We start from the raw sequence: 61719 nt of genomic DNA, 5'->3' as shown, positions 1-61719 counted from the left end.
AATAAAAGTTATTACATGCGAACCACCTGAACCAAATACATAATTTTTATTCTGATACCAAGCCCATGCTGGTAAGTTGGAGCACATGACATAGAACATCCAGGAACCTGTCTCACCTGTGATCTCCACAGGTGCTGTAAGCCAACTGCGAGCAGCTCAGAGTCCTTCACTCATGCATTCCTTCTTGTTCTTGCCTAACCCTGCAAGACTTCAGCTTCCTCTTTGCAATCACTCACCTGGCTCAGGCCTGATCATTCTGATGGGAGAACAGAGGTATGAAATCATGGGAGAAGAGCTGACGTTTATCCCTCTTCAATCCATGATTCTATCCATCTGTAAAAGATGATAAGTAATAACTGCTTTACAATGCTGTGAAAATTACATAGAAAACACCTCTCTCAGTGCTCTATATGCATTCTTTGAGTTTAGTCATTGCATCATTTTTAGACAGCAAATTTCATTTCATCTTAAAAATTGGCTGCCATTATCTCATAGGGTGAATTGGTTAATTTCTGTCTAACCCTTCAGACAATGAAAGACCATTAAATAACAGACACAGTATACAAATTTAAGTGCGTTAACAGTGTCTTGCACATAGCCAACATTACCCATACATATAATAAACTACTTAAGTATGTACCTATAATCTATCCATTACCCTATTTTCTATGTATTTATGTATCCACTTATCTGTGAAGAGGGACAAAAAAGTAAATCCATTTTATGCAAGTTGGTGTAAGTGATCTTTCAAGGACAGGATACAGAGATATATATAAAAACAAATAATATAGTCCTTCACGGATTTATATGTAAGAATTATACATAAAAAAGGCTTAGAAATACTCAGAAAAATATGAAGTGCAGGCCAAATCTGAGATGCAGTTGGAACACATTCTGTGTGCTCAGAAGAGGGAGAATTGCAGGCTAAGGAAATCAGGGAAGTCTTTGGAATATGGAACTTAAAAGATGAATAAGGGAGATTACTACTGTTTGCCAGGCACTAAGGATGGATATAGATATTTTGTATGACTTATCTCACCAATTTTCACAGCATCACAAGGTGGATCATTGTAGCGATGAAAAAACTAAGACCAGGCTCACATAGCTGCTGTGAAGCAGAGCAGGCACCCTGGACTCACAGTCCTTTATTCTTCACAAGATGCTGCCTCTTCAAGGAAGAACAGAGACCTGGTTGGGGAAACGGCAAACTCAAAGATGTGTCTGGGAAAGGGGGAGGAAAAGACATTTTATTGAAGTCAAAGGCAGGTATGGTATAGTTTTGGCTTTTATATTTATTTTAAAATAAAGGGAAAATAGAAAACGTAATCACTATAGACTATAGCACAATTCAGCATTTTTGAAGTGTTTTGTACATAAACCAATATCTAAAATAGAAGTCTGAAATGTTCTCGCCACAAGGAAATAATAAATAATTAAGATAATGGATATACTGATTATCTGATTTGATCATTTCGCAATGTATACATGTATCAAAATATCAACTTGTACCTCACAAATATATGCAATTTTTGTCAATTAAAAATAAAATGTTCAAAATGAAGAGAAAAGAATAAGACAAAAGTGATGGAATGTCGCTTTTGAGATTGTTTTATAAAAGACTGATTTCTGTCTGGAACACTTTCTCTGGTCATCTAACTTGACAGCTCTAATGATGCTAACTGCTATACAGAGAGGCCCACTGGCAAGGATCTGAAGCCAGCCTTTAGTTAGCAGTGAAAGAAATCAGGTTCGCAGCCCAGTGGCTCACAAGAAATATCATCAGGCCACATGAGTAAGCCTGAATAAAGTCCTTCCCAAAACAAGCCTTGAGATGAAACTGCAGCCCCTGCTGACACCTTGCTCACAGTTTGTTGGACCCCGAAGCAGAGGCTGACAGCTGAGCTACATCCAGATTCTAGGCATACAGAAAATGTGAGATAATGAATGCTGTTTCAAACCCCTACATTTTAGCAATCATAGCAATAGAACCCTAGCACATCGTGCTATGGGAGTTTAAACATTATTGTCTTTTTTTGTGGGTACACATACACACACACACACACACAGATATACATACACCTTCGTAATCTCACTACTTTTTTATGATTTGGACAGTCCAATGTACTGTTCAATCTAGGTACATATTTCCAAAATAAGACACGTTCTCAGGTGCTAAAACGAGTTGAATACCCTTAGAAATTAAAATGGACCCTGGATACAAAATAACTCTCAAATCTCAAAAGCATTAGGCATAAGAGAAGTTTATCAAGCTGTAGTTCTACTAGAAAACGAAATCCTGAAAATCAGGAGGATAACACTTTTTCTACAATACAGAAAACAATTTTCTACAACATGTGATGCATACTCATAACATATTTTCCTTATTTTTTATTTTATTTTTTTGAGATAGGATCTTACTCTCTTCTCTAGGCTGGAGTGCTGTGTTGCAGTCATGGCTCACTGCAGCTTCAACTACCTGGACTAAAGAGATCCTTCTGCCTTAACCCCTGAGTAGCTGAAACCACAGCTGCTACTATGCCCAGCTTTTTTCTTTTTTTAATTTGTAGAGGTGAGGTCTTACTATGTTGCCAAGGCTGGTCATGAACCCCTGAGGTCAAGCGATCCTCCCACCTCAGCCTCCCAAAGTCCTGGACTTATAGGCACAAGTCACTGCATCCAGCCATATCTTTTAATGACAACATCGCAGTGCAAATTCAATTTTTCCTGGAATTATTTAATGACATTAATGGTTATTGTCCTCACCTACAGGCAATGGGAGTATCTAGTTTTCCCTCTCAAAATGTTCAGGGGATAATATTCAGGATCTTTAATTAATGAGATTCAAGGGCCATCAACTCGGCATCTCTGAAAAGACATAAAAATAACAAGAGAAACGAGAAAATAGTCAGGCAACACAAAGGAAAGCTGAAGGTGTCAGTGAAACTTCTCTAACACAATATACTTTAAAGAAATATGTACTTTAACAATCCCATCTGATTTTTTATTGTTAACTGAACATTCTAAGTTGAAGTAGAGCTGAGAAATGGAACTTTAACCCAAATAAAGCATGGCTATCTAGCCGGTTGATTCAAAGGGCCCAATCTACTGATTTCTTCTCAGAACATGAGGCAGAGACCATGCAGTGTTTGAGGTCAGAAGTTTCCAACTGTGCAGTAATTGCTAGTAGCAGCACAATAAACAAATATTCTTACCAAAAGGCAGATACACTGAAATTGCTAGAGCCAGGACAGTAAATGCATAGAGAAGTGAGTTAAAGAAATTCATTCTAATTGAATGCATTGTACAACTTATTACCACAGACCAAAGTTAATACTTAATATAATTCTCAGAAAGCAGGAGAACATGCAACAATCTGACATGTGCAACTGCATAAACAGCGTAAAATTCAATGCAGTGGAACTATAAAGTAATGAGACTGTTGAGGTGTACATGTGTGTATCTTCAACTGTATGTTTGTATGAAAATGGAGCAGGAATTAGAAATTTAAATGAGTGTTGTTTCTTTTCCTTCAGAAAAAAAAACATATATAATGCAGTGATATCATACATGTCTTAGTTTAGTCATTATGAGAATTTTTACTTAAAGACCCCCTCAGAGGCAGTTGCTGAGGCATGCCCTAAAATAAAATGTCCACGGGGTCAGGGGTGGGGGCAGGTAACCTAACTAATCTTAGCAGATTGTCTAAAATAAGGAAAACATGCTGGGGTCAGATAATCTGGAAAGTGAGTACTCCACATATAGAAGACACCTCCACTCTCCACTCAGCCCAGGCTAATTGATGCCATGAGGGTCCTCTATTACCAGACTCTCATTTTTCAAGGGAAGTTAGAAATATTTATTTAATGTAAATATTCCTGATTTTTAGGTTAGCGATTAATCCAAGTATAAAATTATTTTGCAGACTAAAATGCTTAAGGAAAACAAAACACATCTATGGTTTAGATTCAGCCCAAGATGACTGCTGTATGATCAGTCTATGAATTCCAGTGACAGCTCAACACTCAACTCAATACAACTCAACACTGCTTGATTGACAGCAGTGGCTGGTTGACAAGACAGGAGAAAGAGGTAGTGTTTGTAGTGCTACAGAGAATAGCACATGGAAAATAAATGCAGTGGCAGGGAAGAAGGAAATAAGACTGAGGCACATTTTCAAGGCCAGTAATCTAAATCTAAGATTAGAGTAATAGCAAAAATTTTGTTGTTGTTGTTGTTGTTGTTGTTTTGCAGAGGAAGATATACACAATGGAAAATAAATCAAGGATAAGACTAAAGTGATAGAATTAGGTGTAACTATTGTTATTCCTTAGAGTCTTCCAGAGAAAGAGAACCAATAGTGTGTAAGAAATGAAAGAGATTTACTTTAGGGAATTGGTTCATGCAATTATGAGTCTTCAAATTCTGCAGGATAGGGAAGCAGGCTGCAAACCCCGGGAAGAATCAATGTTGCAGTTCAGGTCCAAAGGTCTTCTTTTGGCAGAATGTCTTCTTCCCCTGATGAGATCTGTCTTCATTCTGTTAAGGCCTTCTACTGATGGGATGAGGCCCATCCACATCATAGAGGGTGATCTGCTTTACTCAGTCTATCAATTTAAATGTTAATCTCATCCAAAACATGTTCATGGAAACATTCAGAATAATGTTCTGGCCACTGTGGTCCAGCTGATTTGACACATAAAACCAACCATCACAACCCCAAATACAACAAGATCACTGTGTCAAGCTTCCCAAGAGACTACTGGAATAAACAACCTATTCTTCATTCTGTTGTTTGGATAGAAATCTAGTGAAATTAAAGTTTACTTGTTTGCAAGTGACTGCTTCCAAAAGAGGATAAATGCTTCTGTGAAATCAAAAGCAAATTATGATTCTATTGTTTTTGTTTTAGAGAATCTTCAAAATATATAAAGATCTTCAAAATGATCCTATTGTTTCTGTTCTAGAGAAATATTGCTTATTTGCAGAATTGTTAATCAAGTAGACAAGAGAGGAAAATTTTAATACCACTCAAAGCATCATAGAATTAAATCATTAAGTAATTTTGTATTGGGGATTTTAGAATTATGTATGGCTATTCATCTTTTTATTTATCTTTTATACAAGATTCGAGCCTGATATTTAAAAGACACAATCAATAAAGTATATAAATGCTAAAAATATATTCTAGAACAGATACATACATTTTAAACACCAATTTGAACAGAACATGATGAAAGTAAAATGTTGTCATGCAAGTCATGAAGAATCACAGAGCTTTTAAGATATTTTGTTCTAAACTTCCTGGAAGCCAGTGCTAGAAAGGTAATGTGAAAAAAGGTATTTAGTTTCATTGTGGCTAAGGAGGAAGATTGCATGACTCACTAGCTAAACAATTTGTTTGTTTCTAGATAAGAACATGGGTACATAACACACAAACTCCAGGATAATGATAGGTACTAATGCAGGACCTATGCATTCCTGACTTCCATTTAGTAACTATTTAAGGATCACCATGAACATTTACTTATTTGAAATATTACTTCATTTCTTTGAACATAGAATTTCTTCAAGAATATCAATCAAGCCAGCATACAATACCTGATGTTCATGCCTCATAGAAATTCAGACAAATAAGTCTACGAACAAACCTATCCAAGTTTATCCATGTTGTAGCATGTACTAGAATTTCATTCCTTTTTAAGGCTAAATAATCTTCTATTGTGTCTAAGATGCCACTTTGCTCGTCTATTTAACAGCTGATAGATATTTAGGTTGTTTCCACTTGTGGGCTATTGTGAATAATGATGATGTGAACATTGGTGTACAAGTATCTGTTTGAGTCTTTGTTTTCAATTTTTGGATACACACTGAGAAATGAAATTGCTGAATCATATGATAATCTTATGTTAAAATCTTTGAGGAATCACCAAGCTGTTTTTCACAGCAGTTGCACCAGTTTAAATTCCCACGAAAAAGAAAACAAGAGGGTCAATTTTTCCAAAATTTTCACTTTCTTTCTTTCTTTTTCTTTTTTTAATAGTAGCTATCCTAATGTTTTCTAAATGATACCTCAGTTTGGTTTTAATTTGCATTTTTTAATGATTCAAGGTATTGAACATCTTTTCATGTGCTTATTAGCCCTATATGTTTTACTTGGAGAAATATCTATTCAAACCCATTGCTCACTTTTGAGTTGCTTGTTCTGTTTGTTCTTGTTGTTGGGTTGTAGAGACCCTGTATATATTTTGTATATTATCCCTTATTAAATCTATAATGTGAAAATATTTTCTCATTTTATGGATTTTTAAAAACTCTTCTGATAGTTTCTTTTGGCAACAAAAAAATGATAATTTTAATGAAGTCCACTTTATCTGTTTTTCTTTTTGTTGCCTGTGTGTTTGGTGTTTATCCAATAAATCATCAGTTATTCCAATGACATGAAGCTTTTACCACGTTTTCTTCTAAGAGTTTTGTCGTCTTAGTTGTTACTTTTATGTCTTTGATTTTTTGTGTCGATTTTTTATATGGTATACAATGAGTTAACCTTCATTCTCTTGTACATGGATATCTAGTTTTACTAGCTCTATCTGTTAGAATGACTACCCTTTCTTCATTCAATGGTCTTGGAACCATGGTTCAAAATCATTTGACCATTTACACAAACGTTTATTTTGTGGCTCTCTTTTCTATTTAATTGGCCAAAATGTCTATTTTTATGACAGTACCACATTGTTTTGATTACTACAGCTTTTAAATAGGTTGTGAAGTTGAGAAGCATGAGTCTTCCATCTTGATCCTTCCTTTTCAAAATTGTTTTTGCTATAAGGGTTTGCTTGAGATTCCAAATACATTTTAGAATTTTTTTTCTATTTCTGCTAAAGCACTGTTGTGGTTTTGATAGAGATTGCATTGAACTGTAGAAAGCTTTGGACGGTATTGTTATGTTATCAATATAAAGTCTTCCAATCCATAAACACGAAATTTGTCTCCATTTATTTATGTCTTCTGAAAATTATTTCAGCAAAGTTTTGTAGTTTTCAGTGTGCAATTCTTTTGCCACTTTTGTTATGCTTATCATTCTCTTTGATTTTATTGTAAGTACACTTTTTTCTTTATTTTCTTTTTGATAGCTTATTGTTAGTATATGGAAACACAACTGATTTTTATGTATTGATTCTGTCTCTCATAAGGTTGGGGAATTTATTTATTCTAATAAATGTGTGTATACATAATTTTTAGAGTTTTTTACATATAAGATTATGTCATCTGTGAACAGGAACATTTTGACATCTTCTTTTCCAATATGGATATGTTTTATCTCTTTTTCTTGCCTCACTGCTATTTCTAAGACCTTTCAGTGTTATGCTGAGCAGACGTGGGAAATGTGGGCACCCTTGTCTTGTTCCTGATCATAATGGGGGAGATCTTTCATCTCTCAGCAGTTACTATGATGTTAGTTGTGGGGTTTTCGTGTACCGACTTTATTGTATTGAGTAGTTTACTTGCTTTTAGCGTATTTAGTATTTTTATCATGAAAGGGTGTTAAATTTTTCAGAATACTTTTTTGCCTCTGGAGACGTAATCATTTTCCCTTTGTTCTAATAATGTGGTTTATTATATCAATTAATTTTCATATCTTAAAACTTCCTTACAATCCAAGAATAAATTCCACTTGCTCATGGTATACAATCCTTTCAGTATGTTGTCAAATTTGCTAGTATTATGTTGAAGATTTTTGTATCAGTACTCATAAAGGATAGTGATCTATGCTTTTTTCTACTTGTAGAAATTCTTTCTGATTTGGTATAGGGGTAATGTTGGTCTCAGCAAATAAGTTAGGAAGAATTTCCTCTTCTTCAATTTTTTGAGTGCTTAAGAAGCATTGTTGTTTGTTCTTTTATGTGTTTGGTAACATTTACCATTGAAGCATCTGGTGGAAGGCTTTCTTTTTTGGGAGATTTTCAATGACTGTTTCAATCTACTTACTAATTAAAGGTCTATTCAGGTTTTCTACTAATCATAATTCAGTCTTGGGAGACAGTGTGTTTCTAGAAAGCTGTTCGTTTCATCTAGGTTATCCAAATTGTTGGCATACAGTTGTTCATAGTATTAATTTATTTATGTAAAGTCTGAAGTAATATCCCAAATTTTATGTTTGATTTATTAATTTGAATCTCCCTCTTATACTCTAAACAATCTAATGATTTGTTAATTTTCTTTGTATTTTCAAAAAAAAAATTTTGGCTTTATCAGATTGAATCCATTGTCTTTCTAGTCTATTTATCTCTGTACGAATCTTTATTACTTCCTTTACTAGTTTAGTTTTAATTGATTCTTCACCTAGTTGTCTAAGTTGCAGTTAGATTCTTGATTTGACATTTTTTCTAAATGTACAGTTTTACAGCTATATCTTTCCCTCTTAGCACTGCTTTCACTGCATTCCTTAAGTTTTGGCATGTCGTGTTTTTATTTTCATTTTCCTAGCAGTACTTCCCAATTGTACTTGTGATTTCTTTTTTGACTCATTGGTTGTTTGTGTTGTTTAGTTTCCATTTATTTGTGTATTTTTCAGTTTTCTTTCCGTTATTTATTTTTAGTTTCATCCTATTGTGATTGAAAAAAATACTTTACATGTTTTTAATATTCATAAATTTATTAAGACTGGTCCTGTGGCTTAAAACCTAGTCTATTCTGAGGAATGTTTTATATTCACTTGAGAAAAATATGTATTCTGCTGGTACTGGGTCAAGTTTTCTATATATCTGTGTTAGGCCCAATTACTTTAAAGTGTTGTCTAAGTCTTCTACTATAAATCTTCTTTCTAGATGTTCTATTCAATATTGAAATTGAAGACTTGAAGGTTCCAGCTATTATTATGTCTATTTCTCCTTTCAATTATAGTCTCATTTGTTTCATATATTTTGGAACTCTTATATGTGGTAAATATATGTTTATAATTGTTGTATCTTCTTGGTTAATTGACTCTCCTATTAATATATAATGTGCTTTTTAAAACTGTCTTGTAACAGTTTTTAGTTAAAGTCCATTTTGTCTGCAATTATTATAGTATAGCCATCCTGCTTTGCATGAAATATGTTTTGATTACTATTTGCATGAAATGTTTTCTCATATTTTCACTTTCAATCTATTTGTCTACTTAACACCAGAGTGTGATACTCATAGAAGGTAGTATACAGCTGGACTCTGTGTTTTTATTAAGATTGCACACTTCTGTCTTATAACTGAAGAGCTTAATCCATTTCCATTTAATGTAATTACCAAGAAAGAATAATTTAGTTCTGCCATTTGTTATTTGTTTTCTGTATGTTCTTTAGTTTTTTTTTGCTACTCATTTCCTTCATTATATCTGCTTTTGTATTTAGTTGAGATTTTAGAGTGACACATTTTGTTTACCTTTTTTTGTTTTGTATATGCTATAGAATTTTTCTGATTAACATAGAGATTAAATCAAATAAGAATTTAAAATAATATATTTTTAATCAATCACCACTTAACTCCAATTATATACAAAAATTCTATTCCTATATATTTATATCCCTTTTTATATCATTTATGTCAAAAATTGTATCTTTATACATTAATGCCCAATAGCATAGATTTATAATTGTTTTTATATGTTTATAGGTTAAATAACATAGAAAGTTTTAAGTTGAATTAAAAAGAAAAATTATAATGGTATTTGGTTTAATATTTACCATGTATTTACATTTACCAAAGAACTTTGTGAATTCGAATTACTGTCTGGCATTCCCTCATTTCAGCTTAGAGGAATTCCTTTAGTCTTTCCTGTAGGTTACATCTAGTGGTGGCAAACTCTCTCAGCTTTTGTTTTCTAGAGATGTCTTAATGTTTCCCCATTTTTGAAGGACATCTTTGCCGGATACAAATTTTTTATTTTCTCTAGCACTTTAAATATATAATTGCACTACCTTCTGGTTGTGGTTCTAAGGTTGTAGAGAAATTTGCTGGTAATCTAATGATTTCTCTTGCGAGTGAGTTGCTCCTCTCTTGTTACTTTCAGGATTCTCTTTGCCTTTGGCTTTTTGTAATGGGTTGATTAAATGCATCCCAGTGTTGATTCTCTCTTTATCCTCCTTGAAGTTTGATGAGCTTCTTAGATTTGCAGATTCATGTCTTTCTTCAAATTTCAGAAGTTTTAGCTATTATTTCCTTAAATAGTCTTTTGACACCTCCTTCTCTTTTCAAGATTTCTTAAGTGTGTAGCTAGTCCACTTAATGGCATCTCACAAGTCTTGTAGGCTCTGTTCGTGTTTCTTCAGTCATTTCTCTTTTTTTAAACTTATACTCATTATTTAATTTTTTCTTTCTCCAGGTTCTCTGTTTTTCTTTTTGTCTGTTTAAATTTTTCATTAAACCCTCTAGTGAATATTTCACTTCAATTGTTTTATTTTTCTGCTCCAGATTTTCCTTATGATGTCTTTTCCTAATTTCTACCTCTGTTGTATTCTTATTTTGTTCATTTATTATTTTTCTGATTTTCTTAGTTCTTTGCACATATTTTTCCCATAACTCTTTTAGAATATTTGAGACAAACAATTTCAAATATTTATCTACTCACTTTAATATCTGGGCATTGGTAAGATTGGTTTGTATTTACTTATTTTGTTCTATTGTATTACCTGTGTTTTTCTTTGTATGACTTACAAACTCTGTTGAAACTTGAGCATTTAACTATTACAGTGTAGTAATTCTGGAAATAAGATTCTCCTCTTTTGTAAAGTTTTATGTATGTATGTATGCATGCATGCATGTCTATATGTCTATATATATATTTTATAAAAACTGTAGTATTCCTTTTGTTTTGAGACTTTTCCAAACTTCCTTTTGCAAAGACTGTGACTTGTTGAATATGATATCTGAAACCTCTCTTCTTGTGGCTCATGTTCAGCTAGTGTTCAGACAGAGATTTTCAGGAATGCTAGGAGTTAAAACAAAACAAAACAAAAAATAAACCTAGAAAAATAAAGAACAGCAACCATTCCCATTCTGTGCTGGGGCACTCCAACAACACTTAGATAGATAGGTTTTATCCGGGCCTAGGATTCAACTAAAGTTTAAGTTCTCAGCACTTTGTGTGGCTGCTTTTTAATGTCTAAATTTCCAAAAGAGTTTTATTCTAGTTTCTCCTCTAGGTCTAAGATGTCCTATTGCATACATCTCCACCTGGAATCATTTGTCCCCGGCATCTGTATCACCTTGTAGCTTTGGTGACATGCCTGCTGTTTTTCCTGGTTGAGTTAGGCAGAGATCATCATTTTGCTTCAACACTTTAGATATCCTCCAGTCTGATTAGAACACAATTACACAGTAATTTGCAAATAAGACCTGTTCTGTTTCCTCTGATTCAAGGGGGAAACAGTAGCCAGCTGCTACTGCTCAAGACTACAATTGCTGCCACACGGAGCAGGATGCAGAGCAGGGGTGAGTAAAAATACCACAACATTTTATGACTGTTTTGTAAACAGCTTTGTCTTGATTGAAAATTTACCTGGATGCTATAAACCTTTGGCTATTTTCCAGACCTCTTACAAAGTTTGTTCAGTTAGTTTCTGGTAGTTTATTCAGGGGAGGAAGGACCGCTTAGTGCTCCAAGTCTTAGGGAGCTTCGTGCTCCTAGTCTGCCATTTTGCTGATATCACTTCCCTTATATCTATTTTTTCTTTTTTCTTTCTTTCTTTTTTTTTTTTTGAGACGGAGTCTCGCTCTGTGGCCCAGGCTGGAGTGCAGTGGCTGGATCTCAGCTCACTGCAAGCTCCGCCTCCCGGGTTCACGCCATTCTCCTGCCTCAGCCTCCCGAGTAGCTGGGACTACAGGCGCCGCCACCTCGCCCGGCTAGTTTTTTGTATTTTTTAGTAGAGGCGGGGTTTCACCGTGTTAGCCAGGATGGTCTCGATCTCCTGACTTCATGATCCGCCCGTCTCGGCCTCCCAAAGTGCTGGGATTACAGGCTTGAGCCACCGCTCCCGGCCCTTATATCTATTTTTAAAACGTTTTTCTAAAAGGCTTGTTTGGATTAGTGGATGATAGCATGTCAAAATTATTATTTTTTGATTACCAGTAACACTCCACATGTTCCATAACTTTACCAAGGAGATACATTTTTTATTTTGTAAATATTTTGTTTCTTGAACGTGCCACTTTATATATTGAAGGTTTTGAATTTCGGTAAGTTTTATAGGGTAAATATATTAGTCGTTGTTATTATGTTTTCTTAGATACTTAGAAAACATTTACAAGTGAGGGAACTCATATTGTCTGAAATTTATAATATAAAAAAATAAAAAATAATCAATAGCTGATTACAATGTAGGATATATTTGTTATCCTGAGATTCTAATAATTTCAGGAAATACTTCCAGACTACCTTATATAAATTTTCAAGTTTTCTTTTTTCCATCCTAAAGAATGTTACACTTTGGTTTTGTCTCTGTGTTCTAATTTCCCCCATTCTTTTACTGAAAAATGTAAAATGTATTTCTACATTTTTATTTCTAAAAAGTGTATTTCTAAAAAGTGTTAGTGCATTTGCATGTTTATTGTTTTCTCCTCTCCATTCATTACAAACGCATGGATTATTTTTAGGCAAGCAGCATTGGCTATTGCCGAGGTTGATAAATCATATTGCTCAGTAGCACTGGGCAAGATTTGCTGCCTAGCTTACTGACCTCCCAGTTGAATCACTTTTTCTGATATCCTGAGTTAGGAGATTTTAAATCTTGCCATTTCAACCTTTTCATTCATTAAGACACTGCTCATTCAATTTTATATTAACTTTCCATAGTGTTTATATTCCCTGCCAGTTGTATAAACAAAGAGGATGTTTTGGAGACCCTGAGAAATTTGGAATTATTAACAATTTGAAAAATTTCCTGATCAGACAAATTTGGAAAAAAGGAAGAACAAAGAAATGAATGCTTTTAACATGTTAGCAGTAGTCAGACCCATAGCCCATACACACCAAGGGTTTCAGGGATGGGAACATAGAGATATGTCTGATCAGAAATAAATGTCCTCACGGTATGATTCTTATAATTATCTTAATAACATAAGTGCTTGATGATGTATTCTTATTTGTTTCATGTGTTTCTTACTGAATTTCCCTCTCCTTCAGCAGCTTGTCTTTTTCTACCACCACCATCAAATCATAAAAACCTAGACTTTGAACAAATCCAACAAGAGTCTCCTATCACTTACTGAAGACATGACAAAATACTAGATTCCCAATATGTGTTTCACAAATATTAATTTTGAATTTAAGTAAAGATAGGTAGGAATTAATGGGAAACTGAAAATTATAATAGACTTTTCTTCGATAATGTTATATTAATACCTAACATCCACATTTTCAAAAAAATGTGTATTTCATAACAGATTTTGATATGCATTACATAATTTTCATCCCCATAATAGCTCTGTGTAGTAGATGCTACTAATGTTTTTAATTATAATTATTATGCATGGTTAAGGTTAGTGAATTCCTGTGTTGGACCAATGTTTAGCAGGTCATAAATTTCAGAGCCAGTCCTCAAACCGTATCTCCTAAGTTCATACCTTTAAAGAAAAAAGCAGCATAGGAACCTGATAGATGATATTGGACAGACGATCTGAGATGGAAATCTTGCTCACAGAATACTGGCAGTAGCTGTATCTGTAATAATTAATAATTTCTATAAGAAATGCCATTCTATGCCCCTGTTATCATTTAATGGGTTTTGAGTATAAAATATTTTGACTATAAGAAAATCATAAATACATAAATATTAAAGGACAGTGGGATGAATAAGATAAAGAAATAAACTTTAATATTTTAATCAAAATTTAGAAATTTTATAATTAAGGTGGCCATCATTTCTGACAGAATGTGAAAATGAGCTTTTTACTGAGATAAATGGCAAGATAGATAACACTGTGGTATCCAATTTGAAGTGGCAGTAGATTTTGTAAGCTACTTGGGACTTATTGTGACAACTTTTTTTTTTTTCCTGTAAATGACAAAGCTACAGAAACATAAAAGAAAGGCAATATCTAAGTAAAACAAAGTAAAATATTTAGTAGACACAGTCCATTGCCCTCCATGAAATATTTATATGCAGAACAAGTTTCCCTAGTTGACTCTTAAAGACTTATTTGTAGAGTATACTATTTTTAATGCTGTTATTTCATCTATTACAACTTGGAACTTGCTACACAGGTCAAAACGGCAACATTGTGTGCTTCAGTTTTTCTCTTTATTACCACCTCAGAAGATAATAAACTATGGAGTTTATGATTATCATATCTATCAGCCCTTTCCTTAAAAATTTTCCTTGTGGAAAGCAAAAGAATAATCACAGTTATATTTTTACAAAAATGTGTACATATTTATCTTAAAGCTTATGAAACAATACTGGCAATATGCATACATGAGACAGCTCTGATCTCTTAAAATGCAATTCTTCCTTGTCTGTTTACTGTTTAAATAGATTTGCTAGTTTCATTTGCAATTTCTAAAACTTGCAGACCCCTCACAGTTATATCTGACACTTCCACATTTAGAGTCTGTAACATGTTAAGAATATTTATTCATTCTGGATTAAATAAAAACGTGGTAAAATATGATAAGTCTTGTTAAAACTTTCTCTCTCCATCCCCACAAGGGCACATAACCTCATTTGATGCACTTAATGGTTTATCATTAATATTCTACCTACCTTGAAATAACAATTAGCAGTTATCAAAAAAGATTATTATAAGTTAACACATATTTTATATGTATATTTTATCCTTTTCCACAAAGTTTGTAACAAATTCGTCTCCACAAAACAACTCTACAAGAAATAGAAAAAGTATCTCAATTTCCATTTGATACATACAGAAACTGAGGCTATGAAAAGGAGCCAGGCTTGTGGTAAATCTAATAACAGACATCCTGATATATAGTTCAATGTATGACAATTAGCTTATATATAATCTATTGGAATGGTGAAGGAGGGTCAGACACTGTGGCTCACACCTGTAATCCCAGCATTTTGGGAGGCCAAGGTGGGCGGATCACCTGAGGTCAGGAGTTCAAGACCAGCCTGGCCAACATGGTGAAACTCTGTCTCTACTAAAAATACAAAAGTTAGCTGAGCGTGCTGTCAGGCACCTGTAATCCCAGCTACTCGGGAGGCTGAGCCAGGAGAATCAGTTGAACCCAGGAGGTGGAGGTTGCAGTGAGCTGAGATCGCACTACTGCATTCCAGCCTGGGTGACAGAGTAAGACTCCATTTCAAATAATAATAATAATAATAATAAATAATAATAATAATGGTGTAGAAGGTGGAAAAGAGTGAGGAAGAGACAAAGAAAAGTACTGATAGTACAAATACTGGAAAGGATGAAGAGATGATGAGAATTAATTGGAACCGTCATTTCCTGGTGAGAATGCAAAATGTTACAGCCAATCTAGAAACAGCTGAAATTTTTTATAATGTTTGACATACATTTACCATATAACTCAACAAACCCACTCTTGGGTATTTACCCAAGAGAAATGGCAGCTTACATTCATACAAAAACCTGTATGGAATGCTTACAGTAACTCTATTCATACTCATACCAAACTACAAATAACCCACATGGCTTTCAATGGTAAACTGGATTGCATCTATACAATGGAATACTAAGGAACAGAATAAGAATAAGAATGAACTAGAGTATTGAGATATGCGACAACTTAGGGATATTATGATGAATGAGAGTCAGTTTCAAAAGTTACATGCTGTATCCTTTCCATTATATGATTTTCTCAAAAAGACAATACTAGAGTGATGGAAAAAAGATCAGTAGGTTTTGAAAGTTATGAGTGGAAGACATAATACAACTAGTAAGGGATTATAAGGAGTTTTTTAAACTGATGGTACTGTTTTGGTTTCTGATTGTCATGGGGCTACATGAATCTATGAGTGTGTTGAAATTCATCAAAGTCTTACTTTTTGATTTACAAAAAAAGTTTTACTGGAAGGCAATTTAAAACTAAAGTTTAAAAATAAATATTTTTTAAAAAGCTACATATAGAAGGTATAGGTCAAAGTAAATTTAAGTGATCTTCCAGTATTCTTTGACAGAGCAAATAGCATCTAGAAGACAAAGAAAAACTTGAAGATTTGAGATTTAAAAAATGGTAAATGAAGATAATGCAATGAAATACAATGAAACGTTCAGAGTATTGTTTTTAAGCACAGCCATTTTCCCTACCTTATGTGACCCCAAATGTATGTTTTCTCTTTAGATGGCTGTCAAAATAGGTGTTATATCCTCAAAATAGGCTACATTTAAAGGGACTATCTCTTTACTTTTTGATCAGAATTGATCAGTTTTTAGAGAATTTTATATTGTCATTAATCATTAGGGGAAAAGCTAAAACTAATTTTTTTTCAAAGATGGTTCAAAATAAGACTATGGACTGATTAAAGAGGAATTAAGTTCTACTCTTATTTCTAGGATTCTGAAATTCACAGCAGTTGCCCATAAATATCGAAGGCAGATTCTTGAATTCCTCAGGGGTTTCAATTCACAGTTTTATATTATTTCTGATTAACATGCTAATGAAGAGTGAACTAATTCAATAGTAATATGTTAACATTCAGAAAGCAAGCTGATAATATTCTGTAGATAAATTCAGATTTCATTTAAGCTATTTCTTTTCTATCAGATTATTTTGGGTCATCAAATTCAGATAGAAGTTGTTTTATTTATGGCTTTCAAATTATAGTTTTTAAACAGAAATAATTAGAGTAAAGAAGATCTGCATAATAGTATTGGGGACTCAATAACATAGATATTGAATGAATAGTTTTTCTAATAAATGATAGAAAAAAAGACTTGTGGTTGGGTGTGGTGGCTCACGCCTGGGTGGGCAGATTGCTTGAGCCTGGGAGTTCAAGACTGGCCTGGGCAACATAGTGAGGCCCCATTTCTACAAAATATATATAAGATCAGCTGGATGTGGTGGTGCTCACCTGTAGTACCAGTTACAGCTACTCAGGAGGGTGAGGTGAGAGGATCACTTGAGCCCAGGAGGCGGAGGTTGCAGTGAGCCATGATTGTGCCACTGCACTGTAGCCTGGGTGACAGAGTGAGACCCTGTCTCAACAACAACAACAACAACAACAAATGAAGAAAAAATCTCCCTCAACACCGCCTCTCAAATTTCTTTGGATTTAACAGCTTTATTGAGATATTATATATATGTGTGTGTGTGTATATATATATATACACAATTTTTCTATTAAAATGTTAAGTATAAAATTCAATAGATTATAGCATATTTATAGATTTATGCCACCATCAGTATAATCTAATTTTAGAATATTTTCATCACTACAAAAGTAGTATCACACCCATTTGCAGTTACTCTCCATTGCCCGCTCTGAACCCCACCTTTAGGCAATCATTAAATAGCTTTCCATCTCTATAGATTGGTTTATTGCAGACATTTCATAAAGATTGAATCACACCATATATGACCTATTGTGACTTGTTATTTAACTTATTGTTATGTTTTTGAAGTGTATACATGTTATAAAATGTATCAGTTCTTGTTTATGGCTGAACAATATTCTAGATCTGAAAGTATGACATTTTGTTTATACATTTATTGGTTAATAGACATTTGGGCTGTCTTCACAGTTTGTCTATTAAAAAATTTTTTTTTATTTATATTTTTTGAGACAGAGTCTCACTCTGTCGCCCAGGTTGGATTGCAGTGGCACGATCTCAGCCCACTGCAACCTCCGCCCCCCTGGTTTAAGTGATTCCCCTGCCTCAGCCTCCCAAGTAGCTGGGATTACAGGTGCCTGCCACCATGCCTGGCTAATTTTTGTATTTTTAGTAGAGATGGAGTTTCATGATGTTGGCCAGGCTGGTCTCAAACTCCTGACCTTGTGATCCACTCGCCTCGGCGTCCCAAAGTGCTGGGATCACATGCGTGAGCCACCACACCCAGCCACATTTTGTCTATTTTTAATAATGCTATAAAATTCACTTACACACTTTGTGTGAACCTATGTTTTCACTCTCTTGGGTAGATACCTAGGATTGAAATTTTCGAGTCTTATTGCAGCTCTGTTGAACAGTTTAGAAAAATGTCCAACTATTTCCCAATGTGGATCTATCATTCTACATATCCACCAGAAAATTATAAGACTTAAAATTTTTCCATATCTTGCCAACACATTATTTTCTATTTATTATTGTAGCCATTTACTGGGTCTAAAGTGGTATCTCATTGTGGTTTTGATTTGCACTTTCTTGGTGACTGATCCTGTTGAAAATCATTTCATGTGCTTATTGGTTATTTATGTATGGCAATCCTATGCCCATTTTAAAATTAGGTGATACATTTTTATATTTTTGGGGGTGTAAGTGTTCTTTATATATTCCAGATTTAAATTGCTTATCACATAAATGAGTTTTATATATTTTCTCTCAGTCTGTGAATTGAGTGTTGACTTCCTCAATGCTGTGCACCAAAGAACACAAAGGTTTTCAATTTTGATAATCAAGAAACAACTTCAGATGCATGCAGAACATGTACACTACTAGGGGCATGTAAATAATAGCATTTATTGCTAGTTTGTATTATGTTGAATCACAAAAACAAATGTCTGTTCTTTAACATAAGTTATGCACTTACTTAAAGTAGTGCACCCTCCCACAATGTTGGATTGCTGCTGATAAGGAAACGGTAGTGATAACATTTTGGTCTTACTTTCTGGCAGTTGTAGTTTGTGCTTATAAGGCTCTGAGTTTATCTTACTGTGATTCCTGAAATCAGGAGATGGCCAGGGAACATATAAAAATATTGACAACTCTTTAAGGAACTCCAGTTCTGTCTTTCTGAGGTGCATGATAAGATTACACTTCCACATTCTTTCCAAACTTTGTCCATGTAATGTCAGTAGAAGGGCAACAGTATTTCAACAGTAGTTGTTGACAAGGATCACCACTTCTCTTTTTTTCCATGGAGACAGGCAATGTTCCAGAGAGGGACTGCTCCAGCATCCTAGCTTGTAGAAAAAAGACAGCATAGAACAGAGAACCCTGGTTATTTTCAGAGGATGTGGTACATAAATATGAAATAACCCTTTGTTGTGTCAAAAAACTAAAATGCCATGGCTGGCTGTTTCTGCAGCATAACCTAGCTTCCTCAACATGGCAATCGCAAAATTTACTAAGTATATGTGTCCTATGGTCATAGATCATCTATTTCTTAAAATTACATAGATATTTTATCTATATTTTGGATGTAGTGTGGCCAGAATTGGTGGGTTCTTGGTCTCAGACCATCACGGTGAGTGTTACAGCTCTTAAAGATGGTGTGTCTGGAGTTTGTTCCTTCAGATGTTCAGACGTGTTCACAGTTTCTTCCTTCTGGTGGGTTTGTCGTCTCATTGGCTTCAGGAGTGAAACTGCAGACTTTCGCAGTGAATGTTATAGCTCATAAAGGCAGTGTAGACCCAAACAGGGAGCAGCAGGAAGATTTATTGTAAAGAGGGAAAGGAAAAAGCTTCCACAGTGTACAAGGGGACTACAGCCAGTTCCCACTGGCTAGCCCAGGCAGCTTGCTTTTATTCCCTTATTTGGCCCCACCCACATCCTGCTGATTGGTCCATTTTACAGTGAGCTGATTGGTCCTTTTTACTGAGAGCTGACTGGTCCGTTTTGACAGGGTGCTAATTGATGCGTTTACAATCCCTGAGCTAGACGCAGAGTGCTGATTGTTGCATTTACAGTCCTCTAACTAGACATAAAAGTTTTTCAAGTCCCCACTAGATTAGCTAGACACAGCTAGACAGAAAAGTTCTCCAAGTTGCCACTAGGTTAGCTAGATACAGAGTACTGATTGGTGTGTTTACAAACCTTGAGCTAGACACAGAGTACTAATTGGTATATTTACAAACCCTGAGCTAGACATAGAGTGCTGATTAGTGCATTTACAATCCCTGAGCTAGATACAGAGTGCAGATTGGTGCATTTACAATGCTTTAGCTAGACACAGAGTGCTAGACAGAAAAGTTCTCCAAGTCCTCACTAGGTTAGCTAGATACAGAGTACTGATTGGTGTATTTACAAACCTTGAACTAGACACAGTGCTAGACAAGTTCTCCAACTCCCCGCTAGGTTGGCTAGATAGAGTCCTAACTGGTGTATTTACAAACCTTGAGCTAGACACAGGGTGCTGATTGGTGTAGTTACAGTCCCTTAGAGAGACATAAAAAGGTTCTCCAAGTCCCCACTAGACTCAGGAGCTCAGCTGGCTTCACCCACTGGATCCCGCATTGGGGCTGCAGGAAGAGCTGCCAGCGGGTCCGAGGCCCTGCGCCCGCACTCCTCAGCCCTTGGGCAGTCCATGGGACCCGGCGCCCCGGCACAGGGGGCGGAGCTCGTCTGGGAGGGGCCGCTCAGGAGCCCACGGCGGGGGACGGGGGAGGGGGAAGGGGGAGACTCCAGCAAGGCGGGCTGCAGGTCCTGAGGCACGCTCTGCCAGGAAGCAGCTGAGGCCCGGCCCCGCTGAGGCCGGGGCGAGAATTCCAGCGCAGAGCCCGCGGGCCAGCACTGCTGGGGGACCCTGCACACCCTCCGCAGCTGCTGGCTCGGGTGCTAAGCACTTCACTGCCCGGGGCCGTGGCGCCAGCCCGCCGCTCCCAGCGCCGGGCCTCGCAGAGACCACGCCTATCCGGAAGTCGCGCAGGCGCGCGAGGGCCTGGCGCAGCCCGTGTTTCCCGCCCCAGCGTCTCCCGCCACACCTGCCTGCAAGCAGAGGGAGCTGGCTCTGGCCTCGGCCGGTCGAGAGACGGGCTTCCACAGTGCAGCGGCGGGCTGAAGGGCTCCTCAGGCGCCGCCAGAGTGGGCGCCGAGGACGAGGAGGCGCCGGGAACCAGCGAAGACTGGGAGGGCTGCCAGCACGCTGTCACCTCTCAGTAACATAGTGTATTATTATAGATATAGTAGTTTGGCAGTTACTAAAATTCATAATCCTTAGTTGGGATCTACAGCCATTTCTGTCTGAATTCAAAGCTTCTACTCATCCCCCAAAATCCTGCTTTCTGGACCTGTAAGTACTTGTGAAAAATATTGGTGACGTTTAGAATTGGAATTGGAAATTTAAATAGTACTAAGTTTATTTTATCTTCCATTGCCTCCTCAAATAATACTTCTGTACAAAATATATAATTAATTTGAATCCACAGATTTACAAAATTGAATTTTACAATCAATATGGTACAGTCATGACCCTCTATCCAGAAAACATAACGAAGAAAATGAAATAAAAATTTTTTCTTGCCTCTTTCTTGGAGAGAAAAATATTTTTACATTTATTAGAAAAGTCTTATTTGAGTTGTCCTTTATAAAAAATATAGATTTATTTTTAAAATCTATATACATTGAATAAGAGGTATAATAATAATAACTGACTATAACCTATCATTTCGGGGACTTGACATTATACAAGTTTGTGCAGCTCTGGCTCCTTGCATCAAAGGATATATATTTGAAAACAATTTCTACACAGCAATTATTTGACAGGATTTATCAAAGTAAATTTTACAAAAACAAAAACCAATCAAAAACCACATAAAGATCTTTCTTAAATGTGAATTTCATATTGGACTTCTGAATGTAGGCTTCTTTTTTTTTTTTTTTGGCATTTCACCCTTTGTATTTGCAAAGCTGTCCTGTAGCTCCCTTATTTCCTGTTTATTTGGTTACATCTTACTTCCCTAACTAGTGAGCGGACAAGCAACGTCACTGACACAGTCATCAGTGTATCCTCCAAAGAACATAGATCAGTAACTGGCATTGCATTCATGATAAAGATAAGCTTTGGTATAATGCATTTTCATTTTTGAATGGGAACTGATATATTGTGGAGAGAATATGGACTTAGTAATCAGGAGGAACTGGGTTTGAAAACTGGACCTGCCATGTATTAGGTGTGTCACTGTAGGAAGAGTTGTGTAAGCCCTTTTCTTGATCTGTAAAATGGGGATACTAGCATTTGGCATGATAGGCTGTTTTGAGGATTAAAACAAATAATGTTTTAAAGTAGCCCATTCAGTAATTGAGATTTTACATTTTACAAATGAAAGAACAAAGCTCAGAGAAGTTAAGGTCATGCAACTTGTTATTGCAAAGTCAGGAGACTTAATTTCTAATCTTCTTTATAAGATTATGTCTTGCTGTTCAATTCATATAACCCTGCAGCCTTTCCTCAAGGGAAAGTCAATCTCTTTTGCCCTGAAAATTCAAGTTTATGCATACTCTGACCTATAGAACCCTTCTTTTAAGATGTCAGTTAGATAACACATTCTGTTACATGATTTAATTAATATCTGAGGTCCAAGAATTTGTAGTTTGAATTATGCTTCATTGTCATAAGGTGATCATATGATCCAAATATGGCCTATCTGGTTTAAGACATGGAGCTTTCAAGAGTGAAAGATGATGAAACAAATACTAAACCAGTTAAAATACCTGGACAAGAGCAAAACCGAACTGTCCCAAGGAAGCTGGGACATAATTATCCTATTTACAGGATAATTATAATAAAATTGAAGTGGCAGCCTTAGAAATAGGTTAATTACCTCAACTTTAAGTCAGCCTAATAGTATCTAATTTGAGTGGAAAATGAGAAAAAGAGACATTAATGAGTTATTAACTAGTAGTTAAGATCATTATTATGGTACTTGTGAAACTTCCCAGCTAAAATATCTGAAAATATGACCAACTATTGCAATACAAGAGCAATGTTTGTGTCAACTGCTCAGAAACAAATGGGCAAGCTGTTTTCTCACATTGTACAAATGAAGCCTGCAATGTATTTTAAACATACGGAGGTATATTTTCTGACATCAGCATCTGAGAAGAGTGCATGTGTGAGTTGGGGAGACCCCCTTGTTTTGAACAGATTAGCAAAAAATTCATCTTAGTTCCCTTCAAGTTTCCAAAGCTTACAATGGGTTTCTAAAATGACTGCCTTGCTCATTACTTCTCTATAGTTAAAAGCACATCTATGCTTGTTAATGTTTGGTTTTTACAGGACATATGTGCTCATGTGCTCAATAGCATGCCCAGATTTGCGTTGAGGATGAGTTTTCTGGGCCTCTTCTAGTAACATATGTAGTTATTATTGACTTTTTGATGGCCAAAAAACAAAACCAAAAATATTTTAGAAGTCAAATAGCTCAGATATAAATCTTTGAGATTAAAAAATCTCAAAACTTCTATATAAGAAGATTCAGGATTAATAATCTAAAATAATTATCATCTCAAAATTACATTACCAAGTTTAATTAATGAACAGAGGCATATCCACCATTGGGCATTATATATAATTTTATGGATAATAAATGGATAGAGTATTTCTCTATGTCACCTCCATGATGGGGACTATCTGAATTCTGCCTTATTCACTGTTGCCAAGACCTGAATCTTAAGAAACAGTCATACATTTGTTCAATGTGTAAACAATGAATAAATGAAAGTTTGGATTGGTTTTAGTGGCACATTCTTTCCCTTCCTTGCATATAGAACTTGGACAGGCAGCTGCTTAACAGTCAGGTGTTACATGTGGTTCATGTTTCTGACAATCTAGTAAACAAGTTTTTATTCTCTTCGTATCAATGCATCCTGTGCCAGTGCAAACCTATTTCCTGGGTCCTTGGGCATAATGTACTACAGTTGACACTCATCAGTTAAGCAAAAATACTGATACTATATATTGGGTAGAATGCTCAAATATTAGTATTATACATATGTTTAATATTATAAACTCAGTATTATAATCTCCATTTCACACATGATCATATTGCGACTCAGAAATATTCAGTGACTTGCTAAGGTCATTTGTAAAGTTATAATATGCAGAAATTGTATTTATCTCATTCAAAGTTTATGCTATTTTCACAAGGTCACTTTGTTTTTTCTAGGAGAAAACAAGTCTTCGATTGCGGTGCCGGAAGCTTTGAAAAGGTAATGTTAAACTGAAGTAACTAAAACATCTAGAGATTGATGGATCTTCCCACTTGATCCTCACTTTGTTAATGAAAGCACAGAATTTGGAAGGTCTAGACAAGATTATTGGAAAAATACAATACGCACGTATCTAATTTTGGAAAGTAAACTTTATAGCTCTTTCATAGTCAGGGATTGGCAATGTGTTTATAGCCTCAACAGCTACAATAATTTTAAGAATTATCAAGTTTTACCCTGCAGAAAAGTCAATTCATTTTCAACAATGTTTCAGTGAAATTAAGTGGCAGATTATTTTTTAAATTAATCAGAATTTTTTGTTAAATGTTTCTGTTTTATAACGTTGAATGCATTTCTAAGGGAGCCACTATGTCTGTCACACACACACACACAGAGAATAAGAAAAATAGAATGGTTCCACTTTGATATTCTTGGGCTCTAGTTCCTTGCTGAGCTTGGAAGTATTAACTTTTCAACATCTTAATGTTCTTACGGTTTCTGCAAAGATCTATATTCTTTATTTGTTAAGTGCCTAAGAACATTTGTTTATATAAAGGGAGTCTTAAAGGATTAGATGTGAAACGTTTGCCTGGCTTAGAGAAACATGGATCTTTTCACGTAAGTAGATATGCCACCAGCAAAAAACGTACTGAAAAATAAAATGTTCACTGTGTCCAGTATTTTTTTTAGTAACTCTAAATTTATTTATAGAATTTGACTTTCTAATCATTGTCAGTGTACCTGTTTTATGGCAAGCAAGGGCACCCAGAGGGAGAATTCATTTTAATCAAATTTAACATTTCAGGAATAACCATATAAACAAAACAGCCAGCCCATTACATTGTAGACATTGGGTAGACAGATGATTACACTGCTAAGCTGTTTTACCTTGAAACTAACTCTCAGTGGTTGAAATGTTGATTTATTTCCTAGAAACTGCAATTTTTTCACTGTAGATAATTCTCAAGAATCTAGAAACTTTGGAATAAAATCTGAATACTTTAAAAAATTATTTTTACGTTATCGATTGACCTATACCATTTGTCCAACAATGGACTTCACAATAAAATTTCAAGTAAGACCTAAACATATCAATGCAAATGAAAATAAAATGGTAATAAAATAAAGAGGGTAAAGACAATAAATACACATATTCACATACATACACGTGGGTTTTTGAGATCAAAAAAGAAACCCAGTGTGTCATACTGTAAAGTATAGATTGATTTGATCAGGAACCTGAAAATGAAATCCCCCACATTCTTTTCTCCTTCAACCTCATTTTGACATAATTGGCACCAGACACCTATGTCATGGATATACTTACAATTCCTTAATTTAATTTTTTTTGCCTCTTTGTACATATAGGTCCTGCTTCTGTATCTTTCAGTTTGTCCTGAAACTTCACATCACCTATTTATAAATAACCAAAATTCCTCTATGATTTTCTGTTTCATGTAGGGTAATAAATATAGGCATGTGTGAACAAGGTATGAGACATATGAAATTAAGAGCAGAAAAAAAAGGACAATCTTTTCACTAAATGGTGTTGGAACCATTAGTTATAATATAAAACAAATAAAAATTGATTCCTACCTCATATCATTCCCCAAATCAATTTTAGGTAGAAAAAGCAAAACAATAAAATTATTTTAAACAAGAACACAAAAAGCATGAATCATAAGGAAAAAGCAGACAGCCTTCAATGAATGAATGGAGGAAGATAGTCAATTTTGAATGGATTGACTATCCTGAAGGGCAAAATATGATTACACTTAAATGTTAATTAATTTAGTTATGTGTTTCTAGTACCAAATATAAAGCTGAGGCTGTGACTTTTGTGTTATATGTTGTTGCTGTGGTTACATCTCCAATAAGCTTTCCTGAAAGGGCAAAGGGAAGAAACTTACTGAATGCCTGAGAGGGCAATTATATAAGACAGTTGTCTGTTGGAAGTGAGGCCATAAGCAGGGTGCGGCAGCCAAATCACTAAATATGGGAAAAAAGGACCCAAATCTCACTTACTACCTATGTTCTGCTCTGATACATTCTACTCTGCTTTCCCTCCAAGTGGTTAAACCCAACCAGAAGTTAAACAGCACAGGAGTTTTTGTATTCCATAGAAATCAGTTTCTCAAGACAAACAGCAGCATGATCAAAGGTAGATAGTGGATCTAGAACAATACGGGAGTGTAAAGTTCTGAGAATAGCCAAGACATTCATGAAGAAGATTGAGTAGGAAGAATTTGTTCTATTGAATATAAAGATTTCTCATAAGGCTACCCTAATTAAGACAAAATGGCATTGGCACAAGTTAGACAACTAGGCCAATGAAACAGAATAAAGAGACTAGAAACAGACCTATGCCTAAGTAGGCACATAACGATGTAGATGCCTTTGCAGAACGGTAAAAATAGCAATCAAAGGAGAGAGAGAGAGAAAAGAAAGGAAAAGTAAAAAGATACTGAGGCAACCAGGTATTGTATGGGGGAAATATAAGACTTAGACTGACCTCACACATTCCCCAAATTTAATTTGAGGTGGATTGTAGAACTACCTATAAAAGGCAAAACAATAACAGTTTCTAAAATAGGATACTAAAAGTATGGATCATAACTTATGAGAATCTAGATATTACTTTTACATAAAATTTAAGAAATCCTGTCTATTCAAAAAGACCGTGAAGTTCAATGCATACGTCAGAAAGACTAAAAAGACAAATTTTATATACAAAAGGTATAAAATATCTCTATACATCAAGAAAAAAATGTAATGAAATATGGTCAATATACTTAAAAAGATACTTTACAAAAGTGGATATTGAAGTTTTCAAGTAATATATGAAAAAAAGTACTTAATTGGGAGCAAGGACAATTCATCCATAGGAACAGAAGGGAATATAGATTTTATAGATCCAGGTTCATATTAGTGGCTATATGTATGGAAGAGGTATCATGGTTACCTTCTTATTGCTGTTATTTTCTCACTGAAATAAGGAATAAGGTCAATGACTGATAGTGAAGATACTGAGAGGAAGTTCTGGGGGACTGAAAATAAAGCAAAAATTAATAATCATCTGAAAGGGTGGAAACTATAGTAGATCAGGACAATGGAGTCAGAATGAAGAGATGACTTGATGGTAGTTAGCATGAGCTTAAGATGAAATCATTTAGAATCACTGTGAGTTTTTCTTCAGATCCGTTCACATGATCACGTGGAACACTAAGATTTGAGATATTTAACCAGAATTGAAATTCTGTGAATGGATGAAGACTAGACAGGAGCTAATGTTATAGGAAATAGACTGTAATAGCTGACCGTAAGATTTAAACTATTAAGAAGAGAAGTGGGGGAAATGAGCTGGGGCGGGGGTATGAAGAACAGTGAAACCACCAAGAATCTGCACAGTATTAGTTGGAGAAAGTCCCAGCCACCCAGGAGTTAGAATCTTAATGAACCTCGATATTTAAATAAATGTGGATTACTTGCTGGCAGAGTCTCCTGTCAATTCAAAACCGAGTGTTTTTTTGTTTTGTTTCTGTTTTTTGTTTGTTTGTTTGTTTTTAGAAGGAGCTAGAGTGATTTAGATTCAGTGTAAATATTAAGAAGGGTACCTGGTTTTTCACTAGTCCAGCGGTAGAAGAAGTAAGAGAGAGAGAACAGTGAAGTTTTGCACGGGCTAAAGGAGATGTGGTGTCTTCAAGAGAAGGAGGTATGAAGGAGATCAAGAAGGTTAAGGAATATTTAAAGAAGTGAATGAAGAAATATAAACGCAGTTTCCACTGTCTGGAAAGAATGCTATCACAAAAGGCTAAGTGAGAGTGACTTGGGGAAGTTAACAGTAAGATGACAGATGGTGGTCAGATTCAGAATAGATTTTTAAGGCAAAGCCAAAAGGATTTTCTTGCACATTGAAAGTGGCCTGTGAATAAAAGAGAATAATCACAGATGATTCTGTATACTTGAGCCAGAGATCTGAATTATTACTGTCTTTGACTGAGATAGGGCAGGCTAGGGGAAGGACAGCATATAAAGAGAAATAGAATTTGAAATTTGAGTATATGAATTTTTACGTTCCTATTAAACAAAGAGCTGGTGAGATGAAAAATAGATGGACAAGGTCAGGAAAGCAGTTGATAGGATCAGCATATACCTAGAGTGTATTTTTACCTTTTAATGTGAAAGATACTTACCGAAAAGTACATAAAATATATATGTAAATTTAAATAGATATCCATAAAGCAAACACCAATTTACATCTAGATAAAGAAATAGAACACTGCCAGAACCCTAGAATCTCCTCACCCAATATGCCTTTATCTAATCATAAACCCCTCCCTCAAATCCAACCGAGGAAATTACAATCCTGAAATAAAATGTGGTACTCAATTTTTTATTTGCTTCATGTTTATATCTGTAAATGCATTCCTAACCAATACAGTTAGTTTTGCTTGCTTTTGAAATGTGCATAAATGGAATCACTATGTATACGCAATTTCAACTTGCTCCTTTTGCTCAACATTAGTTTGTGGGCCTTATCCATGCTGTCGTATATAGCTTTAGTTCATTATTTTCCTCTATGTACTCTTTCACAATTTACTTATTCAGTGTGGATAGACATCTGGCAGATGATATATATGACTTTTTGTGTTGATTTTACAAGCAGTGTTTCCAAAAACATTATCATATGAGTATTTTGGTGGCCATATATTTTGTTATCTTGAGGCTTAAAAGTTGCAATTGCTGAGTCACAACATTGCAGGACTTTTCCTTAGTTCAGCTAAAGACAGGGTCCTTGTCACAGGGGCACCAAAAAGTAAGCTAGCAGACTATTTGAAGGGTGATGTAGGGCAGGGTTTTATTGGGTGAAAAAGAAGAAAAGGGGAAACAGAGACTCTTAGCGAAGCAAGAGAGTATGCTTCCTGCCCGTGGGCTTCCGGCCTCAGATTGAATTCCAGGTTCCACCCAGGAAGCGAAGGGGCCAGGTTCCTCCTGGCTGAGAACAGAGTGAACTTCTGTGACCCACCCCAGTGTGCACTCTTCTCAATGCACAGGTCATTTGAAGGCTCTTCCAGGGAGCCCTTCCCACTTGGCTGTCTCAATAAGTCAAGAGATTATCTTCAAGATCACTAAGCAATCAAATTTCATTCTCTACTTTTTTTTTTTTAGTAGCTTGCATTCCCGATAGTGTATGAGAATTTCCTTTGCTACGAAAATTTAATTATTGCAAATTTGGTGTATTTTATTGTGGTTTTATTTTACTTCCTTTGGGGCAGATATTCTTTTAAGCTAATGAAGTTTGAGTTTCCATGCTCAATGGAAATGCTTCATGGTGATGACCATCACTGTTATGTATGGATTAGGTGATTGCTAGCAGTCTATGTGTAAGGAATGACTTCCAGGAATATTTTGTACTGATTTACCCCATACCACATCATGTAGATGCTGAGTTATCACGAGGACACTGAGTCAAAGGTTTTACCATGTGCATGTACTAAACAGTTGACACTTTAAAACATGTGTTTTAAAGTGTATAAAGAATACTTTCAGAAAAATAAGTTAACTGAAGATTAAAAACAGAAATAATCGAATGTTGAATATTAACAAAACAATAAAATAATGAATATGGGTGTTTAAATCAATATGTATATATTTTTCTGGTATCAAAAGCACATTGTAATACCAATTTTTGTTCAGATTATACGAAAAGTGATGATTCATTAAACGATAGCTTTGAGACCGCCTTTAACAAGTACATTCAAGTAAATAAAAGAGTTGAATTCTCAGTAGAAGTAGTAAATAAGTCTTTTGGTTACTTGATTAAATAATTAAAAATATTGAATCATATAAACATTGAGAAAAAATATCTTGCTAATATGACTTGGAATATTGACATTAGAAAATATTTTATAGTATTCTACTCTGAGGGCATCAATGAGCAACTGGTAGAAGAAAATGTTCCTCAGCAAGCACATTTAAGTTGTCCTTAAGTCTTACAGCTGATATATCAAACAAACTTAATAGAGATCTCTCAATTAGGACATAATATTATCAATTACAATTATGAAACTGAAAGAAACAATTTCAAACTATCAACTAAAATTATTATCAATAATGCCACAGAAAACATAGATCATCTTTATAACCTACAGAAAAATATTTCAAAATCCATGTCATATGAGGAGTCTATCAAAAGCAGGTAGTCAAAACATGTACAAAAAATAGTATACAATTTGTGTGTCAGGCAGTTAGTTCATACAGACACACGCACACACACACATTGTATTGGTACAAGACTGGATAATGTATAAAGGAAAGAGGTTTAATTGACTCATAGTTCCACATGGGTGGGTAGGCCTCAGGAAACTGACAAGCATGGCAGAAGGAAAAGGTACTTCTTACATGGCAGCAGGTGAGAGAGTGAGCAAGAGAAGGGAAAACTGCCTTATAAAACCCTCAGATCTCGAGAACTCACTCACTGTCATGAGAATAGCATGGGGGAAACCGCTCCCATGATCCAGTCACCCCAGACCAGGTCTCTCCTTCAACAAATTCAAAATGAGATTTGAGTGGGGACAAAAATCCTAAACATATCATACATGTTTTTTTTTTTTTCTGGATTTGAATATAATTTATGACATTTATCATCTTTTTGAAATTGTGCCTAATTTCTTATGCAGAAGTTTATTTTCTACAGATTCTCTAAAATAAAATTCAGTCTCCTAGAATTCTAACCATGTTCCTTTCTACATAATTCCTCATTTACTATGTTTGGCCTCCTTTTGATACAGCCTTTGGCCATTTTTACCTCTTGCTTTTGAAATGCTGTACGTGTCCCTTCCCCACTTTCTCTATTAAAATATCTGGCTTATTCTTACTGATTTCTTTGTATTCTTTATATAATGAATTCTAGTCTGTCATTATATCAATATATACCCATACATATATATTTATATACTTATGTAGAATATTGTGAATTGACTACTTTTTACTCTGTTTAGGATGTTCTTTGATTAATAGAACTTTTTAGTTTTGATGTGGCTGAATTTATTATAACTTGTGATAACTTACTGCTTTCATTTTTCTTTAAAGAAGTTATTCCCTGTGTAATAGTGATGAAGATATTCTCCTATATTCTCTTTTTATTTTATAGCTTTTCTTTCACCTTACCTGTACAGTCTACCTGGACTTGAGTTTTGTATATTGGTATGAATTCAGATCCTATTTAACAGACAAATAAGCATAGACAAATACCTCATCAATATTAATAGAAAAGCTTCTCTGTCCTTTTCTTAATAACTGCCAGTGCCATATATCTCATTGGCAAAGTTCTCATTAAGTATATGGTTCCATGTAAGCTCCTTTCTTGCGCCATTGTTATTTTTTTAAATATCTGAACCAATGGCAAATCATCTCAAATACTATAGTTTTAACACAATTCTTGTAATCTAGGATAGCACATAGCCTGTTTACATCTTCAGATGTATCTGGATTGTGTCCCTTTGCACTTTGACATAAACCTAACTTGGCAAGTTATTGTAATTACACTGAATCTATAAATAAATTTTAGGAGAGTTAACAATCACCATATTGAGTCCTGTAATCTATGAATTTGTAAATCTTTTTTTGTTTTTGTTTGTTTGTTTGTTTTTTGGAGATGGAGTCTCACTCTGTAGCCCAGGCTGGAGTGCAGTGGCACAATCTCAGCTCACTGCAAGCTCTACCTCCTGGGTTCAAGTGATTCTCCTGCCTCAGCCTCCTGAGTAGCTGCAATCACAGGTGCCCACCACCACGCCCAGCTAATTTTTTTTGTACTTTTAGTAGAGACAGCGTTTCACCGTGTTAGCTAGGATGGTCTCAATCTCCTGACCTTGTGATCCACCTGCCTCGGCCTCCCAAAGTGCTGGGATTACAGGTGTGAGCCACCGCACCCGGCCAGGAAATGGACAAATTTCATACAACCCTCCTTGCTTGAATCAGGAAGAAACAAAAATCCTAAACACACCATAACAAGCAAGAAGATTGAATCAGTAATTTTTAAAAAAAATACTGCCAACACAAAAAGCCCAGGGCCAGGTGGATTTACTACCAAATTCTACCAGAAATTGAAAGAATAATTGGTATCAACCCTACTGAAACTATTCTAAAGGATTGAGAAGGAGATAATTCTCCCTAACTCATTCTATGGAGTCAGTATCATCCTGATACCAAAACCAAGAAAGGGTGTAACAAAAAAGAAAACTTTGGGCAATACCCCTGATGAATGTTAAGTTTTAATCATAGATTTAGCCTTTTCTTGAATCATTCTTTCTGTATGTTTAGTATATCTTCTATTTGGGATTGCATTCCTTCTTCTGAAAGTGCTTTCTTGAAATTTTCTTTTAATAAAGTTATTCTGTTATCAAATTCTTCAGTTTTGTTGGCTAGAAATTGTCTTTAACTTGTTTCTCAAAAGACTCTTTTCCCTGGGTATAAAATTCCACACTGGAAGTACTCGTAAGATAATAAAAATATTTTTCTATTATTTTCCAGCTTCTATTAATATTGCTATTCTATCATTACATGAAAGTGAATGTGTCTTTTTGTCTCCGGCTCCTATTAAGATTTTCTTTGTCATTATTGTTCTGCTGTCTCCCCTGTTAGATGCACCTCATTTTCATCATGTATTTTCAGTATTGCTTCCGACCCAGTCTCTGTCTCCTCCAATCATTTAATCACTTTCTCCACTTTTTTTCTCCCATCTTTCTATTATCTTTTCTGAATTCTTGGAGATTGTTTTGATTTATCGTCACAGATTCTTTCTTAAGTGTTCTTTATCTACTAGTAAACCCATACATTATGTTTTTAAATATTGGCTATTGCATTTTTTAGAGCACATATTTGATTCTTTTTTTCAAATCTATTTGGTAACATAGTTTCCTGGTCCTTGGAGAAATATTCAAGCTAATTTCTTAAACTAAATTTATATCCTGTGGATTTTTTTGTAATTTTTGTTGTTGCTTATTTGTTTTATGTCCTTTAGTTTTAGACATATGATCAGGTTTTAGCTATAGCACCTCAGGACGGCCGTGCAATTCTGAGCCACAGTATTTATTCTTCCTGTTTGTTGTGATGTGGTGGATGGAACTTTTAGGTCTGTTTATCTTTACCCCGTACATTACAGTTCCTTTGTGCCTTCAGCCAAATGTGAGAAGGGTGTTCTACTGACTAAAAGTGTTTGATTTGTGATTCCTGCTAGCTTTGTGGCCATCAAAAACAAAATTTCCATATGTTCAGGGAAATTATTTTGAGTATGTAAAAAGGATATTTAACGATTACAGAAAAGTTCTCTCTAAAGAAATTGTAAAATGTTGTTTGAAATTTCTGACTACGTAATGAAAATATTTACTGGTTATATAAAAGTTCCCCTTTAAACATTTCTGTTAAATTTAAAATTACCTGTGATTTTTTCTTATGGGGAGCTGGCTGTTGTGGTACACCTTTATCATAATGCTAATATGTAATTTTCTAATTAAGGTTCTATATATTCTACAAGTTTGTTTTTTTGTTTTCTGTTTACTTAAATTACTTGGATTGCTAAAGCTTTCCAAATAGTTTGGAGTTTATCCATTAGTACTCCACCGATTAAATATACACTAATAATCCAAATAATATATTATTATGCCCATATAAGAAAGAATAAGAAAGATCTGAAAGTTTCAATTTGAAATTACCTTTTGATATTAAGATGCAAATATAATAAATTCTGTCATAGTATTACTTTTAAAGCAATTTCTAGTTGTAAGTCATGTCAGGTTATTTGTACAAAACCTTTTAGTGAAAAACAATAAAAATTCTGAATAAAAATAGAGTTTAAAATATTTTACTTAAAATATTAAACCATTAAAGATAATCTAAATAATCTGCCCAGAGTCCATGAAAAGCTAGAATGTAGACAGAGAGTATAATGAGTAGACACGTTGACTTGCTTATATGATATTTATTGATATGATATATAAGAAATCAAGGAGACCCAGGCAACTCTTTTGAATGGAATTGGGCTGATTCATCTCTGGTTTGTGGAGTAAGAGCCAGGTTAAGTCTGAGCCACTGCAGCTGCTGCCTCTGTCTTTGCTTTACCGCAGCAGCAAGACAAAGGTCTGCACTGTGGCCTTGCGCCCCTGTTGGCCTTCCAGAGTCACATCACACAGGAAAATTACACCTGCCAGAAATAGCAAGAACTTTTGGTAAGAAGAAATTTGTCAAACAAGAAATTGAAGCTGAATGCCTTAAGAATTGTAGTTACTGACCAGAAATATAGACAGACTTCTTAGACTCGGAGAAGATATGCCTGGACTGGGTCATGGCCACCTACAGATGCTCCTGTAGTGGAAACAGCAGAACAAGTCTGTGTTTCTTCCCTGGCACTGTTAAAAATGTTAAAGCAAGGTGATGCTGGTGTTCCAATGGAAGTTATGGGTCTGAAGCTTGGAAAATTTGTTGATTATTATACCATCAGAGTGACTGACATGTTTGCTATGCCACAGATGTCAGTGTGGAGGCATTTGATCTAATGTTCCAAGCTAAAATGGTGCATGTATTGAATCAGACAGGAGAGCTTGAGATGGTTACTGGTTGGCATCACAGTCACCTGGCTTGATTGCTGGGGTTTCTGGGGTGGATATCAGTACTCAGCAGAGTTTTGAAGCCTTATCAGGGGGATCTTTAACAGGTGGTTGTGGATTCCATTCAGAGTGTAAAAGGGAAGGTTGTTAGTGATGCCTTCAGGTTGATCAATGCTAATATGATGGTACATGAACCAAAACTAACAACTTCAAATATGAGTCACTTAAGCCATCTATTCAGGCATTAATTAATGGATGAAACAGACATTATTACTCTATTACTATTAACTATCTGAAAAATAAACTGGAATAGAAGATGTTGCTAAATTTGCATAAGGAGTTGAATGGAAGATTTGACACTTCAGGATTACATGAACATTGTAAATACGATGATTTAGTATTAAAATAGATGCTAGAATTAGCCAAGAATTACAAAAAGGCTGTAGATGAAGAAGATGAGATGACATCTAAACAGCTGGCAATAAAGAGTGTTGGCTAGCAGAACGCTAATGTCATTTGGAGGAACAAGTGGATTTAGGCATGACTTCAAATATTGTTTAGCAGCTATGTTGAATACTGTTGTGTTTAAGTGAAACAACAAAAAATTTATTAGTGATGCTTTCAGTATACATTTCTGTTCCTAATGCTCAAAATTACGGGACCTCTAAAGACGTATTTGGTTAAATGTAAGACATTTGGCATCATTTGTAGCACCGTAATCTTCAGTCTCGGCTATGCAATTATTTTTGTTTCTTTAGTCAGGGTCTTTGCAGATTCTAAAGTTATATAATAATTCATAAAAGTGGACGTATTTTGTTAATATCCCATTTAATATTTGCAAAAAGCAGTACTACAAGTCTATTTTGATTGTTGCTTACTAAATAAAATATATTTACAATTTGAAAAATAAAAGTCAGTTGGTAGTAGATGTGTGGATATATTTCTGGGCTCTCTATTTTGTTCTGTTGATCTGTGAGTCTGTTTCTCTGTCGATACCATGATGCTTGGTTACCATAGCTTTGTAGTATATTTAGAAATCAGGTAGTGCAATGGTCCTAGCTTTGTTTTTGTATGTTTGTCTTTCAAAAAAGAAACACAAGATTATTTTGATTATTCAGGGTCTTTTTTAGTTCCATACGCATTTTAAGATTTTAAAAATATATTTCTGTGAGGAATGTCATTAGTAGTTGATAGACATTGTATTGAACATATAAATCACTTTGGCTGGTATGGGCATTTTAATAATAATAATACTTCTAATTCATAAACAAGGAATTTTTTACTATGTGTTTCCTCTTCAGTTTCTTTCATCAATGTTCTATAGTTTTCATGTAGAGGTCTTTCACTTCCTTCAATAAATTAATTTCTAGGTGTCTTTTTTCTTTTTTAACTATTGGATTTTTTTTTCATTTTTTTATAGATTGATCACTGTTAGTTTATAAAAATTCTACTGATTTTGCATATTGATTTGTATCCTGCAGTTTTACTGAATAAGTTTATTAGCTAAGAAATTTTTGTGGTCTTTAGGTGTTTCTAAATACAAGGTTATATCACATGCAAAAAAAAAAAAAAAACAAAAAAAACAGAGAGAATAATTTGACTTTTTCCTTTCCAGTTTGAATGCCCTTTATTTCTTCCTCTGGCCTAATTTTTCTGTCTATGACTTCTGGTATTGTGTTGAATAGAGCTGTTGAAAGTGGGTATCCTTGTGTTGTTTCAGACCTTAGAGGAAAGGTTTACAACTTTTTACCATTTCATATAACGTTGCTTGAGGGTTTCTCATATATGATCTTTATTGTGTTGAGGTACATAGTTTCTATGCCTGATTTGTTGAGAGTTTTTTTTATGAAGGAATGTTGAACTTTGAAAAGTGCTTTCTCTGCTTCTATTGACATGACGATAAGTTTTTATCCTTCATTCTGTTAATGTGATATATCACATTGATTAATTTGCATATGTTAAGCCGACCTTACATTTCTGGAATAAATCTCACTTGATAATAAGTGAATTATCTTTTTAATGTGTTGTTGAATTCATTTTACTCATATTTATTTTGAGAATTTTTGCATTTATGTTTTCTTTTCTTCTTGTATCCTTGTCTAATTTTGATAGCAGGGTAATGTACTTGGTGGTTTCTTCAGATTTGCATTTTCTGTTTTTTCATAAGTCCATCATACTAGGTTGTATGTGTCCAGAAATTTATCCATTTCTTCTAGGTTTTCTAATTTTTCAGACAGTAATTGTTCTTAATATTCTATTATGATTTTTTTGTATTTCTGTGATAAGAGTTTTAATATCGCCTTTTTCTTCCTTGATTTCATTTGAGTTATTGCTCTTTTTTTCATAATCTAACTAAAGGTTTTTCTATTTTGCTTATTTTTTAAACTAACACTTGTTAATATTTTGTACTGCTTTTTAGTGTCTATTTCATTTATTTGTTCTCTGATCTTTACAATTTCTTTTCTTTTATTAATTTTGTGTTTAATCTGCTTTTATTTTTGTACGTCCTTGAGTAATGATGCTAATTTTTTTATTTGCAATCTTTCTACTTTCTTGATATAGGTGTTTATTGCTATACCTTTCCTCTTACAACTTTTCTTCTGTACTCTGTAGGTTTGGTTGGTATATTGTATTTTCATCTGTGTTTGTCTCAGGAAACTTTTGAATTTCTCTTTTAATTTCTTTATTGAACCATGGGTTTTCAGCAGAATGTTGTTTCATTTCTATGTATTGTAAAACTTACGAAGTTTCTTCTGTTATTGATTTCTAATTTTATACCATTGAGGTCAGAAAATACTTGATGTAATCTCTATCTCTTTGACTCTGTAAGACTTTTTTTTGGCTTAGTATATAATCTATCCTGGACAATATACTGTGTTAGTTGAGAAGAATGTGTATTCTACAGCCGTTGGATAGAGTATTCTGTAAATGTCAATTAGGCCCATTTGGTGTAGAGGGCAGTTTAAGTTTGATGTTTCTTTGTTGATTTCCTGTCTAGGTGATCTGTCCATTGTTGAAAATGGGGTGTTGAAGTCCCCTATTATCATTATATTGAGGTTTATCACTCCCTTTAAATCTAGTAACATTTGCTTCATGTATTTGGCTGTTCTGGTGTTGTATGGATATCTATTTACAAATGTTATATTATCTTGCTGAATAAATTCACTTATCTTTATGCAGCGAGTTTCTTTGTCTCTTTTTACAGTTTCTGACCCAAAGTCTATTTTATTTCATATAAATCTAGCTACTGCTGCTCACTTTTGGTCTTTGTTTGCATGGAATGCCTTTTCCATCTCTTCACTTTTAGTCTGTGCAGTGCTTACCAGTGAAGTGATTCTCTTGTACAAAGAATGTACTACATGTACTTCTTGTATATGTAGGCAGCATATAATCGGGTTTCATTTTTTTCAGGGGGCGCTTGTTTTTTTTTACCCATCCAGCCACTTTACATCTTTTGACTGGATAATTTAATCCACTTACATTTAAGGTTATTGTTGATAGGTAAGGACTTACTTCTGCCATTTTGCTAATTGTTTTCTGGGATTTTTAAAAATAGATCTTTTGGTCTTTTCTTCCTCTCTAATTGTTTATCATTGTTTAGCTTGGTGGTCTGGTATGTTTTTGTGTTGCTAAACTTTTATTCCTTTCTCTTTTTCATCGTATATGCTGCAATTTCTTTCTTTATAGTTATTTACAAGCTGACATAAAGAGACTTGTAGTTATAATAGACTTATGTAATCTAATAATAACTTAATTTTGGTTAAATGAAAATATTTTAGATTTTTATCCTGCCCTCATAATTTATATTTGCTATTCTAAATTTGCATCTTTATATATAGTGTGTTCCTTAGCAATTGATTGTAGCTCTAATTATTTTTGACCATTCTGACTCGTAACCTCTATGGTAGAGGTTTGAAAAATTTACACAGCATGATTATGGTACTGAAGTATCCTGTTTGATTATAAGTTTAGCTCTACTAGTGGGTTTTTTACTTTTACATGTTTTCATTACGGGTATTATCATCCTGAGAATTAGCTGCTGATAAGTATTCTTATAACCTAAAAATATTCTGATAGTCTAATATTCTTGTGGTCTTTTCTTATATGTGACTTGACACTTTTGTTGCTTTAAGAATTCTCTCCTTGTCTTTGACTTTGGACTGTTTGATTATAATGTGCCTACATCAGGACCTTTGTGAGTTGTGTGTATTCATGGATCTTTGAGCATCCTTGATCTGGAGCTCATATCTCACCCAACAATTGTCTCTTCAGCAAGACCTTTATCAAATATATGATTAACAAATATTTTCTCCCATTTTTTAGATTTTGTTACAAAAAAATCCTGCAGACCAAACAGACCTTCAGTCCACTTTGGGTAGCTGCCTGAAGCAGATTTTGTGTATGCAAAGAGGTTTTTGTTTGTTTGTTTGTTTGTTTTTTCTGTAGATAAATCCTAGGGTGTCTGTTGGGTATGGCACATTGACTTTGGCTTTGGTGAATGTAGCAGTGTAGTCTCCATGCAGTTTCTTCACCTGTAATACACAACAGCAATGTCTGTGATTGCCTCATTGGCCTAGAATACAGGAGTTACTTGTGTCAGCGGCATAGTCTTACTGGGTGTAAGGTGCCAGTTTGGTTCTCAAGCTGGAGGTATACATGCAGAGCAGTTCAGGTGTCTCTAGAGTGGGCTTGGTGCAGACCACTGGGCTAGTTCTCCAGCTGGGGATGCACATGCATGGCAGTTCATCTGGCTGAGGGGCAGGCTTGCCAGAGATAGAGTTACTGGGCTGATTTTCAGGAAGGGGATGCTTGCTCATGGTGGTTCAGTCAGCCCAGGGTTGGCCTCCACACTGTGAAGAACCACTTGTTCCTGTGGGCATAGAATTGTCCGGGTTCAGGCACCAGTCACAGACATTTATCTGAGCTTCTGCTCCAAGAAGTCAGTGTCATGGCCCTGCAGCCACTTGTGTGAGCATGATGAAATAATGCTGAGCACTCAGGGATGAAGAGACACAATGGCAACTGGCCCCCAGAGCAGGGAGCAATCTCGCAGTGACTCTGGTTTCAAGATGATACCATGATGTAGCTGCTTTGTTCCACAAAGGGTAGTGGGGTGCATAATGTGGGCTTTACTCTGGGGCAGTGCATCCGTGTCAACTTCAGGCAGCTCCCCAAAGTGGACTGAGGGCCTGTGAGTTCTGCAAGACTTTTTTGTAACAAAATCTAAAAATGAGAGAAAATATCTGTTAATCATATGTTTAATAAAGGTCTTGCTGCATGTTTTTGTCCCCTCAGATTCCATATGTTAAAGTCCGAATCTCCGATCCCAATACTATTTGGAAGTAGGACCTTTGGGAGGTAATTAGGTTTAGATGAAGTCAGGAGGGTGAAACTCTGTGGGTGGGATCAGCACCTTTATAAGAAAAGAAATAAATCAGAGCCCTCTCTCTCTTTATCATGTAAGGATAGAGCAAGAAAGTGACTGTCTGTAATCAAAGGGGACCCTCACTGGATACCAAATATGCCAGCACTTTGATCTTGGACCTTCCAATCCTGGAAGTGAGAAAAATATTTCTTGTTTAAGCTGACCAGTGTATGGTATTTTGTTATAGCAGCCCAACTGGCTAAGGTAGTTCTAGTATCCAGAATACATAACGAACTCTTACAACCCAACATAAAAAGGACAAATAATAATTGACAAGGACTTGAATATACATGTTTCCAAATGCAAATAGCCCAAATGTACATAAAAAGATGACAAATATCATTAGTGTATTTTCCTTCCTTCCTTCTTTTTCTCTTGTCTTCATTCCTCCCTGCCTTCTTTCCTTCCATTTATCTTCTTTTTTTCTTTCTTCCCTCCCTTTCTTCTTTCTTTCCTGTCTTTCTTCCCTCCTTTCTTCCTTCTCTTCTTTCCTTTCTTCTCCTCTTTTCTCTTTCTTTCTCTTCTTTCCTTCCTTCCTTCCTTCCTTCCTCCGTCCCTCCGTCCCTCCGTCCCTCCCTCCCTCCCTTTTCTTTTTTTCCTTCCTTCTTTCCTTTCTTCCTTCCTTTTCCTTTTTTCCTTCCTTCTTTCCTTCCTTCCTGCCTTCTCTCCACCTCTTTCCTTCTTTCTTTCTTTAATATTTTCTTTGTTTTTGGTGGGAATTGAGTTGTTTTTTTTTTTTTTTTTTTTAGAAAAACTGCTCTTTCATAAGTCAGGCCTTATGAAAGTGTAATCTCCAGGACTAAAAATCACAAGAATTTAAATTCATGAAGCAAAATCTAGGGATTACCAGGAAAGAAAGTAGAACTGCAACTGGGATGCACGTAGAGAAAGATGAGGGTGAATCATTGATCAAAGTCAGCAAATAAAACTGAAAGTTTAAAGCATAGTCACTTTCTGAGACTTTAATGAAATGACAAGGATGTAATGCTTGAGTTCGTTGAATTGAATTAAAAATCCAATAGTCAAGTTTTATAATGTAGGCAAATCATGCATATAATGTTTCTATATTTGTTTAACATCTCCCCAGTATCTGTGACATGAGATCAGACTTCTGTGAGCCAGGTGCAAAAACTGGTAAAAGTCTTACAATTCACTAAACATGGAAAAGAACCATTAAAAAAGTGTAATTACCTTACATTGTCAACAATATTATCTTTACTTATACATCATTGTTCAAGAAGAGGGAAAGAGGACTAAGGGAGTTCCATGAGCAGCTGCGAAAAGGAAGCAATTTAGTCATAATGCACTTTGTTGTTATCGACTGACGTCATCCAAAAGAAATAAATAAACCAAAACTATAATTTTTGAAATTACATTTATCCAAACTGATTCTTAAAGAAAAATAATTCAGTATTTCTCCAAAGTATGTCAACTATGTTACCAACTTGTTCATTTTTGTTTCAAAACTAAATTAGATAAGCTTTGTAATAAAAAGGTTTTTGTTTGTTTTGAAACGGAGTTTTGTTCTGTCACCCAGGCTAGAGTGCAGTGATGCAATCTTGGCTCCTGCAACCTCCGCCTCCCGATTCAAGCAATTTTCCTGCCTCAGCCTCCCGAGTAGCTGGTTTACAGGCTCCCGCCACCACGTCCAGCTAATTTTTGTATTTTTAGTAGAGATGGGGTTTCATCATGTTGTCCAGGCTGGTCTCGAACTCCTGACCTCAGGTGATCTGCCTACCTTGGCCTCCCAAAGTACTCGGATTACAGGCATGAGCCACCACGCCTGACCTTAATGAAAAGCTTTAAATTTATGTTTCTGCATTTATCAGTTTCATAAATGGAATGGCAGTTGTTGACTACCCTTCATAAAAGATGAGGAAATTAGCACATTTACAATTCTTCCCACTTGTTCTACCCCCACACCTCCTGGTTTTATGGGCGTCACATGAGATTTTTTTGCCCAAAGCATTAATTGTTAAACTATTTTTATGTCATATGACTATTATTTTAAGAACTGTAACATTTACACTGTGTATTATATGACAGTTGTATAAACTTGATTTCATTTTTAAATGAAAAAATGTTGTCTGTAAATTCTTTCATATGCAAATTCCTAAGTTTTCTTTGAACAGAATTTATTTTTTAATCACAGCTTGAAGTGCATATTTGTTAGTTTAGTTTTGTTTTCTTCATGACAAGTCAGTTTTAATAAAGGAATTAGTTTTTTTTTCATAGCTGAGGTGTCTTTGCCTTCAATTCACATGTCCACAACAGCTTACCTATATATTGATAACTAAATTCAACACAGATTTCTTTTCAAAGTCAAAAACTATATTCTAGCTCATTCTGGAATATGAATATGATGTTGTTGAGTAGAAGTCTGAGAGTATCCTAACTGTTTTTACTTTAATATTTTGGTTGATTATTACATGTTTGTAGGATTTTTTTTTAACTGTGCTTACAATTAAATATTCAACAACATAGCCCCATGCCTGTTGCCTCCATCTGTCTTGGGGACATACTAGAGTATGTTTGTCTACAAATCCCTTTAGCCTAGAAACTTGTTTCTCTAATTTCATTTTATAAAATTACCCTTTTTGTAATTATGTTCTCTATTTGAGAAGCTCCAAATTTATAAATTGTTTGTCTTCCTTGGAACACTTCACTACTTTCAATGCCATATACTTTTTTTAGTCTACATTTTAAAATTTTATCGATTCATTGCATTAATATTTTAATTATTTTTCTTTAGAGAGTAAAATAGTTTATGCTTAAAATTATGTTATTTTCTAGAGCTGATTTTTTTTCTAATTATATTTGTCTCTAAAAATTCACTTAATATTTTTTTCCTTTTCTTTTTAAAAAGCATTTTCACAGGTCCTGTGGTTTATTGGTTTACATTATTTGTTTATCTTTGAGTAGAAACATTTCTATTCAAGTCTCCTTTTTTTTTCTCTGAAAAGATTCTTCTTGGTTCTTTTGTTTACCATTGCATCATGTCAATAATTCCTTTGGAAACACGACTGTAGTACAAGACCATGCATTTCTGAATTATATATGGCAATGCTGTCAGGTACAACAAATAAAGCCCAACATTTCAACAGATCAACACAAAAGAAGTTTGTTTCCTGCTAACATAACAATCCAGTGTGGGCATTCCTGGTCTGAGGTCATTAAGGGACCTAGACCCCTTCCATCTTGTAGCCATCCTGTTCCTGAAGGCTGTATAGTTTATTCATGCAGTATGCAGAGGAATAAAAAGAGGAAGTAGAGATTCAGCTGCTGCCAAAAATGCCCTGTCCTAGAGTGACACTCATTAAATTCCTTAACACTTTATTGACAAAATTCGTCCCATAATGACACCTAGAAATGAGGGTGGAGTAGGGGAGCTGGTAAGTGTGATGTCTGCCTGGGCAATTTCTTTATATGCATTTCTCTACGTAATAGGAGGGAGAGAGAGCACATGTTGATGGACAGCTACCATTTTGTCATATTCTGTCCATCTGACAGAATTATCAGTGAAGATCCTTCTCACATATAATACCTATTTAACCCTCTCTAAGGAAGACAACTAAAAACCCCATCTAGTCACAACATCCAGCTCAGGATATAGGCTATCTGGGTGATGTGCAGTCTCCCACTTTAGTTCTGGGTGTGGTTGTTTGTGGTCTTGACAAGTCACTCCCCCACCATACTGGTAGAAAGAAAACAAAGTAAGTGCAATGAAAGCTCCCATTCAGAAAAGGGAAGCATAGGAAACATAAGCATCAAGTATCCAGCATAACACCTGCTGGACAGGTGACATGAAGAGCCTTTGTCCTGGCAATGCTGAGCGATGGGGGATCCTTGTTTAGATGCTGGCTCTGCCTCCTGGGGACAACTGTCTTGTTCAGGGCCCTCCATATGACCTCTGCCCTGCCTTCATGGATATGTTGCCTTGTTTCTCCCCCAGCCATCTCTGTGGTGGCCCCTAGGAAATATGCATTTATTGGACAATGTAGTGCCGCCTCCTTATGCCAACTAGTAAGAAATTGTTTCTCAGTTGGCTCCTGCCCTTCTATTTCCTGTCTGTGATACTGACTCTGGAACTACAGAAACCAAATTTCTGTTTTGCCAACTGAGCCCTTATTATTCCCTGCCAATAGTGACACTAAAGATAAGTTGTTAGGAAAAAGGAGAGAGAAGAGACTTCCTCTTTTCTGTCTGCATGCCACACTAATGATTCTTCACCACAACTACAGTAGGTCCTTCCTATATGATGCTGAATCTAGCTTGGGCTTTGTCTAATCCTTGCAGAGTTAGCTGAGTTTCACATCCCTCAGAGGCACAAGCACCAGCTGAGTAGCTCCTCAGGGTCACAGGTCTGAGTTTTATTACTCAATAAATCTCGTTCACAAAACTCCTGAGATTTAAAACATTCAAACTCTTTTCTTTGTTTCTCTGTCTCTAGTGATAGTAGCTGCTCCCTGAAGTGACTATCTCTGAGATATCTTGGTCCTAATCTCTTTTAAATCCTTTAAGTTAGCCAGTTAACAACTTTATACTTGATTAGTCATTGTTTACATTTTCTTTAGTAAAATAACTCCTGTGATTTTCATTTCTTGCCTGGGCCCTACCTAATACAGACAATTTGTGCCAGAAGAGGTGGTAGGAAAAACAACCTGTACAATAGAGTTTGGAAATATAGATTGGGTTCCATTCCTGTATTTGCACACAATGTTGACTTTAATAAACGGTTATGGGATTCTGCTAATCCATGGAATATCACAGCACTATGATTAACCAAACTTTCATCTGTGGTTGAATGCAATAAAGTCTAACTAGAGAAGGTCACTTGGGGTAATCAAGAGGCTGCTACTGTTGACTCACGGCAGTTGTGATGAATGTAACCCTGGTGTGGGGTCAGTTCTCACAATTACCCTGGAGCATCTTCAGAAAGGAAATAACAAGCTCAGGTCACTAACCTGCTGGCTCAAGTCACAGAGAACCAGAGTTCTTTTAAGAAAACCCTACACATGACCTTATTTCTTGTGGCCACAGACATAATTTTGCTGAAAATCAAAACCAAAATTGAATTGTGTGGGTGATAGAATCATGATGTATCCTGAATTCACAACCTCACCAACATTTCATGTAGAAGTTAGAGCATTCCTAAAACTTGGAATAGGATCATCTGGTTGGATTCACGTGAAGCAAAGGATCCTGGAATCTTAAGTCATTCAGTTTTCCTTGCGTATAGAAAGAGCATTCCCCTTTCAAGCTTGAGAAAACTAACCCTCCAGTTCTTGACCATCCTGTAGTAAATTTATATAGACCAGTTCCTTTATATATAGATACCAATTTTCTCCAAGATACCACCCTAACAAGGCTTTATTGCCACTGGACCAACAACAACGGTCAGATGTAAGCATATTGCAGGGGTCAAGTACAAACTTTGATCTAGTAGGAGGCAATGTATACACCTAAAGTGTTGCAAGCCATTATTAATGTAAATGAGAATAAACCCAAGGAATATGTATGCAATGCATGCAAAGGGTGTTAGACAGAGGAAGCAGACCTCAACAGGTTATGGCCAGTTGATAGTATAATAATACCGGCAGCTAGTAATTATGTCTATTTTATTGACGTGAATGCACTTACTAAGGACTCTGGAAATGGCCCAAACATTTTAGTTGGTTAGTTGACTGAAACTTGTACTTAAAAATGACTGATAGTTAATGCAGTTACATTGTCAGAACTTCCTTTGCAAAACATACAAAGAGAAAACAAACAGCTGTTGGAGACAGAAACCTTGAAAGATATTGATCACATGCATCCTCTACTTCATTCCCCAAGACAGTCCAGAGACCACTCCATTCACTAAGGCATTGAAAAATCCTTTAGTGAAGGGACCATCAATGTGCTTGGAAAGCTCTGTAGTGTTGTTTTGTCTTGGCCAGGGTTTACTATGTCAAAGGGCAATAGTAAACTTACCAATTTCTGTGGGAATGACAAGATGTCAGAGTAGCAGGCCCCAAATGACAGTGTTTAGCTGTTAAAGACATGGCCAATGCATTTATGTTAATGGTTAGCAAAGATTAAGTAGTTGTCAGAATGTTTTGAAAAGCAGGGTAACTGGCAGTAGCTGCTTTTATGACAGCAATCCTAGGAATTAGATAGATGAGTATTTCCTGATATAACAGGAGAATTCCAGTCTGGTGCCCAGAAATGTGGATTGAGTCACACAACAGGGAATCATACATTCTCACCCTATTTTCCAACCTATGACACTTTGCAGATCAGAGCCTCTTGATTATAGAGAGGCCAGTTCCCTTCTCTTTTTATCTGTGTCATTGTAAATCATCCTCCAATCCTTTGTCTAAGGAGCCTGTGGCCAATTACTTGAGTGACCATACCTAAGGAAAAAGAACTATGTAGATCTTCTGGAGATTGCTGGATAATGATTCTATGTCACTACTCCCTGGGTACTGGAACCTGGCTATTATGATCCACAAATTACAATAGAGCTTATGATAGAACTTTAACCCAGCTTTAAATAGAGCAAGTGTAGTAGGTCTGCAGATTCCTTCTGTGGTTCTTTCCCCAGTTTCTGAGTGCATACCTAGAGTACTCATTCTTAAAAAAAAAAAAAAAAAAAAAAAAAAGGCATAATGCCCACATTAAATCACAGGATTTTTACACTGGGAACATGTTCTCTCCAACAATCTATTTCTCCCAGGAGCAATGTAGGCGTTTGATCTAGTTGCAACCAATCTATTCAAAGTCTGAGGAACCAAACTGAAAATTATGACTTAGACCTAAGCTAAGGTCTTAACCTATTTTTTTTTCCTCCCCTACCTCATAGGCCTTAACTAATAGATCACATAGGTTATGTAAAAGAAATAGGCCATAATGAGAAGGCAATACTCTTAATCTGACTTGCTGTTTAAGTTATAGCAGGCAAATATTGTATTAAATATTTTACCCTTTTATTAAAACAGGCTTCCAAATTTAGCATCTGTGATACTTTTCTCCTTGCTGGAGGAGAGGGTATGAGGAGCAATAATTTTGACTGGGGCATGGACGCCTACTACCCGGGTATCCTGACTATTCTTTCAATGACTGAGTCAAGAGCTGGTAAAAGTGTGGTATCCAAAAGATGGAGAGTGCTGTGGCCTACAGAAACCTAGAACTGGGGGCTCTTCAATGGAGAAAGTACACCCTATAGCAGCCGAGTTTGTGAGTTACTCTAGAGCAATGAAGTGAAAGCCCTTCTCTCCTTCAGTGTTTCTCGCGTACTTTCTACTCAGAGGATTGACATTGCACCACTGGTAGGAAAACTATTTTTAGGACCTAGCTTTATCGTGACAAAAAAAGCCAAAATGAATGAATTCATAGTGGAGAGACAATGAATTGATAACTGGCATAGCTGGTAGTAAGGCATCACTTCTGTTCATACAACACAGGCCAAAAAACTAGTCACATGGCAACATTTAGACAGGAAGGGACCAGGAAAATACAGTTCCTGGGTGGGCAGCCATTTCTCAGTAAATGCTGTGCGTGAAATCCAAAGTTGGGATTTTGATGGCAGCAACCACCTCTACAATTCACGCTGTCCATATACTCATCAGTTTTTGTGGGAGTTCAGAAGAATCTGAAATTTAGAAATCTTTATCTACATTCTTTTTTTTTTTAAATTATTTTTTATTTTACTTTAAGTTCTGGAATACATGTGCAGAATGTGCAGGTTTGTTACATAGGTATACATGTGCCATGGTGGTTTGCTGCATCCATCAACCCGTCATCTAGGTTTTAAGCCCCACATGTATTAGGTATTTATCCTAATGCCCTCTCTCCCCTTGCTCCCCACCCCTCGGCAGGCGTCTATGTTGTTCCCCTCCCTGTGTCCATGTGTTCTCATTGTTCAGCTCCCACTTTTGAGTGAGAACATATGGTGTTTGACTTTCTGTTCTTGTGTTAGTTTACTGAGAATGATGGCTTCCAGCTTCATCCATGTACCTGCAAAAGACATAATCTCATTCTTTTTTATGGCTGCATATTATTCCATGGTGTATATGTGTCACATTTTCTTTATCCAGTCTATTATTGATGGGCACTTGGGTTGATTCCGACTCTTTGCTATTATAGATAGTGCTGCAATAGACATATGTGTGCATGTGTCTATATAGTAAAATGATTTATAATCCTTTGGGTATATACCCAGTAATGAAATTTCTGGGTCAAATGGTATTTCTGCTTCTAGATCCTTGAGGAATCACCACACTGTTTTCCACCATGGTTGAACTAGTATTTGTTAAATTAACTGTGGGTCAGCTTTGCAAATATAATGAGTATCCAAAACTGGCTGTTATTGATTTCCTATTTTTGTCTGGCACAGTCACATTAATGAGAAGTTGAGTCAGGGAAAAATAAGATAATCCCTGGCTTTTCTGTTTTGAGGATAGCATATGCTGTCTGCATGTAGTCAACTTTGCTTCTCTTACATTAAGATTGTAAAAATAGTACCCACTAAATTATTTTCTGGCTCTGTAAGTGCTCCCCATTGACAATAGATTTCCGTTATACATTATCCCTGCTCCAGCTCTTGTACTTCCAAATGTGGGATATTAGTTATTTTTCTGAAATCCCTGTTTTTCTTCTTGTGTAATATGCTGCTTCTTAAGAAGAGGAATTGTTTCCCTGATCAAATTTTCGGTTCTATTTATTCCTTATGTTTAATCACTTATTCAGATTCTTAGGCATGTATTGTTTTTAAATTAAGTTTTATCATTGCCACAAGCTACTTGCTTTCTTTTTTTCTTTTTTCTTTTTTTTTTTTAATTATTATACTTTAAGTTCTAGGGTACATGTGCATAATGTGCAGGTTTGAACTTACTTTCAATTAAATTAATTCAATAAAAATTATTATGGAAGATACAGGTATTAATTGTTAAATTTGTATAAAGAAGAAAAGTAATACTCAATGATCTCATAGTTCAGGAGTATCTACCATTAATGTTGATAAGCATGTCTTTATAGTTCTTTTTCCTGTTTAAATTTAACCAGTTTTAATTTATACTAAAAATTAAATATATTCATTTAAAATGGCGGTGAACACAGTTTGCAATAGTTCCATAGCATTTACTAGTGTCAGTAAAACGTGTTTGAAGTAGCTACTCTGCTACTTTTGGGATTTGTGTTGGATCTGATTTTTTCCCTATTGTGTCTAATATTGTGACAGACATGTCTACAAGCAAAGCAGAAAACAATGTTCTCCCCAAATTTAAATTATCTAAAAATAAATTTATAAAAGTCAAAAATCAAAATTTTAAATTATGAAATGTTAGGCCTTGTTATATATTTAAAATTGTTTTCTAAAATAGTGTTTCATCTTAGCGATAATTAGATGGATATGTTTTTAAATAAACTGGCACCAGCACAAAATCATACTTTTAATGTCCACCAGCTTGAAATGATGTTGTCAATTGTTTTATATCTTTGTGTCTACTATTATTCAAAACCACTTATTTTGGAACTTTTCATCATGTGACATTGCAGTGGTCTATCTCTGAAAGTCTCCATCTGCTCCATGAATATAGAAATAACCTCCTATCTGTTCTCCGTATTCTAGCTGCTATTTTCATTTTCTCCCTGAGAAGTAACCAGGAAGATTAAGCTAATACTTCTGACCTTAAGTGTTGCTTGTTGTGTTTCCTCAAATATAAGCAATTTTTTTGACATTTGAGATATTTATAACACCAACACTTTTTACATAAAATTTGATACAAAATTTTTAAAAATTAGCTGAGTCTTGAAAAACTGCAGGATGTGCAGTAATGATTAAATTTGAGTTAAATTTAATCTTAAATTTATTAAATGTTGAGTATCTATTTGCCAAGCATTTGGCAGAAATTATCACATTTAAGTTTTAAAAGAATTTTGAAATAGTATCAGGGTAGAGCATATGCTGCTTTGATTGAGATACCCAAATGTAATGGCCCCAGTAGAGCATAGCAGTGATCAACCTTATTTCACTACCTCCACAATTGGCTCACATTTCTTTCATTTTCTCACCAGCATCAACTCTTGCAATTCTGTGACTTTTAGCCAGGAAAAGATACTACTTTTTTCACATAGTATTCTCTACTGCATAATACCCTCCCTACAAAAAGCAAGAACAAATGTCTTATAGCTCTGTCAGTTTTTTGTTGGTTTATCTTGGTCTTAGTCATGCAGCTTCTGAAATGATGACCTCACTCACATATCCAAAAGTCGTTGTTGGCTAGTTGCTGATGAACCTTAGTTTGTCCTCTATGCGGCCATTCATAATTCATTACGTTAGACATGAACATAGTAGGACAGCATTCCAAGACATTAAGGACAGAATATGCAAAGCCACTCAAAGTCTAGTCTCAGAACTTCCACAATATCACTTTTGTTAAATAGTGTTGGTCAAAAGAAGTCACAAAGCCAGCCCACATCTAAGGAGTAGGAAACAGATTCCACCTTTGGATTGGAGGAGTAATGAAGTCAGAATCCAAAGGTTGTGCATAGGAAATTGGGAAGAATTTATGACCAAATATTGAAATCTACTTTGAACCCTCTCTCAGTAGAATTCTTCACATATCTTCATCCTTAAAAATGTACTCATTCTGGCCCAGCACAGTCACTCATGACTGTAATCTCAGCACTTTGAGAGGCCAAGGGAGGAGGATTGCTTGAGCCCAGGAGTTTGAGACCAGCCTGGGCATCATAGGAATACCTCATCTCTACAATAAGAATAACTGGATGTGGCCGTGCGCACCTGTAGTCCCAGCTACTTAGGAGGCTGAGGTGGGATAATTTCTTGAGCCCGGGAGCTTCAGGCTACAGTGAGCCATGAGCCATGATCATACCACTGCACTTCAGCCTGGGTGACAAAGCGAGATCCTGTTTCAAAAAAATAAAATAAAATACTCATTCACTCTTAGGACCACAAAAGTTTTATCTAATTATGGCATCATGCTCAAAATTAGGATGCCATGATCTGATTCTGACCTACATGTAGGTAGACTTCTTGAGTACAACTCCTCTTAATCCAGAGATCTACAAATTAGAAAAACAAGTTATCTATATTATCCCTTCACCCAATACGCAATGATGGGACAAGGACAGCATAATCATCAGACACATTAAAAAACAGGAAGAATGGGATCACATAGCAATCACTGATTTGTAGCAATTTTGTAATTCAGCCAGGCATACATCGCCAGTTTCCCCAACTTTGACAGCAGAGTGTGGTCCTTGATAAACATCTATTTTTTTCCTTGTGAGTCCTTTTTTAGTACTTGTAAATGGCTCTGGCTCTGATTTCTTGAAGCTTGGCTCTAGGAATATGATTGAGATTTTCTTCATTCCTTGATAGACATAGCTATAATTGTTTTGGAAACCGTATCTCTACTTTGTTCATGTGTGGTGTTGCTGTCGCATGACATTCTATTATTATAAAACCCTCATTTATTTATTTTTTCTTTTTTGAAGCTGTGATGTTCTAATGGACATTCTTTACACATTCAGAATCTTAAAAAAATGTTTTCTGCTACTTTTAATTTATTTTTTGTCTCAGGGCCGTTTCTCACTTTGGGAATATTTTCTAGATGAGTGGAGATGAGAAATAGCTATATTTCCAACTTGGTACATTCTAGAACTTCATGTTTTTTTTTAACATATCAAAAATATATTAGATTTAGAACATTAAAGTTTTTAATAAGTTTATTTATGTTTTATGCATCATTTATGCAGCCAAAAAAACCAAACAAACAAAAAAAGAAAACAACTTGCCACTTTCAGTAGGTCATCTGGAAACCTCATTAGCTAGTTTTACACATCAATTAAATTTATATTCTAGCTTCCAAGCTACCACAAAAAACTATTTGCCAATTGTTCTGCCACTATTTTTCACTGGTTGCCCTTTTCCAATTCTCTAATAACAGTTTTATTATCATTCTTTCAACATTTACCCACCTCCTGGTCCCAAAGCCAGTGCCACATTTTAGACTTTTGTTAGGTCAACACTTCATTTACTGACACCAATTACTGTAACAGCACATAAAAACCACCTCGAAACTCTGCAGCTTACCACAACTACCAATTGCATCTTCACAATTTTGCATTCAGTCTTAACTGCGTATTTTACCTCTACACTATTGGGCTCACTCATGCATTTCTAGTGATTGTCTGGAACATGCAAGATGGCCTCATTCACAAATTTACTGTCTCAGCTGGTATGATTGGCATGGCTGGGATCTGACTGGACCTTTCTCTATTTTTTAATTCTTTTATTTTCCAGGGCTTGTCTCTTCATGTGGCCTCTCATCCTTCAGGGGGATAGCCTGAACCTTTTAAAATGAAATCTCAGGGCAGCCACAGAACCAAAGCATAAAGTACAATGCCTCTTAAGACCAAACATTACAACTTTCACAATGAAGCACTTAGATTCTACTTATCTAAGAAAGTTTTTACATCAGCCAAGGTTCAACGTGGAAGGGAACACAGAGGAGATGAATTTAGCAAGGTGTGATTTACTGATATCAGTTTTGTAACAACCCATTGCATCACCATAAAACATGGAATATTTAAAAGATTTTTAGGAGGCTGCGCTTGTAATCCCAGCTACTCAGGAGGCTGAGACAGGAGAATTGCTTGAACCTGGGACGTGGAGGTTGCTGTGAGCCAAGATCGCACCACCGCACTCCAGCCTGGGCAACGAGAGCGAAACTCTGTCTCAATAATAATAATAATAAATTAAAAAAATAAAAATAAAAAGATTTTTAGGAGGCATATACAGTTTTAAATATCCTTCCAGGGATTATATAAATATAGTGCTATTTCCATTATAGCCAATTTCCGCATCCTCTGGTTGAGAATACTAATCAAGCAATCACTTATAGAGTATTTGTGGAGAAAAATAATATAGTAATTAAGGTCACAGGCTTTAGAGAGAGAAGACCTGGATTCAAATTTGGGGTTGGCTATTTCTTTGCTGTATGATTTGGGATATTACTCTTTGAGTTTCAAATTCTTTTTTGTACAATAGCATGAGAAAGCTAATGATAGAAACCAACCTCACAGATTAAATGAAAACTACAGAATAGTTTCTGGCATATAATAACCTTCATTAGCTGTACCTGTATAATACTATACAAAAAACCAAAGGTAGATAAGAAAGAGCCAAAACATAGGCAGTTGAATGTTTAAGTATTTTGAAAAATGCATTTTCAAGATTCTACGGACGCTCAGAAATGGGATGTGCAAACATGATTGACAGGATGACTCTCAATGAGTAGGAACAGATGAAAAGAGAAGCAGGACTGTGGATTGTAGGAAGAAAACCAAACCCGTGGATAGGAACCACAGTGGAAACTGAGGTGAGAAGTTCATGGTCCAGCAGCAGCAGAGAGTAAGTGATGAAGGCAAGGGAACAAAGTCTATTGTGTTCTAGGGAAGTTCTGGACCTCCCAACTGGAATTTGTGAGAAGTTAGAGACATATTTTATGTAGAGAAATTCTGTGTGTAGATTTGTGTTTTAGAGAAACACTCTGTCAGCAAAGTTACAGGAGTTTAAGCACCTTCAGAGAGAGAGCCTCTACATCCTGTTAACTGGTTGGATAGTTCTGGTTGCAAGTGAGAGGAAAGAGTTGACGTTTTAATGTATAAGAAAAGGTTTTTATATAGATACTATTCCTTAGTAACATAGCTGCTGCATAAAATAAGGTATATGTGTATGCTCATGAATATGAAAGAGTTGTCCAAAATGTATTACAGGCCCACAACGATTTATACAAAATTCTGAAATCCATAAAGCTCAGAAAACCAAAAGTTTTTCTTTCTGTTTTTATTTTTATTTTTATTGGCAATAGAAGTAGCTCACCCTACCTAACTCATTTATGCTGAAAATTGACTGCAAATGATGTGAAGCATTTATCATCTTAAGTTTTTCCACTTAGGTAACATTTATATTTTTTGTGTTTTATTTTTTGTATAGGAACATATACTATAATATATATTATGTATACACTGTATTACCACTCTTAATTCAAATATATATATGAAATATTTCAGGTCTCAAGACTTTTGTATAAAAAAAATTGCATCTCTGTGTTATTTAATTATATAATTTAAAAACATTATAATCCAAGTCAGAGCAAGGAATGTAGTCAAAATATCGAATTAAATTCATTTCAAGCAGAGAAAAAGTATTGTTTATTATTATTATTTATATACACCTTACATCTAGCAACAGATCATTGTTAACTTTCAATTAGGTTGACAACATCAAATTCTGCCTCACCTTGTTATAATCAATTATGACTCTGATAAAGCCATTTGAATAAACAAGTCTGTTATGACTGTCATATCTTGCTAAAGGAAGTTAAAAACAGAGAGCTGGGGTAGACCACTGCATATGGTCAGGAGATTGTAAAACCAAGTGCTAACTGGAAACGAGACCAGCCTACGAGGCTGTGCTTGAGCCATCTGCTTTCAATCTGGTGCTCCAGAGCTAGAAAGGTTGTTAATCTATTAATTTAAAAGATGCCTATGTATTTTTATATCAATTTAAATAGTTAAAAATGGCATTAATATAGGAAAGAACCTGGAATGATTGTTTGCAGACTCTGACTCCTCTCAAGTACTCAGGGGAATGTACTTAAATTGCCTTTGATCTATTTTATATTTTTCATAGCGCCTAGTACAGTGTTATTTGCTTAGACAGTTGGCATCAGCAAACCCTTATTGGATGTATTACAGCTCAGAGGCCCTCTTCTATACTTCCTGGGTCTTTAAAGTTGTACATAGACTATTAATAATATATAATGTTCCCCCTATTAATCTCTTAGCCATGAGCACGTTAGCAAACCGCTATCTCATTTTTCTAAGGTCGCTTGAAAGAGAAGGTGTATACGGCTCCCTTTCTGGCTGATATATTATGACTTCTGCAATTTCCCTACCACCATACTATATATATGTGATTTTATCCAATTACAAAATGAATAAAATGAATGAGTTTTATATATCTAGAATGAGTTGTATATATCTTTCACAGACAGGCAAAAATATGAGACAGTAGTTGGATGTTATATTTTCAGATACTGCTCAAATCTGAGAATGTCCTCTGTAACTTTCTCAGATGAATGACAACTTGGCTAGGTAAAATATTTTTGAAACATACTATTTTCCTCTTAAAATTCACAATTGACTTAATTGCTTTCCTGACAGTGATGGTATAGAAAAGTCTCATGTCACTGTTATTATTTATTTATTTATTTTTCTGTAAGGTGCTGTCTTTTTCTATGTCTGGTGCTACAAGAAATAATTACTTAACTTTGAAGGTCATGGTTTTCACAAGAATATGTGTGTTTTAGCATTTGCTGATTTGTTAGGTAAAACAATATACTCAAGTGATCTATTTTTCTCAAAAGTCTTTGTGGTCGAATAATTTGTTAAGTGGAATATACTGTTATCATCCTTGAAGAGCCACCAGGCACACTAGCATTTCGAGGCTGAGAAGCCCTGTACTTGAGAAATCTGGTAAACTGTTCTTCATCCAAAGCTTTCCAGACTCATTTGAATATTCGAACACTTGTTTCCTGTCACTGCTAGCACACCTGTTGGCTAGACACTCCCGAATTTAAATGCACACATACAAATGTCCACTATATCACTGATTTACTTTTTAAATTATTCTTTTTTTGATGTTTAATGTGTATTGTTTATAATTATGTTGATGCATTTTGGTTTTATAGCATTCTTTCTTTATATTATCTAGCTTCTTTGTTATAAATTTCCACTTACCTCTCAATTAACTTTTTACCTCACACTGTTATCCTATCTTATTTCATTTTGTAGAATCTATGCTCCATAAATTTGACTGAGATAATAGCAGATGCTGTTGAAAGTTTACTTCTCTTCCCTACAGTGATTCTGTTAAAAAATATGTACTTCTGCCTTTATTATGTTTTGTTTCTATAACATAATAGAAGCTTTCCTTTGGAACAGTATTATTCTTTTTCCTTCCTGTCCTTATCTTTTTAAAAGGAGACAACTGTAAGATTTAGTGTTTATTCTCAAAGTCAAAATAATTGTCCTTGACCCTTGACATTTAGGTTTAGATTTTTCTCTTGAATATTGGCTGGAGGGTTGATTCACTCTAGACATATGCAATGGACCAGGGACATGGGGAATTCAAAAGGGGAAATTACATGATCTCTGCTAGGCACCAAATCTCATGAGGCTTACCTGCTTTCTTGCTGTTGTCACCTTCAAGGTCAGGGAATGATATTCACTTTTTTAAATTAAATTTTTCATTTTTATGGATTTACAGGTATAAGTGTAGTTGTGTTTCATGTGTATATGGCACAGTGGTAAGATCTGAGCTTTTAGTGTACCCATCATTCAAATAATGTACATCATTCCTAATAGTTGGTATGTAATCCTTCACCTTCTTACTACACTCCCACCATTGGTAGTCCGCAGTGTCTATTCCACTCTGTATGTCTGTGTGTACCATTGTTTAGCTCGCACTTTTAAGTGAGAACATGTGGTCTTTGATTTTCAGTTTCTGAGTCATTTTACTGAAGATAATGGCCTTGAGTTCCACTCATATTGCTGCAAAAACATTATTCCATTCATTTTTATGACTAAGTAGTAATCCATGGTGTGTGTGTGTGTGTGTGTGTGTGTGTGTGTATCCCCACACAATATATGTGCATGTGTATATATGTATACATAAATATGTATAGACACACGCACACCACATTTTAAATCAATCATCCATTGATACACATAGGTTGATTTCATGATTTTTGTTGCTGTGAATACTGTTGCAATAAACATATGAGTACAGGTGGTATTTTTTGATATTTATTTTCTTTTGAGTAGATACCCAGTAATGAAATTGCTGGATCAAAAGGTAGTTTTTTTTTTTTTTTAGTTCTTTGAGACTTTTCCATACTGTTTTCTATAGAAGTTGTACTAATTAACATTCCCATCAGTGAATAAGCATTTCCTTTTTCCACATCCTCACCGAGATCTGATGGTTTTTGACTTTTTAATGATAGCCATTCTAATCTGTATAAGATGGTATCTCATTATAGTTTTAATTTGCATTTCCGTGATGATTACTCATGTTTAGGATTTTTTCATATTTTTGTTGTCTTCTTGTATGTCTTCTTTTGAAAAATGTTTCTATATTCTTTGCCCACTTTTCAATAGAGTTATTTGCTTTTCTTCTTGTTGAATTAAGTTCCTTTAGATTCTGAATCTAACCTTTCTTAGATGAATTGTTTTCACAAATTTTCTCCCATTCTGTTGGTTGTCTGTTTAGTCTGCTCATTATTCCCTTTGCAGTTCAGGCATCTATTAGTTTCCTTAAGTCCCATTTGCCTATTTCTTTTTTATTTATTTATTTTTATTTTTTAACTCTGTTCATTATTTCCTTTGCAGTTCAGGCATCTGTTAGTTTTCTTAAGTCCCATTTGCCTATTTTTTTTTTTTTTTTTTTTTACATTTCCTTTTGAAGACTTAGTCGTAAATTATTTGCCTAGACCAATGTCCAGAAGAATTTTCCTAGGATTTCCTCTAGGATTTTTATAGACCTATAGATGACCTTGACTTAATTTACCTTAATTTTTATATATGGTGAGATATAGGGGTCCATTTGCATTCTTTTGCATATGGCTCTCCAATTATCCCAGCATCATTCATTCAATAGGGTGTTTTTTTCCCAGTGTATATTTTTGCTGCCTTTGTCAAAGATCAGTTGGTTGTAGGTATGTGACATTACTTCTGGGTTCTTTATTCTGTTTCATTGATCTGTGTGTCTATTTTTATACCAGTATCATGCTATTTTGGGTACTGTTGGCTTGTAATCTGTTCTGAACTCAGGTAATGTGATGCCTCTAGCTTTGTTCTTTTGCTTAGTCTCACTTTGGCCTATTTGGGCTCTTTTTTTTGTTTTATGAATTTTAGAATTGTTTTTTCTACTTCTATGAAGAATGATATTTGTAGTTTGAAAGGAATTGCAACGAATCTGCAGATTGCTTGGGCAGTACGGTCATTTCAACAACATTAATTCCTCCAATCTGTGATCATAGGATGCCGTTCCATTGGTTTGTGTCTTCTTCAATTTTTTCAACAGTGTTTTGTAATTTTCCTTGCAGAGATCTTTCATCTCCTTGGTTAAAATTATTCTTAGGGTTTTCTTTTGTAGTTACTGTAAATGAGATTGTCTTCTTTATTTCTTTTTTGGTTTGTTTGTTTTTGGTATGTAGAAATGCTACAGATTTTTGTATGATAATTTTGTATCCTAAAACTTTACTTACTTTATCAGTTCTAAGAGTTTTCTGGTGGAGTCTTTTTGTTTTGCTAGATGTAAATCATATTGTCTGCAAAAAGGGACAATTCGACTCTCTCTTTTACAATTTATATGCATTTTATTTATTTTCTTGCTTGATTGCTCTGGTTAGGACTTCCGGTACTGCGTTGAATAGGAGTAGAAGTGGGCATCCTTGTCTTGCTCTAGTTTTTGCAGGAGAGACTTTCAACCTTTTCTCATTAAGTATGATGTTAACTGTGGGATTTGTCATTTATAGCCTTTGTTATTTCAAGGTATGGTCCTTCTACACCTAGCTTGTTGATAGTTTTTATTATGCGGGGATGTTGAATTTTGTGAAATGCTTTTTCTGAATCTATTGAAATGATCATATGGTTTTTGGCCTTTATTCTATTGTTGTGATTCCTAGCATTTGTGAATTTATGTGTGTTAAACTGTCCTCGCACCTTTGAAATAAATCTCACTTAATTATGGTGTATTATCTTTTTGATGTGATCTTGGATTTTGTTTGCTAGTATTTTGTTGAAGGCTTTTGCATCTATATTCATCAGGGATACTAGCCTGTAGTTTTCTTTTGTTGTTGTGTCCTTGTCTGGTTGTGATATCAGGGTAATGCTAACCTTGTAGAATGAGTTTGAAGAAGTTTCTCCACTTCAATTTTTTAAATATAGTTTGAGGAGGATTAGTATTTCTTTATAGACTTGGTAGAATTCAGTAGTGAATCCATTCAGTTCTGGGTTTTCTTTGTCATGAGTTTTTTTTTTTTTTTTTTTTTTTTAAATTACTGATTAAATGTCACTACTCATTATTAGTCTGTTCAGGTTTTCTAATTCTTCTTGATTCAATCTTGATAGGTTGTGTATTTCCAGGAACTTACCCATTTCCTCTAGGTATTCCAGTTTGTTAGTGTATAGTTGTTCATAATAGTCTCTGATGATCTTTTCTATTTCTGTGGTATTATTTGAAATCTTTTTTCATTTCTATTTTATTTAGATCTTCTCACCTTTTCTTGATTAGTCTAGTTAATGATTTATCAAATTTGCTTATCTTTTCATAGAACAAACTTCATTTTGTTTATTCTTTTTTTTTTAGTCTCTGTTTCGTTTAGTTCTGCTCTGATCTTTATTATTTTTTTTCTTCTGCTAATTTTGGCTTTGGTTTGTTTTTGATTTTCTAGTTCCTTGAAATGTATAATTGGATTGTTTATTTGAAATATTTCTTTTTTAATGTTGGTGTACATTGCTATCAATGTCCCTCTGAGCACTGATTTTGTGGGACAGCACATTTCCACTGGGACCATTCTTTTAGTTCCATACTCACCACTCACATTCCTCTGTCAACTGGATCCAAGTGGCACTTTCTCCAGATAACTCAGCCTCCTCTCTCCATTTCAAACTTCATAGGACTCATGGAATTCAAGATTTTGTTACTTCCTGAAAGACCACGCTGTCTCTTCAGAAGTAAAGTATCAGTCTTGTCTTTCCTCAAAGGTAGGAACATCTCACTATCACTTTTCCCTCCTTTCCAATAGTGAACAAGAATTTTTATGTTCACATTGTGTTTGTCGTTGCTGCAGAGGTGGAATGAAGGGGCATCATATACTTCTATTCAAGCTTTCCTCAAGTCTGAATCTGTATCCGCTTTTCAGCATTCTCACTGAATCTCATACTATTTCCCTACTCGAGCTTATAAATATATAACATGTATTTACATAGTATATGTATATACAATATATAAATTTGTATTTGTTTGCATTTAGTCTATTTTTTATACCAAGGCAGAAAATTACTTTCCTACTAATGTGCTTCAGTGTAATTCAATGGGTTGGTTTATATCCACTCTTACAGCTCATTGTGATGTTTGTCTCCTCTATTTTTATTATTCTGGTAATTTTTTTAACAATCTGTCATATGGTTTGAATCTGTGTCCCCACCAAATCTCATGTCAAATTCTAATCCCCAGCGTTGGGTGTGGTGCCTGGTGGAAGGTGATTGGATCATGGGGGCAGAGTTTTCACGAATAGTTTAGTGCCATTCCCTTTTGGTACTCTGTAGTGAGTGAGGTCTCATGAGATCTGGTTGTTTAAAAGTGTGTGGCACCTCCCCCACTCTCTGTTGGTATTCCTGTTATGTGAGAAGCCTGCTCCCGCTTTGCCTTCCACCATGAGTAAAAGCTCCCAGAGGCCTCCTCAGAAGCAAATGCTGCTATGCCTTCTGTACAGCCTGCAGAACCTTGAGCCAATTACATACCCTTTCTTTATAAATTACCTTTCTTTGTAAATATCCTTTCTTCATAAATCTCATGTATTTCTTTATAGCAGTGAGAGAACAGACAAACACAGTCTATATCCCTTCATATCCATGGAAGGAATAAGTATTTGAGTGAGAAACACAAAGTCAGACCATGTCACAAAGAGCCCTTCTGCCTTACATTATATTTCCATGTATCAATATCATCACCTTTTTTTCGTTTTATTTATTGAGCAATTTGTGAAGTGGTAAGTTTTGGTTCTCAACAGCTTCGGTTAGAGTAAAATAAAATGTTCTAAAAATCTCCACACTGTAAATTAAATGATCTCATCGTAAAGGAAAATTTTATGACTTTCCTTAGTGAGTGTAACTTTCTCTTAATAGTGTGAACTAAATCTAGGATCAATAAGTTGTTCTAGAATCTATTGTTTCTAAATTATGTTTTCTCCATGTGCTGCTCTACATCTCACTTTTACCCTGCTTTCTTAAAAGATCATGCCAACAATGTATTCATTGCTTTGTGGTGTAAACTTATTTAAAGTAACTTGGGACAAAATAACCTTTTTCTTATATTAAAACTGTTGTGATGATGTGTCTAAATTATATAAATGCTAAAGGTTGGTTACTTTTTGATTACAGAAAATCTTCCCTGAGCAAAAATTATTTTACCTTGAAATAAACACATTTTTTTTCCTAATAGAGCATAATAATGATGATAGAAAAGCAAATTTAATATTTGTTTTTGTTGAAAAACAGACTGAATTTTAATGATTCAGTAAGTTGGCCTAATCATTCTTAATATAACTGTACAATGAAAGATCAGTTCAGAATCTTCTGACATTTTACAAAATGCACCAGATGTTCTTAGTCTAATAACCGCTTGTGCCCGAGAATCAACGTTATTGTTTCTACTGTGGCAGAAAGCTTCTTCCAAGAATAGATGTATCCAGAAGAATTATCTTTAAAATATACTTTTAATTTTAGGTCATATTGAGAAGGAGGTAAAGAAATATAATGACTGAGGAAAGCAGTTTTAAGAATAATTTTATTTTT

At 35.1% G+C, this 61719-nt stretch overlaps 1 pseudogene; it reads left to right on the top strand.

Annotated features, from left to right (window-relative positions):
- Nucleotides 1-1076: 1076 nt before the first annotated feature.
- LOC100999151 lies at nt 1077-36220 on the top strand (annotated as a pseudogene).
- The last annotated feature ends 25499 nt before the right edge of the window (nt 36221-61719 follow it).

Source organism: Papio anubis, chromosome 10 (genome assembly GCF_008728515.1).
Source record: "Papio anubis isolate 15944 chromosome 10, Panubis1.0, whole genome shotgun sequence".
NCBI lineage: Eukaryota > Metazoa > Chordata > Mammalia > Primates > Cercopithecidae > Papio > Papio anubis.
This window is presented reverse-complemented; position numbering and strand designations above follow the sequence as displayed.